This window comes from Haemaphysalis longicornis, unplaced genomic scaffold (genome assembly GCF_048455015.1).
Source record: "Haemaphysalis longicornis isolate Haplotype H1 unplaced genomic scaffold, Haemaphysalis longicornis Haplotype H1 scaffold_1, whole genome shotgun sequence".
NCBI lineage: Eukaryota > Metazoa > Arthropoda > Arachnida > Ixodida > Ixodidae > Haemaphysalis > Haemaphysalis longicornis.
Window position 1 is genome coordinate 54,243,328 of NW_027526203.1, and position 72,089 is coordinate 54,315,416.

The window sequence follows — 72,089 nt, forward strand, 5'->3', positions numbered from 1 at the left end:
ACGGCGGCGCAAGCACAAATCTCAAACGTAAAATCATATCGTCACGAAATTGCAATAATAAAGCTAAAATGTTGAAAGAATGCCTGGGGCATTTCGTGACTCAAAATGTCTGGGCCAAGACGTCGTGCACCAAAATGTCCGTGCACACAGATGTCTGCACCGAAACGTCCTGCACCAAAATGCCCGACACCTTAATCTCCGGATCCCGTATTAGACAATCTTTCCCCGCCAGGGACCAATTCTATCGGCCGGACGCGCGTCCTGGCCTCCCTAGGCAAACGATGAAAGGTGAAAAGCATTCTAGCGGCTACGCTATTCACACATCAAACGCCGCGTAAGTTCAACCAGCATGAAAGAAAGAACAAGCTGCGGCCTGCTGCGTGGTTATTCTTCTGCCTTTGACCTTCGAGGAAGCACTTACGGCGGCTGAAGGGCGGGCTAATTTACCAGCTTATAGGGAGAGAAACGCAGTGGCGACTTGTGGATTTTTGTACTCGAGCCTTGGCATCAAAAACAGCCAAATCCTTGCAATGTAACGGGAGGAACGCCGTTCCTGCCGTTCCTTTAAAAACCTAACGAGTTACCGTTACAGTTCCACCGACCCTTAATGGAACGGTGGTGTTCCTCCGCTCCTCCAAAAAGGAACTAGTTCCAGGAACGCCGTTCCTTGTAACGCCGTTCCGTACAACACTGCTATCGCCTCTACTAATCGTTTACCGTTGCCTTGTAGTAAATAAGTTATAAAATATTGGTTGATGAATATTATGGCAAAAGCCGCTGTCTAGTTGAACAGCATTTTGCTGACCAGCTTACCGGACGGTTGGATGTCTTGGGGCCCGCGGGGGGCGAGGCCCTGTAGTCTGCGGCAGGGCCGGGAAGTCCTCAAATGTTGGATGACGGCATCGTTTCTCTTGATGGTGGGCTGGTGGCTGTTGGTGCTTACGTGCGTCAGGGAGGTGGCGCCTTGAGCCCTCCTTTCCGGCCGTGATATGAGGCTCGTTACAGAGTTTGCACTGAGGGCTGCACGAGTGGTCCTGTGTTGGATCGACCTGTCCGCAGGTCGGACAGTGAGCACGGTTGGGATGGGGACATATGTCGGGCCGGTGCCCTACATCACCACACTGTTTGCAGACTTGAATGGTGCGGCGGTAGGGTCGGCAGCGTATCAGTTCGCAGTTCATTTTCCCGTAGTAGGGAACTCGGGTGCCGTTGAAAGTTAACAGCGCCGATTTGGAGCGGCCCATTAGTCGAGCGTGGATGAGGTATGGCCGGTTGGGTTCCGTGTATTCCAGGAGTTTCTCCGGGGTGATATCGTCGGGAAGTCCGTGTATGACTCCGCGCGAGGTGCCTGGGGGAGGTTTCATATATGCGGTCATTTGAAATTGTGTCTTGCGTATCGGAAGGCTGGTAAGATGCGAGAGTTTGTCGGCTACATATGAATCGGGTGTGCCGATCACGAACAAATTTTGCTGCGGTTGAAGTTGGACGGTAACGAGAGCACAAAATTGTTTTTCGGAGATGCCACTGGCTTGCATGAGCCCATAGGAGGTTTCTTGGTTGGACAGATAACCCGGAATCCGTTGTGAGGTCGAAACACAGTTACGTAGTGGTTGGACGGAAGCCGAGGCGGTGGTATCGAGCGCGCCGGCGATTCAGGCTTTAAGAGAGCAGGAGAGCTTGCCTGTTTGTCGTTGCGTTTGCCGGTCTTGCGGTCGGCTACGACTTGTAGCCAAGGATTGGGCGCGTGGCTGGTGCGGCCACTAATGGGGTCGTAGCCAATGGTTGAACAATCCCGTGTCGGGGTGTCACTGTCGTTGTCAGCAGCGCTGGTAGTATCCATTGGGGGTTGATGAGCAGCGTCTTGGGAGGTGGCGGCGCCGTCATTTGGCATGGTTGGGTTCCAGAGAGGCTTCCGCGGCGCGGGCGACGTGGTGGGAGTAGAACACTGGTGGCCAGGCTTCGCCGGCACGGCGAAGAAGCGGCCGCCCAGCTGTGCCTGACGGCGAGGCCTAGCTGCGGTTCCGGCGTGGTCTCAGTTGAAGAACGAATAATTCTACTTTCCGGTAGCTGGGAAGGCACAATTTGGTGTCCACGGGTTCCTCACATTGTAAGGAAATCGGTGGTACAGTTCACAGCTTGATAGAGGCAGAAGGTCGCATTTGGATGGACAAAACGTGGGAGCCGACACGAGCCACGTTTGACCGTGTTGGCCCCTCCTCTGTGCAGGAGTAAACGTCGCTACACGCGCGGCTGCGGCACGCATCTGCCTGCACGGTCGGTCGTCAGGGAGCTCACTCTGTGGTGTATGCAAGATACGGCCATGGAGCAAGAATAAGATAGAAGGCAAAACTAGGCTTCCTAGCGCGGCCACATAATGTCACAAGCGCTCGTCGTACGTTATGCTTGCGGTATCGGTCACGGGTAAAGAAACTCCGCGACCGCCGCAATAGGCATTTCACTGCTCGCCGCGGAATAAGTGCGGCCGCTATCACTCCGCCCATCAGGTGCCGCTTCCCTCTCCTTCCCTGTCGCAGGTGCGAAGCTTTGCAGTCCGCCTTGGTTTTCATCGTGACATTATCTGGTCGCTCACCCGCGTTTGTCGCAATGGGCCGTTTCGCCTCCTATATATTCTTGCTCCGTGGATACGGCATACATCGCAGCAACTAAAACTTGTCTGTCACCACCCGCGAGAGCGGGACTATTGCTCAAAATCTGATAGTGCAGTGAAAGATTTCGCTGGTGATCGTCGGCGGCGCAGCTTCGTAAAGTGATGACTGGATAACTGCGGCGATGTTAAGCCTCTTCTGCGCAACGCAGCCTCAGAGGGCTGTTTTCCGTGACAGCGCCGCATCCGGAAACGCAACGGGCCGATAGTCATCGGTGGGAACCTTCCATTACTGTCGTGGGGAGCTTATTGAGTTTGGTGCTTCCTATTTTGTCTTGGGAACACTCAGTCCCCCTGTTCGGAAACTCGCATGCCGACGCGAGGAGCCCGGCCTACGCGAGAAGCCTGGCCAACGGCCTACCGGCCCCGCTCAGCACAGTAAACGGAGCTTTGGCGGCGCTGCTAAAAATTGAAAAAATTCACCATCTTCCCGTAGGGGAACCCTGAGTAGATGCGAAGCAGCAATGGGGTCGACTCAAGTTCCCATTAGTTTTCAGTTCGATCGCGGCGTTGCGGGAGGAGAATGAGGGGAGCGGAGCGCGGGCGCGCGTAATTTATACTGCGGAGCTACAGTGGCGCCCACAGCGGAGTATGCAGCGGCTACCGTCGCGTCTCTAATCCTAAGCTGCTTCGCATTATCGCGCGCGGAGCCGCAGGTGTTGCCATTCGTTGCGCAATCCCGGAGGAGAGGAGGAATGCCGGAGAGGAGACGAGCGTCGGAGAGGACAGGAGGAATGCCTGGCATACTACTCAGGGTTCCCCTACGGAAAGATGACGACGGTGGTTGAACACGAAGCTATCTTGTGATGGATTCTTTGGTTAGCCAATCCCTAGGGGCATCCTGCCACAATCATCATCAGCGGTGTCTGGCCAGGCATGCGCAGTGGGGGTGTGGTACTCAGGGTTCCCTTACAGGAAGATCACGACGGTGGTTGAACGCGAAGCTATCTCCTGATGGATTCTTTGGTTTGCCAATCCCTAGGGGCATCCTGCCACAATCATCATCAGCGGTGCCTGGCCAGGCATGCGCAGTGGGGGTGTGGACGCCGCACAACAGTGCCCACACAACGGCGGAGGGAACAGGCTCGACCATAAGCTGCTTCACATCTAAAAAGCGCGACGTACTGCCGAGCGGAGCCAATGGCTCGAAGGTCCCAGCACCTTGTTCTGTTTTACTAGGTGTTCTTGCGCGGGGTCGGTGACGTCATTTCTTCCACAGTGCCTCTGAGGGGCGCAAAAAGGGCGAGCGCTCCAGGCCTTATAGCTAGCCCTTTTTAATTAACGATAACTCGGCTAATATTCAACCCTTCTAAACCATTTTATCGGCCGGACGTACCTTACTCCAGCGATGGCCTTTGGAAACCTATTTAGGGCCCCTTTAAAACACCCGAATTGCTACGACGCTGAACGCCAATTTTAGTCAGAAAGAGGCACATTCCGCCACATAATCGGGTCGCCAGCCGTGCCTAGAACAGACCCCATCCCAACAAAGTGCCTTAGCCACCGAAACTGCATCAGGCGCCAATAATGTGTCGCCTACCCACAAAAAGTGCCAAAAAAAATGTTTGGATATCAAAATAGGCTAACACTGTGAACAAAAATAAAATAAAATGTACTAATTAGACATTATGCGCAGTAAATAGCGCCGAATTTCATTTCGAATCTCCCGCGGACCGGGCGGCTTCAAGCTCTGTCTGTCCAACAATGGATGGCGCCACACGGCCAACGGCGTTAGAGTTCTTCTAATGCTGTACTGGGGAGTCTAGGCCGCCGGGCCGGCGACAACTTTCGAAGCCACTGAAACACCAACTCTCCCATTCTCGCTCAAACTCAGAAACACTCCGCTGCACACAATCTCGGGGCCACATCTTAAGCCACAGGAGCGTAGAAGTTTTTAAGACTTAAAGCCAGGTTTTAAGCGGACCACAATTTCTAGCGTGCAGCAAGCCCCAGATCACAGCCTTCCCGAAGCTGTAGCAATCTATGATGCCGGGTTATCTTACCTGGTTTCGCTAGGAGCCCGTGGATAGGCATAACACCGTTTGATGAGTGGCAAGGTACATAAAATATTGGCGTTAGCTGCTGGAGTTGACTCGAACGACTGCGGCGTAACAGGCATTCGATGTACACTTCAAAATTAAAACGCCTGCTGCGAAATTCAAGCTGAGTTCTGCCACCTTGTGGCGTTTTTCCTCTTCCTTCAACTTCATACAAACGACTGCTTGTATGCCTGGTTCGTCTAGGCGCTACATCGTGTCGTCAGACTTGTCATACACAGGCTGTGCTGAGCTACAGTGAACTACAATATTCTAGTTCACTGTGGCTGAGCGTTCCCTTTCAGAGGCGGTTGCTGGCATAGGCACAAGCAGGTGGGGCTTTTCATTAATCAGTTCAATCTTTCAGGGTATGTCGTCCGCTGTGCGGCTGCATTTTCCGGTCTGAGTGGCGTCACGGCAGGTTTTGCAGTTCCACATTTCGCTCATTCAATCAGCCCTCGATAGGTCGACGACAACAAGCATGTACCCCACACTAACCACTGCAACGCACCCCGAACTCAAAAGGATCAGCATTTCCGCTCAGCTCTGCACACGCTGCGCGTAATGAGTCACATGTTGCAGGGAACGTACAAAAGCAACAGCGGCAGGTGGCAGGGCAATGATAATGATATTTGGGGATTTTTTACGTAACCAGCGAGCGGAAAACCGCCGGAGATACTATTCGCTGCCCGTCCCGGGTGTCGCGACTGCTTACACTTGAACGATCCTAGATTCCGCCGGTTTATATGCACCGTCGATGTCAGGAGGTCGCAAGTTTCAGGCTGGAGAATGGTGACAAGGCAGTTGCGGCCTCCTGGCTTGCGGCACAAACATGATGGCGGTGTCAGCCTGCAAAAAAACATCAGCAGATATTACTCAGGGCGTCCCAGGTGTCGCGGCTGACCAAGTGGAGCTAGAGTTCCTGCATATAACTCCCCTATAGGAGCCGAGTTGCGCGTTCATCCGCCATCTCGAGTTCCAAGGTTGTGCGGGAAGGACAGCAGTGACGCAAGTCGTAGCTGCCGCGCCAGTTGCAGCGGCGGGGCCAAGTCGGCGCGCGCTGAGGGGCGGCTCCGCCGGCCGCTGACCTGCACACAGCTTGAAAAAGAGTTCAGGGAGCAGCACTGAAAGCGGGCTTTCCTGGCCAAGCTTATACAGGAACTCTAAGTGGAATGGTCGCCGACAGGTTTATATAGGCGTCTGGCGATGGTAAGTGCCGCGTCTTTCGGTGTCACGAGGTTTGAACTTTTGTGGGAGGCTGAAGGACGTCACGCAGTTGCGGCCTACAAGCTTGCTGCGCAAAGAAGATGGTATCAGCCAGGGGGAAACATCCGCAGAGATTACTCGGTGCGTCCACTCCTGCCAGAGTGTCTTCAGCAACGCCTCCTACCAGGTTACATGGAGGCGGCGGCTTGGCTATACTGAAGCAGATCGCACACTTATGAAGTGTCAGTTCTTTTATTTTACCGAGTCCAAGTGAACAAGTTCATGTTCAGAACAGGATTTACGTTGAGCCGTCCAGCCGGCTCACGATGTTCAACATGTCGGTTAGGGTGGGGCGGCTGTTCTCGGGCACGCCCGGTTGACCCACGGCATGTCGTAGGCGCCTCGTCAGCACTGTCATCACCTGTGGTGAGTGCCGCTGCAGACTGACTCCTGCGGTTGCGAGCACCGACCGCAAACACTCTACCTGCGGCCAACCTCCTATAGTGTCAGTGCGTCAAAGAAAACTGACTTACTGTCACGCGAAGTAAGGGCCTTTCCGAAAGCCGTCAAGTTAGCCCTTAATTTGACGGACTACCACGCTGTTTGTCAGCTGCACGAGATTGCTTTCACGGTTACGTCGCTCACATTTTTTTTACTGCGACCGCTTCTGGGCACATCGTCAAATGAACTTCACATAAACACGAAGAAGCTGGAGGAGTTACCAAAGCCTAATATCAAATTAGATTGGTGGGTTTAACCAGTTTTCTAAATGTCTCGTAGCTCTCACTCCAAACGGTGACCACGTCCGGGATTGGACAGGCAGTGCCCACTCTTTGAGCATGGAGATAACAATTCTGCCCCTCCTCCCCACCGCTATCTCCCTCCGTGAACTAAAGACACGTGCTCGATTACACAATCCTCTCTCTCCCCTTGAAAAGCTTTCATAAACAAGCCCAGTTGTATCGCTTACCCTTTTCCGTTTTAACGCGATAGCATTATTAGGCTCATTTCTCGGTTTTTCCGTGACTGCTAGCCGTCCGCTATCAGCCGTGCTTATCAAGCGTTCACGGAAATACGTCACCGATGCTAACAGGAAACTACAACTGATGCAGCCAGGTGTGAGGGCTAGCCCGAATCGGGAATACACAGCAATTAAAAATACATTGTGGAAAGGAGGACAATAATACTGCGGACGATACCAAAGAAAATGCACGCGATTTAGGCAGGTGCCGCGCCTGTGTAGTGATCTTGGTTCTACGGACGATTTTTAGTCACATGCTTGTCAGACATGGTCACCAGCCGTGCCCGCAACTTGCGAAACCACGACAGCGCATTTTCCACCCATACTAATGATGCCGCTGCTAACATTGTCAACTGCGTAAAAAAGGGTGAAGAAAACCTAGATTATACCCAGAAACGACATAAAATGTGACCCAGCCAAGAAACAATAAGGCACCGTATATGGCTTTTAATTACAAGAATTATAAAATTATTTTCTTAAATTGTTGGGGCCCTATCACTGCCGCAAGCTCTGTTCAGCCAACTTTTAATGACGCCACGAGGCCAATTCATAAAACCTAAAAATACGCCGGCATGTTTTATCAGACGACAGTCACCGACGGGGCCCTACAGGGAAGCGGCGGAGCCGACGACACAATAGCAAAAAAAAAGTATTTGAACATTTCGCTCAAACTGTAAAACGCCGATATACGGGAGGAGCAGGGATAAAAGAGAAAACGACAAAACGTATGTAGTCACTGATCATAAGCACGATATTCGTCAGCCTTCGGTGCTAGAAACTTTCCCTCTCTGAAGAACGCCAAAAAAGCACAATAATTGGAACAGCTTATATGGCAGCCCCAACTGTGAATTTTTGAGATTTCGGAAAAACTCATAAATTGGGTCTAATAAAATGTTGCAGAGACATCTACGTTTGTATTCCAAGAAGTAGGGCGCGATAGCGATACTTCAACTTCGGTGGAGCGTGTTGGTACGAAGATACTGCATTTCCGATCTAACTAGCATGAAATGTTTCGAAAACAGAAAGACTAGCAAACAGGGTTTTAAATGCAGAGCATTTCTTAGCCTCGCCTCTTCCTGCGTCGGACGGCGTCCTCAGCTCCGCGTCCGCAGCAGGTGCGCCTCTCCTCCTTCCCTCCTCTCTCTCAACAGCAGCTGGAGCGCGCTTGCGTCGTAGTCAGCCCGTTCGCTCCGTCGCGGTCTCGGCGTAACAGGTGCGCGATAGCAGCGTAGTGGGGCGTGGAAGGGCGCGCGCTGCTTGCGCATGCGCGCTCTCCCCCCCGTACTGCTCTCCCTCTACTGCGCGCGCTGCAAATGTAAAGCGGCTAGCGGTCGCTCGTGCTTCAGTCACTGCGTTGCTCCTTCCTTCCTTGGTTGACGCTCGCTCCCACGATTACTCGTGTCTGCTACTCCAGCATCACGGAAGAAGCGATGGAAGCAACACTGCCTTCAACCAGTACTGAGGCCCCAATGCTCTGCATTTACTCGTGTTCCCCTCGCGGGAAGGCGCAGGAATTTTTTAATCGCCGTGTCCCAGGAGAGACTAAGGCTCTGTGCGCTTCTGGGGCTTCAAATGTGAGGGTGAAAGGTTGAAAATTCGAGGTGTTGCTCAGTTTTAGCGAAGAGGAATCAGTGTCAGTGTATCAACATAATTATTCTGTGATGTTTGGGCCGGGCTGAACAGTTTTCATTTTTTTTAAAGATTAGATTAGATTAGATTAGATTAGATTGATGGATGGATGGATGGATGGATGGATGGATGGATGGATGGATGGATGGATGGATGGATGGATGGATGGATGGATGGACAGACAGACAGACAGACAGACAGACAGAAAGACAGACAGACAGACGGCTAGACAGCTAGAGAGCTAGACAGATGGATGGACGTAGGGACGGACGGACGGACGGACGGATGGATGGATGGATGGATGGATGGATGGATGGATGGATGGATGGATGGAAGGTAGTTAGGTGGATTGATTGATTGATTGATCTATTGATTGATTGATTTATCAATCGATTGATTGATCAATCGATCGATCGATCGATCGATTGATTGATTGATTGGTTGATTGATTGATTGATTGATTGATTGATTGATTGATTGATTGATTGATTGATTGATTGATTGATCGATCGATTGATCGATTGATTCATTGATTCATTCATTCATTCATTAATCGATTGATTGATTGATTGATTGATTGATTGATTGATTGATTGATTGATTGATTGATTGATTGATTGATTGAGCGAGAGAGAGAGAGAGAGAAAAAGATCTTTGCTCAGGAAGAAATAGTTCTCGTTTAGGAAATTGGGGTAAAGAGATGCCAGGGAGCTCAAAGGTGGAACCTGAGCCTACGGCACCAGATGCAATAGTTCCTTTTATTGTCTATTGCCCTCTCAATCAGATTGCGCTGATCATGAGGTAACGAGCTGGTCAGATCTGGCTCCTATGCATCGAAGAAGCGGGATATGTTATGTTTGAGTTGTTCTGCCCTGGCCATATCATTGGACATAGCTAGGTTGTGCGCAAGAGTGTGGATGTTTCCCCTACTTTAGCAGAGTTCTAAGTTAATGTCCGATGTTCTAAGTTAATGTCCGATGTTCCCACCGAACACGTTACCGCACATGGATTTTCAGATAATTGTGTTGGTTTTTTGTCCACAGAGTTTCTGATTCCTCTGCATTGAGACACTGTTGTAATGAGGGGAAGATGTTGATCGTGGGAATGGGATGAGTAATCGTTCTGAACGTTTTTCGAAGAGGGCAGTGTGGTTGTGGTGATCACAAGGAGCACGGTATGCGAGTTCGTGCGCCTCTTGCATAGTGCATCGTTCGCTTCCAGACCATTGGCTCTAGCTGGCCAGATGACGTTGTTAACTTTCTCCATTATGGATGGGAATATATTTCCCAAACGCTTGGTATTCGGCCTCCCGAAAACTGTATAATCTCCTTTGTGAGTTTTTAATAATTTTACGCTTCTGTTTGGTACTTCCTTTTTCGGACTGCCAAGAAGATGGCTCTAACCCCCACTTCTTCGTTTCTGTATATTGGAGGGTCATGCAGTCCCAAAGATTGCCAGAATAAATAACTACGACAATTGCGGCCTCGTGCTTTCGTGCATCCCGGAGTCGGTGTATACTGTGGTCTCATGATATTCTAACTTTCCCCGAATGAACTTGAGCCTGCCATACCGCCCCTTCTGGTGTAGGATTAGTGGGAATTGTGGCTGCCCGCGATCCCGACTCGGTACGCCGCAGCGCTCGGAGGGCCACGCGGCTTGCGCGGGATTGCGCAACAAGACAGCAAGAATAGAGAGGTTCGGTTGTGCTTCGCGAGATGGCGCAACCGGCGCGCGTGGGAGCGGGGAGCTCGGAGTCGCTTTGGCGGGGAGGCGGCTGCGGAGAGCGAGGGCTTCGTTCGCGGCCCTCGGCGGCGGCGGGCGGCCGCTCCGAGCGAGGACGAGACGGCGTGCGGCGGCGGAGCGACCCGACGTCTTCCCCTCCAGCTTGGACCGACCATCGCCCACCGGTAACAGCGGAGTCCAACGACTCCGGCCGCTCGAGCAACGCGGGACCCGTCGATGACCGAGAAGACGGGGCCAGCTAGGGGAGGGTTTTGGGAATAAACCCCCCTTGGAGGTTGGCGTCGGTTGCCTTTGACTCTTGCCTGCCTCTCACGCCGGCGCCGTCTACACGGCAGCCACGTGAGGAGGATCATCTGAGTCAGACCCGTACCACAGATCTTATCCATATTTTTGGTAGAGGAGTTTTGATGCGGGGTCGCTGAATCGGTCCTATGCAGTCTTGGGCAGTAACTAGTTACTAGTAACGCGTTACCTGTAACTAGTTACTTTTTTCAGTAACTTGTAACTGTAACACTGTTACTTTTTTGTGGAGTAACTGTAACGAGAAATATCGTTACAGTTACTTTATTTCTATAAAAAAATTATCCAACAGCAACACTCATTAACGGCCGATGTACAGTTTGCGCGTTTCCCTTTTTCGGCCTTTCTTCCGCAGAACCTTCGTCTACTTCATCTATTCCAGCTCACTCCCTTCGCATGGGTGAAAAACAACTGGACTAGAAATGTTTAGGCGTGCACGTGTGCGTGGTGTCTCACGCAGTCTACTAAGGGATCGAAATTTTTAAGTCTAAGCTGCAGTATTTTCCTCAGTAGCGCGACATCGCTCTCACCAAGGCCATAAATAACGCTGCGACACGCGTCTAAGCGCACGTGGCCGCATGTTGCACCATTGTCGCCACATCTGGGGCGCAGTAAAACTGTTTGACACAAAGGCAAAGAGGAAAACAAACACCCACAAACGCCGCACAACTCACTGAAACCTTTGCACTTTCGCGGAAGCCTGGAAAACTGCGGTCAGGGCGTCGCTTTCTCATTAGCGACGTGCAGCCCCGTTTGTGGGGTCATAAAACGCCGCGGGGAGTCTCTCGGCCGCCTCGCGCTCGTCCAGCCCTGTGCGCACTGTAGAGTGTTTGATTCACAAGTCGCCGTTGCTTGCGACCATTGTGCTCTTTAGAGACGCCTGGCCGTATTTGAGACGACGCGTTTGGGACCCCTGGTCTAGAGGCTTCATCGAGCTGTCAACAGTACTCGAACGAGGTCGAGGAAGTAATAAATTTCACGCCCCTCCACACATACGACGACCCCAACGATGGTGGCCCCTGAGTGCCCTCACACCAGCCAGCATCTTGGCAGGCAGACGTCTGACCACACTGCCACTGCACGAAGAAATGTTCTTGGAAAGCCTCGCGACTTCGTTTCGAGGGCTGTGGCCGAAACGAAAACAGTAACTAGTACATCTGCTTTTGAATGTTGGGTGCAAGGAATACTTGGGCGAGCTTCGTTTGGCCTACGCCTCAAAGCAAACGAAGAGAGGGGTTCCTGGGATCGGCGACGTGATTGCTGTGGAAGGCTGGGATTGTAAGAGCAGTGTTTCCCGGTCGAGACGGCGAAATCTGCCTTTGTGAGGACAGGGGGGAGGAGGAGGAGGGGGAAACAGTAAAGCGTTCATTTCAGTTTGTATTCCCTTTGGAAACATCTTGTCTCATTCCGGGGATGGGGGTGGCTGGGGGTTGGGGCGGGAGACAGCTCCGAGGGCCCACAGACAAACGTCGCTTCGGCAATGGCTCAAATTGGTCTGCGTCTCCGACCACGAGCACGAAATAAAAAGTTAACGAAACGCATTTTTTGAGTATCTTTCAAAAACACCTGGACAACCGATGTACTCCCACGTCCGTTTCCCCATTCCTCCAAGGGCCTTCCGTCGATCCGCCACCTTCGCCCCCTCTTTCCCATACTCTCTCACTACGCGGTGCGGACAAGCGACGGCATGGCAGGGGAAAATAAATTAAGTTGACATTAAAAGATTGTTTCGGCTGTCTGTGCATCCAGCTCGGTATAGTATAATTTCGGCCTCTCTGATTTCAATTTTTAAAAACAACTAATTCTGTGCTACAATGATGTTTGCAAATAAATGTCTTACAGCGAGAGAGCAGCAACAAAAAAATAAAGTTCCTTGTGATGGATAGCAAAACTTCTGTAATAAAAAAAAAATGAGACGTACACAACGATTGTTGGTTTGGGCATGAGAGTGCATCATTTTAGGTTCCCCTCGTGTAGGCTTTACTACGTGTAATTTTTACTACCTTCATGCCTTCGTACGTTTCTATTAAGCCAAATCTTTTCAGTAACGGAAAAGTAACGACGTTACTTTTTTGCAGTAACTGTAACTGTAACTAGTTACTTTTGGAAAAATCGTAACTGTAACTGTAACAGAGTTTCTTTTTTGGGTTAGGTAACTGTCACTGTAACACTGTTACTTTTTTTCGGTAACGTGCCCATGACTGGTGCTATGCCTATCATGACGTGCGGTGGTTTCCTTTCAATTGGGGGGGGGGGGGGGGCACTGCCAGTTCCATCTATTCTGTTTGGGGGTGCCTGTTTCTTTTCAAACAGGGTATGACGGCCCCTCATGATTTTGTTGTTACATCCACTTTGTTGGTGCTAGGAGGGTGCTATGTCCGATTTCTCGAAATGCGTTAGGAAGACACAAGTCGAGGACCTATTCATCATCATCATTACCAAAAATTTACGACGGCTGCTGCGTGAAGGCGTCTCCAACTGACCTTCACCTGCTCTTGTCCTGGGCTTCCCGAGTCCATTCTTTGTTACGAATATTGTTGTTGTATCCCTCCACCGACTAAATGGCCATCCCCATGTTTTAGACCCGTCTATGCATGTTCACTCTGTTACCCTGTTGGTCCACCTTTTGTCAGTTCATCTCGGGATCAACATTGCGATGTTGACAACTGCCTTATATGCTGTCCTAATTATGGTGTTTCCTTCACTTTCTTTGGTGCGGGTAAATTTGTGGTATGGCAGGCTCTGCAATATTGTGTTATGATCATTCGTTGCATGAGTCGTATCGTTTTTTTTCTCTTTTTCTTGCTCTTCTCTAAGGTGGACGTTTTGCTTGTGGGAAATAATTGGTTAGAGATTTCCTGTTTTTTGCGATTGTGAAAGTGGCACTACCCACTTGCCTAGAACCCCGCGAAACATCCTTACGTGGCTGTTGTCTGGGAAGATATTCGTGCCTATGATTAGCGGGATTTTCAACTTGGCGGCGTGGCGCCATCTCTCGTTTACAAAATCGAGCTTGCAGCGGAAGCATAACCGTGCGAATATTGAAAGGTATTTTAAAAACTTATGTGATTAGACCCGCTATAGTGGGCTTTATATTAGCGATTTTGGGCTTACAATCTATGCCTTCCTTGATTACTGGGAGACCGGCGTTAATCATTTATCCCATGTTTTAGTCAGGCCACGCACAGTTGGGGCCGCCATATGTCCCGGTGGAAAACACAGCGCCGTGGCTCAATGGGTAAGGCGTTGTGCTCCTGAGCCCAAGGACACTGGTTCAATTCCCTGTCGCGGCGCCCGTTTTTCTGATGGAAGCAGAAAACAAAAACGCCAGTGTGTCGAGATTTCGCCGCACGTTAAAGATCCTACAGTGGTCGAAATTCTTCGGGAGGCTTCCATTACGACATGCATCGTAGCCCACAAGAAGCTTCGGGGCATGAATTACCGGAAATTTGTATTTTTGGTCTTCTGGTTAAAACGCGCTTCGGTGTGAATGGGTAAGTTGCGGGCATGGCTGGAGACCGTGTCTGCCGAGCGCAGGGCCACCGACTGGGAACAGAAGAAATTTCACCGCGCAGGCGCCGCAACTGGTGAAAACTAGTGTATTTTCTTTCGTATCGGACGTTGTATCATTGTCCTCCTTTCCAGCCTTCTGTTGCCGTAAGGCCACATTAGAGGTTCCGCGAAGCCGGCAAATCTTTCTGCCTCAGTCGTGGCTTCCGGGTGCAGCGGTGGCGTATTTCCTTGGACTCCAACTGAGCATGGCTGATAGCGGACGGCTAGTTGACCCCGGTGAATCGAAAAAAATGACCTAATAACGCTATCGCGTTAATAACTTTGCATATATCAGAGGTCACTCTCCTACCACAAAAAGCCTCGTGGAAAAACACTGCGACCAGCGATCCCATGAAATACATGCCGTACCTCCAGAGAGAAAACGGCTGCCGCCATGGTGTATATGTCAACCATCCTGCGGCTCTCCATAAAATCCCTCCTACTACAAAATACATACACCCGAACCTACACAAAAACGTGCGACAAGCTAGGATCAAATTCCTTCAAGGAAAGCTCCAAAACTATGAAAACACAGAATAAGCCGACGCCGGGACGAAAGGAAGACGGCAACAACTGTCGCAATGAACTACCGTCACAATCGCTTAAACACGCACAAAATGCCTTAGTCTCTTGGTTGCAGGGATAGTACCTAAACGCTTAGGAAGGGTTCCTGTATCCACAACGATTAAAGTTCACATCACATCAATACCCGAACAAAAGGGCCCGGAGGAAATGACGCACCGGATGAACACCCACGCAAACTGGCACACCGTGCTCAGTGTTGACCACAGCTACCACATATACCCCCCAAAGAAAATATACTGATCATGTCTCCTCATCCTGTGCCTAGAAACACCATCATTCCCCGTGCCACACGGGGACCTCAAGGCCGAAAAATCGCAAACTCGGTGCAGGCTACAAAACAACATATACATCCAGAAGGGATGTTAGCTTAGAAACGTGTTGCTTTACCCTAAACTGCGTTAAGTACGGGGGAAGACCACTTTCTTCACACAACCTGGTAATATTCAAGAATTTGCTCAGCGGCGAAAAATTGAAACATTGCATAATACGTTTATAACGACACGTACGCGGCTGTCCTGGCCAGCTTGTCTTCTCAAAATAGCGTCAGCTGATGCTGGAGACCTGGACTTCGGGTTCACCCTTGCGGTCTATCACGTCTTTACCCCCTTTTCCCAAGCTTCTATAAATATTACTCGAAAAGGTGCCGTGAACCATGAAACGGGTTTGTTTATTTGTATTTTGCTTTTACAGCCCAGCTGCGCTGGTCTATGTTATCTGTGTTATCTGTGTGCCGAGCGAAGCGCGTGTTCCATTCCTTCTTTCTATGCCGTATGTGTTATCTCTTCTGATGGGGAGAGCGTTCCGAACTAACCTAAACAGCCTAGAATAATCTTCGTTGTTCTGGATGCAATAGACCCTATGCAAAATGCGCCCCGCCATCTCACGTCGGCTCCGGTAACTAGGTCCGCCATTTTGGTACGGTCGTTTGAAACCGAAACCAAGTAGCAAAACATAGAAGGCGGGCATTGACCGCTCTTGGTGATGGACTACAATGCCGGAGCATCGCTGCGTACCGCAGTGCACGCAACGAGAAAATACCGGTGCAGATGGAGAAAAGGCACGTGAAGTTCCACGCCCTTGAACGAACTTTCTGACGCGAACTATGCCGGCGCGAGCAACCTTTGTGACACGCTGGGAGCGGTGCGCTGGGCGCGAATATTTGTCATTGGTTCGCTAAGCGCGGGATTTCGTAGTCGCTGTCCGGATGAAAAATACAGCTGCGTTGGAGTTCCGTGGTTCAGCCTTTGTATTCTAAATGAAGCCTGAGTGTGCATCACCTATTTATGACTGACAGCGGCGCTCGAGCGGGGAAACAGTACCACACGTTGTCAAAATTAGGCTTTATTTCTTCACTCGTCCCTGTGGCTCTACGCCCGCTTCATTTCATTGTTAAATGGTACCGCTTAGCCCCTACACGAGCCGTTATCTTACCTAGGGCTGTAAGCTTTTCTTGCCGCACTACACCGTCACGGCGCGGTTGAAAATTTCCTCTGTGGCGGGCGCGCAAGGTATCGGAGTATGTTAGTTTCTTTTCGGTGCATTTAGCCGCGTGTCGTTGCGGAAGTGGCGTACACAGTTTTATGATGATCTGACATTTGGAAATTCGAGTTTCTGCACTTGGTTCCCGATTTGCCGGGCTGACATGTTTGTTTACGTCAAGTTAACTTGTTGCCCATTGTCATTTCAGCCACGATATATTTACTGTCGAATATTTTGCGACTAAAATACACACTCACTCCTCTAGTTTGTCACATACTGCATGCATGCCTCCGACGTAATGATAGTGGCCATTGATGTAGGTAGCTGAGGCAATTTGCAAGTTTTCATCAAAAAAAAAAAAAAACGGCCAGAGTTGCACCAGTCCACCGCGCATCAGCTCGAGTGCTTTTGCTTTTTTTGTATCCACAGTGAAAATCCAAGTAAAAAAAATACTTCGCTGATTTATAGCGCGTAGTACAGTATAGCAAACTGTGGATATAAATGGAACAAAGGGAAGCGTTCGCGCACCCCTGCATGCCGCGGTCTAGTAAACACGACGTTGCCCAGCCTCTGCGTGCTTGCAAGATGACCACGGCGTGATGTGGCTTGAATGGTTGCTGGTAGCTCATAGGTGACCCTCCAGGTGACATGTCAGTCCTTGTTTCTGTTACTGTGGGGAGTGAGGCTAGCAAAACTGAGGCAAAAAACTCATTCCAAAGGCTACCAAGTTTTCTCCCAAGCGCTTGCACGGAACTTTATTGCTGCTCACATTGCTCCTGCACTCGACGTGCGCCGAACAGACGCATTGGAAAGGGAAGGGAGGGGCCATTTTCTTGCGGTCTTCTCCAGTCAATGTCTTGGACACTCGCTGGCTTGATGCCCTGCTGTCTGAGACGTCCCCACTGTTGTGGCAGCTGTGCACGCAAGCTCCGATGGCGCCTCTTTAAAACCTTGGGCTTGCAAGGGGACGAGTAGGTGCACAGCCGCCAGGATGTGACTGCATGCTCCACTGCAACCCGCCGGGAACTCGCACGCTGCCTCCACAATCTCCCCACTGTCCGTCTCAGAGGTGAGGCACAAAATATAGGGCCGGCCATTTTTCTCTGGGAGCGAAAGCAGCTGCTGACCGCATGGATGAGGCCCAACCTGCAAGAACAGAGAGAGTAACAGTAAATAGCACTCAGGAAAGAACAGGACTAGTCCGCTACAGTTTATGCTAAAGGGACAGAGCAGAAAGCAGTGGCCGCAAGGAACAGACTCCAAATGACCAGATTTTGTGTCTTGCTTAACACTGTTGCAAGGGCAATAATATACACCTCAAACAGCAATGATGCCAAAATTGTTTTTCAAGTTCGAGCGTGCAAGTATCGCTGCATGCTTTGTTAATGTACTTTCAAGAGAAGGAAATAAACCTCACACTGATACCAGTACCCGCATATTCGTGTTCGTCATAACTTAAGCATGCAATATTATGATTATCTGGAACTCACTTCCAAAACATTTCGAGATGAACAGGTAAACATTCGGGCTATACCGATGACCCATCGAATTTAAAAAAAAAATTTAGTTCAGTGAGTTCGAGCTAACGAGGTTTTACAGTATTATCTGTTCGGGCACACTCAAAACATGCGCTTTAAAAACTACCACAACCACCCCACTGCCAAAAAAGGACAAGCCAGACGCACAAACAGATTTTTGCGGCAGGACATGCGCAATAAATAATGAAAACACACAAAAAAATAAAATTCAAGGCGCATGTGCACTTTTGTAGTTGACTTTGCCGCAAAGCACGAATGCTTTGCGGCAAACGCGCGGGCGGACGACCGTCGCGAAAAACAGCCGCAACCTTTCCGTAAACATCTTTGCCAAAAATAATCCCGTAAATTCGATGTACGCCATTTCAATCCACCGACTAGCGGCACGGTCTGGCGATTGTCGCTTTCCTCTTTCAGGGTTACTGCAACAGGGTCCCCGCTACGCATTTGCATGGTAAACAACGGTTAACAAAGTGCTATACAAATGCTCATACCTGTTAACTCTCGTCAAGGAAAAAACAAAGATTTACTTACTGCGATTCGCACGTGTTTGTCCGCACCGATAAAGGCGAGCAATGCGGCTCGGTGGCTAGGCGGCATGCCCTGCTCCGCTGCCGCTCGGATGGGTCTTTGGCGCAGCACCACGAGTGGTATGAGTCCTCAGACACAATCGGCAGCGCAGACGAGTCCTTCGTCCACAATCCGTGGTCGGGACCCGGAAAACGCAGTCGAGTTTGAGCCATACCGCGTTACCGTCACCTACTCTTCCACAGTAAACAATACGAGACTCCGCGATCGTCGCCCGTACCAATATGGCGGACGGTCTTGTTTACATCAGTGTTGCTAGATCACCAAGCAATTTCGCATAGGGTCTATTCGACGGTTCCAGAAACACTCGCGCCTGAACATAAATTCTTGCGGAGCCGACGCCGCGGCATTCGAATCCCTGGAGCTCGCCTGCGCACGTCACTTAGTTGTCTGCTGCTTCGCCGCCTGTGTATTGTTTGAGTTGTTAGGGGAGCACAAGTTCGCTTCAATCAACATATTTTCCTTGAAGACAACTGCGTCGTATTTGAATTTGTGACATCTGGTTGAGGTGCGGGGTAAATGCACCCTCCGCCTTCGGCAAGCCGACAAGCAAGCCCCACTCGTGCCAGCCGCCGCCAGCAAGGTCTTCAGCCGCAGTTTGGACTGCTTCGGGATAATGTGAAGAAAAAAGACGTCGTGCAAACTACCATGATCAACGTAGGCACCATGACCACCGCTTCAAATCCTGCCCTCGTTCTCCAGCAACCAAGGGAGCCACCATCCTTCCATGGGTCACCTTCGGAAGATACTGAAGACTTGTTGGAGCAAGTCGAACGGGCCAGGCTATTTAACGGATGGGACGATGCGCGGACACTGAGGCAAGTGTTCTTCTACCTGGAGGACTCAGCACGTATCTCGTTCGAAAACCATGAAAGCTCCCTAGAGACTTGGAATGATTTCAGAACTGAATTTCTAACGACGTTCACCACGGTTGTGCGAAAAGAGCGGGCCGAGGTCTTGCTGCAAACGCGGACACAACACCCTAATGAAAGCGTTGTCGTATTTGCCGAGGAAATGAAGGGGCACTTCAGTCGTGCTGACCCGTGCATGGCGGAAGAAAGAAGTTACGCTTCTTAATGCGCGGTGTGAAGGAGGATTTTTTTGCTGGACTTGTCCGCAACCCGCGCAAAACTGTCCCCGAATTCATTACCGAAGCCAGCACCATTGAGAAAGCCCTCAAATGCGCGCTGAGCAGTATGACCTCAGCTTTGTTGGCACGGCCAATGCGAATTGCGTCGAGAGCATGCGCATTCCCCCAGATAGCCTACGCAAGGCTATCCCCGAAATAGTGAGGGAGGAGCTGCGGAAACTGCTCCCAACGCCGTTGCAACCACAAGTCGCTTCCCTTACCGACGTCATTAGAGAAGAAGTACACCAAGCGCTGGGAACTTCAACGACGCCAGAAGAATCTCGCGAGCCGCAAGCCATGGCCTACGCACCTGCTTTCCGTCGCTGTCGCCCACCTGCGCCCTTTCGTCACGAGGCTCCGTACCGTCGTCCCCTGTCGCCGGCCCGACCACCTGCGGTGCAACCCCCCGCCCCAAGGAAGACCAACGTGTGGCGAACATCCGACAATCGCCCGCTGTGCTACCACTGCGGAGAGGCCGACCACATCTACCGTCGCTGCCCCTACAGGAGGCTCGGTTTGAAAGGTTTTTTCGTCGACGCTCCCCGCCCCCGAACCGGCCAGCGCCCATCGGAGAACGAAGAGTACCTGTGCAACACCAGCCGTCGACCAGCTCGTTTCAAGCGTTCGCCGTCGCTCTACCAATACCAGTCGCCGAACCGCCGTAGCAATTATGAGTTCTCACGTGGAAGGTCCCCCAGCCCACGCGGGGGAGACTAAAGGCAGCAACTTCTGGAGGTGAAGTTGCACAACGGCGGAAAAATGAAAGCCCTCCAACGATGCAAGGGCGCGCCGAAGACCGTGATTCACCCCATGCCCTCATCCCGACGACCCGACGGAGCCGTGACGAGACCCCCGAACACGACGGCAGCTACGCGGAGCGGCGCGTACCCAACATGACCGCGACGGCCACTGAGAAGATGACGACAACGACGACGCTGCCCCACCGTCAATACGCACAAGCCGAGATGCGACGCCCCAACGCACCCGGTACTCGAGGAAGGCGGCGTCCGACGACCAGTTGTCCATCGACGGCTTTGACGCAGTAGCCCTCATCGACACGAGAGCCAACTACTCGGTAATGAGTGGGTAATTCGCGTCTAAGCTGAAGAATGTTACGACAAGATGGGGCGGTCCGCATATACGCACAGCAGGAGGCCATCTCGTAGCGCCAAGTGGAACGTGCACATCACGCGTCACCATAGGCGGCACCACGTACCCTGCTGAGTTCATCATTTTACCTAGCTGTTCCCGAGACATAATCCTCGGAATGGACTTTTTGACGGACACTGGCGAATAATTGATCTGCAGATGAAGTCGATAACATTTTCCTCCGATCACTCCACGACGCCGCAACCGAACCTTGCTCACCGTGCTGCTGTAAGGATCGCCGATGATCACGTCACTGTGCCACCCCGCACAAGCTTGATGCTTGCCGTCTACTGTGAATGCTCCTCCTGACATCGACGCTATCATGGAGAGTGACCAAAGGTTGCTTCTCAACCGCGCTGTCTCCGTCGCAAGAGGCATTACGCGCTTTAAGGAATGCAAATCCAACGTTTTAGTCACCCATTTCACCGAGGAGTACCCAGCACCTTCACCAGATGTAACGAAGTAAAAGACGACGCAGTTGTCTTCACGGAAAACACGTTTTCTGGAGCGAACTTGTGCTTCCCTAACAAATGAAAGATAACAGAGGCGGCGAGGCAGCAAACAACTAAGTGACGCGTGCAGGCGAGCTCCGGCGATTCGAATGCCGCGGCGTTCGAATCTAATTTATTTTAAATGCAGAGCATTTCAGTAACTCACGATGTCACCCGCGTTGGCGTCCGTAGTCCGCATCGCTCGCCCTACACTATATAAAAAGGGGGTAAAGACGTGATAGACCCCAAGGGTGAACCCGAAGTCCAGGTCTCCACCATCAGCTGACGCTGTCTTGAGAAGACAAGCTGGCCAGGACAGCCGCGTACGTGTCGCAAACGTAGAGGAGACATTATCAGTATATTTTTGGGGGGGGGGGGGGGGGGTATATGTGGGAGCTGTGGTCAACACTGAGCACGGTATGCCAGTGTGCGTGGGTGTTCGTCCGGTGCGTCGTTTCCTCCAGGCCCTTTTGTTCGGGTATTGATGTGATGTGAACTTTAATCATTGTGGACAGCCTAGAATAATCTTTGCTCTGGATGTAATTCGACGGTTCCAGAAACACTCGCGCCTAAAGATAAATTGTAAATTCTTCTTAAACAACTTGTCACGAATTTTGACGCGCCGTGGTCGAGGGTGCTCTCGCAGGTGGCCATGATGTGCATGCCGATACAGCCACATCTGTCTACAGGTCTCCAGACGCAAAAGTCCGGCATTTCTCCCAGCCATTCTCCTAGTACCACCGTAGTGAGAACATTCGATGGTGCGTATGTCAGGATGGGTGTATTATTATTATTATTATTATTATTATTTCGAATACTGTTAGCCCTTTTCGGGCTGGTACAGGGTGGGAGGTGTATGATTCGGGCTGGTACAGGGTGGGAGGTGTATGATTCCTTGCTTTGGCAGTGGCATCAACGAACAAGACGAGAGGAAACGAGCAAAGGTCCTTGCGTCTCGTTCGATCTCCGAGAACGACTGCCTGTGTTCGTGGCGTGATCTCCCCCTCGCAGTGCACGTGCGCTCGCGCCTCCGTTGGCGAACACAGACAAGCTCGCGCTCCCTGTGCCGAGTTTGCGCTGCCGGTTGCAGCCGGTTCTTGCGCGTGCGATGCGATGCGATGAGGCTTTGAGGGGGGGGGGGGGGGTGGGGGAGGTAGGAGGAAAAGGCCCGAAACTGTCTGGCGAAGGGTGCCGACACCTTATCAGGCCTGTGGGGGAGGGGGGGAGGATATGAAAGGAGGGTATAGCGGGGGAAACTAGTAGGAGAGATGTTGATGGGGGGATAGGGGGGGAGGTGAATAATTTGGGTATGGCGGCGGCTGCGAGGCAGGCACACGCAGAAGAAAAGAAGCGCCGAGCGGGAGAGGGGCCATTTGGCGAAGGAGGGAGCCACGGCGGCTAGAGGAATAGGTCAAGGTCAAGGACGGGGAATGCGGAAGGGGCGCTCACTCGAGTAACCCCGCCACGCCGGCCGCGGCGGCACATCCGCGCGTACTGGGACTTAATGAATCCCGGCGGGACGAGCGGTCCTACGAAGAAAATAAAAAAAAAAGAGTAGAAGTAAAAGAGGAGAGGGCCCCTTGTAGCTCAGGGAGACCGTAGAGGGAGGGGGGGGGAGGGAAGGTTTGTTTAGAGGCGCGCGGCCAGGCAACACCACCTAGGGCCAGGCCGGTTTCCTCGAGGTAGGAGAGGAGATGTCTGAAAGCGTCGAGGAGAAGGAGGCGGCCGCAGCGGGGGAAGAGGAGCTCTTCTTCTGTGCTGCACGGTATCCCCAGGCGCTGGTACGCTTTCCGCAGCCGCTCGCGCTCCAAGTTGTGTGCAGTGCACGCGGTGAGAGGCAGTGTGATGTTGATTCGTGTTCGCCGCAGTGCATGCACGCCGGGCTGTCTACTTTTTTGTAGAGGTGCAGTCTAGATTGTGTGACTGCAAAGCCCGTGCGTAGTCGGCTGAGCAGGCTGGCTTCTTGTCGGGTCAGTTTGCGGGGGATGCGGGCAGGTGTTCGATGTGCTGCCACTCGTGGGTCGGGATGTAGGCGCAGCGTTCGTGTTGTCGCCAGCTCACGGCCCTCGTCGATCGTAGTCACCTCGGAGGTGACGGCCGTGGCTGCGGAGTGTGCTGTTTTGGCCAGACCATCCGCTGTTTCATTTCCGGCGATGCCGACGTGTGCCGGGACCCATTGAAGAGTGGTTGTGCATCCCCGCGTTGCCAGCCTGCTGAATTTGTTGTGGAGCGCGGCGACAGTCGGCAAGTGTTTGTGCGGGCGGTTGAGGCGCTGGAGGGTCGCTTTACTGTCGCAGTAGATGGTTACTGCTGGCGGCTGCAGCTCGAGGGCGAGGTCCGCCGCGAGGTGTAGGCCTGCCAGTTCTGCGGTGGTGGAGCTTGCGGCGAATGGCAGGCGGCATTTGTTAGCCCTGTTGATCTGGGGGGCGACGCATGCAGCCGCCGCGCTGGCCGGCGGACCGCGCAGGAGGGAGCCGTCCGTGTTGCCATAGGTCGGCGTACTCACTCGTGAGTATACTCATTTGTACTCATTTGTACTCAAACTCACGAGTGAGTACGATGATGAGTGATCACACACCCAGAAAAAAATAGTGAGTACGATGACGAGTGAGTATAGGGGTAAGTCCACTACTCGTGAGTACAGTACTCATGAGTACACTACTCATGAGTATGAGTACTCATGAGTACAGTATTCACGAGTATGAGTACTCATGAGTTTGAGTACTAATGAGTATGAGTACTCATGAGTACACAGCACTCATGAGTACACATCACTCATGAGTACACATCACTCATGAGTACACAGCACTCATGAGTACAATACTCATGAATACTGTTTTTGCGAGTGCTTGCACTCTTGAGTATATGCACTCCTGAGTACAGTAGTGCAAACAGTAGTGCAAACAAGAAAACGGACGACAAGAGCTGCCACCCGAAGACACGTAGAAAAACGCAGTTTACGGCCACGGCTGCACCGACAACCCCCGAGCTCCCCTGAGCCCGACCCGGCCTGAGAACAAGAGGAGACACCAGACGCAACGCGAGTGCTTACGTTCCGTTTTGCTTTGTCACATGTACTTGCCTTCGCGCAGTAAGTCGCCCAACGACAGTGCACCGCGTCAGACGTTTTCTTCCTCTGTCCTGATTTATATGTAACCTGTGTTTTTCTAACCAATTAAACAATCTATTTTTTCTACTTAGTCTTTCATTCGAGCTACGACCTAGCTAACAGTGCAGATAAGTTGATTATTCGTGAGTAATACAAATTGAGTACTCATGAGTGCAGAATGAGTAGTACTCATGAGTGCAGAATGAGTAGTACTCATGAGTGCAGAATGAGTAGTACTCATGAGTACAGATTGAGTACTCATGAGTACAGATTCAGTACTCATGAGTACAGATTGAGTATGAATACTCGTGAGGACAAATGAGTTTGAGTACAAGTGAGTACGATTACAAATGAGTATTTGATGACTGAGTACGAGTGATTTTGTGAACAGACGAACTTTTTGAGTCTGAGTTTGATTGAGTACAGCGTGAATGAAAAAAATTGTGATTGAGTTTGAGTGAGTTCTTTCTGTTTTGCCGACCTATGCACACGGCCTCTCCGCCCGTGTCAATGACCTCCAGCGCTCCGAAGCGCAGCGCCTGGGGAGGGTCTCGTCTCTTGCCTCTGATGCCCGGGAGGGAAGTTTTGATGCGGTAGTTCCGGGTGCGGTGTGGAGGGAGAGGGGTGGCTGGGCGGGGAAGGGGCGCGTAGCCGGTGAGCTCCGCGAAGGCTTCGGCGAGTTTTCCAGCTGTTGAGAGGGGCCGGGACTGGAGGCGTCGAAGTAGCGCAGCGCCGTCGGGTGCGCAGGTGAGCCTGTTGATGTAGTGCAGGCCCGCCTGTTGGACTCTTAGTTTGGCGGGCCAGGCGTTCCCTTCTGCGAGTGTGGCGGCGATGGCTGAGCTTCGGGGCAGTCCGAGGCAGAGGCGTATCGCTGCCGTGTGGTCCCTCTCGATCTTGGCCCAGTTTGTCTTGTTTAGGGCCACAAACGGCAGCGAGTAGAGGAGGTGAGACACCCCCGCGGCGTCGTATATGCGGAGGGCCCATTCCTGAGAGCAGCCCCTGCCTCTGGCAACTAGGGCTCGCACCGCTCGCTGAACCCCGGTGAGGTGAGCCCTGAGGCGCTGCACCAGTGGCAGCCACGTGAGACGCTTGTCTATGGTGATCCCAAGGTAACGAGCCGTGGCCTGCCAAGGGAGGGGTTTGCCGCCGATGTTCAGTGGCGGGGTGGTGCGAGCCGTTTTTGCCGCATGATGGTAGAGAAGGGCTGAAGTTTTTTCGGTGGAGACCTCCAGTCCTAGCCCCTGTAGGTGGCTCACGACCGCGTCGAGTGCTTGTTGCGTGGCGGTGTGCGCGTGCATGCGGTCTCTCGCTGCGGCGGTGCTCCATATTGCGACGTCGTCCGCGTACATGCTAACATATACGGGTGCATCTGGAGTCGTGGGAAGGGCTTGAGGTAGCGTAGCGAGGGCCAGGTTGTAGAGAAAGGGCGAGAGCACGCTGCCTTGGGGGACGCCTGAAGTCACTGGCCGCGCCGAGCTGGTGCAGCCCAAGAGACGCACGCGTAGTTGTCGTCCTCTCAGGAAGGCCTCCAGATAGGCGCGCATGTTGCCGCTGATGTTGTAGCGCCTGATTGCAGCGTGAATAGCCGCGTGGGGGAGGCAGTCGAAGGCCTTCCTGATGTCGAGGAAGACGACGTAGGCAACTGCCTTGTTTTCTTTTGCCTCCTCTAGAGTGGATACGAGATCGGCAATTGAATCCATGGTGCTGTGATGTCGGCGGAACCAAGTTTGCTGCTCGGGGTTTAAGCCGCAGATGCGCGCGAACCATTCTAGGCGCGCGAGCGCCATGGATTCGAGAATTTTGGACGCAGCGCTCGTGAGGGAAATGGGGCGGTAGGAGGAGAAGGAGGCGGGGGGTTTGTTCTTCTTTAGTACAGGGGAGACAAGTTGTAGGCCAAATTGTGGGGGGAGGGTGCCAGAGGACCAGCACTGGTTATAGAAGTCAAGGAGTCGCGAGCGCTGCTCTTCGTTTAGGTTTCTGATGGCCTGATAGGTAATGCCGTCCGCTCCTGGTGCGCTCTTTCGTTTGGCGTTCTGAATGGCGCGGTCCAGCTCGGCCGCCGTGAATGGGGCCTCGAAGGCCGCGCGTATGTCTTCTGCGTGCTCCACGGGGAAAGGGAACGCCGGAGCTTCTGTTGTCAGAGTGCGCGTGACGTCAGTCGGCGTGTTTTCGTCCGGCGCGTCGTCTGCCGCCTCCGGCGGTGAAAGGGGGAGGTGGGGAGAGGGCGCCGGCGCGCCCGCCACGTCATCGGGTCCGCTTGCGTTTGTTGACGCTTGCGGGGTGACGGGCGGCGCGAGGAAGGAGGCGAAATCTTCTGCCAGCTTCTCTCGCTGGCGATGGAAAGGGCGAGGAGGGGGGTCTTGTCTGCTGGCGTCTGTGAGAGCGCGCGTAGCAGGCGCCATGCCTTGGCCTGCCCCGCTGACCCCCTCAGCGCGCTGCAGACACTCTCCCAGCTGTTCCGTCTGAGTTGTTTGGAGTAGCGGCGAAGCACTGCGTCGAGGCGATTGTAAACAGTCCAGTCGGCAGCAGAGTCGCTTCGCCTGGCGCGGCGTTGTGCCTGTTGTCGTGCGGCGCGAAGGTTAAGCAGCTTGATGTCTGGGACTGGCTGGCCCTCGTTCACCAGTTGTTTTGTTGTGGATGCTGCGATGGCGTCTGTGATGTTGGTCAGGATGTTGCCTTCGCTGTTGTCGAGCGTTTCGCGGAAGGCCGACCAGCGAACGATGCTATGGGCCTCGTGCACTGCAGTTTCAAATAAACATGTGGCGCTACCTGGGAGCGGCGGCGGAATTTTTTCTGAAGAACAAAATTAACATATACAGTAGTTCGCTACACGGCTTAATTTAAACAACAACCGTAAAATAAGTATACAACAATTACCACATTTTTTTTTAATTCACAATTCTTATATTAATAGAAATATTACGCTGACGAGTTGTGCGGGAATACAAGCCGAAATAATTTAGAAAGCGCCCCTTCTCCAACAAAAGCAGACGACATTGCACGAATCAGCTGCCTGCGACGCCGACGTTCACGAAGCACATAGTACCCGAAAAGAAATAAAAAGGACAGATCCATAAATGCATTTGCGTATGTGCACGCTACCTGGCGCAAGACCGCTACAAAAAAAAAATGCCGTGTATCCAGTGCATATTTTTGTAGCGCCTCAAATAGCCTTTGGTGTGCACGCATCTGTGCACGCATCAGAAAATACATGGAACAACCCACGGATATGCATGCTTGAATTGTACGTAGTCATACCAGCAAAATATGAAGCTTTAAAATGAAAACAGAAACGTAAATATTCACGCTACACTGCGACACAACCGTAAACAGATGGACACAAACCAGCCACAATTCGGAGACTCGCATCTACAATTTTATTGAAAGGACTCTCAAATATCTCAAACATGTACAACTTGTAGTTTGCGTTTGAAAAACGAGTTCAAGTGGGGCTTGTTGCGCAAACTATTTTTGCTGACAAATAAAACTTGCACCAGCCCAACTATTCACGCTGGCATGTAGTCATGCCAGCGTAGTCACGCAAAAACATCACGTACAACTCTGTCAGCTTTTAAACATTCTCCCTTATTCAAAATGGTCTTATTTTATCAAGGGCACTCCGAATGCGAGAGGAATCATTCGTGCACAATTAAAGCTCCTGTTGTGCGATCTACCATATCTGTGCCCGTGTCTATGTCGAGCGATAAACAAGGTAAATAAACGTCCAGAGGCTTTCATGAAAGCCTCGTCTCGCGCATCTACGTCCAAAATTATTCGTATATTAAGTACGCATTTACAAACCTACGAAAGCACTTCAAAAAGCATTGCGATATTTTTATGAGCCCATCCAACGAACTCATCGTAGTTTCAGCAGTTTGAGGTAGAGTTTACTCAAGCAGTTGGCATTTTCAAATACCTGCCTCTACAAACCTGAATCTTCGGGCTCTTGAAGCCGCTTATCCTTGGTGTCGCAATATACACACAAACCTTTCGCCGCGATTTCGCACACACAACACATCAAATCACTTCCTGACATGTACAAGGCACAGTGGAGCGTATACACGGGAGAAATTCGCTTCTTCAAGCACCATGAAGTCGTGTATAGTCGGTCTTCTCCTCACAATAAGCTGTCCGCCAACTGCTTGGTTATGCCATCAGTTCTAACCCAGCCGTTCTGATCTAAGGCTCAATAAATCAAATCCACCAAAGCGACTACAGCAACCAACTCCAAGGCGTTGCTAGCGTCGTTGGGACGTTATGCCGTTATTTCATGCTCTTCGGGGGCCGGCGGCCCCACAAAAAATTTTCCACTGGCGGAGCGATCACACCCTCCCTCACACATACATTATCGCTTCCGGGAGGCGATGCACACACAGACGCACACTCCTGCACTCCTCTCGTTCTCTTGGTAACATCGCGGGCGTCCGTCTTTTTATTGTTATCTTTTATTTGGGCGGCGTTGCTGGTGTTCAGTGGAAGCCGTTGCGAAATGACAGCGTGACCGCGCGCTGCGCGGAGACAATCCCGCGCTTGTATAAAACTGTTTTTTGTGTGATGCATCGCTTTCCTGTCGCCTTTGCGAACCATATTCTATTTAATAAAGTACGGATTGGCTGTTCGTATCGCATGGCAACAGAATAGCGGTCATTTCTTCTTTCTCTTCTAATAATCGTACTGCGCGGAATACTATCCTCCGGACGTCGTTTGCTCGCGGACTTCGGAAATTATGCCTCCGTTGCCCGCAAGATGGCGCTGAACACTGCAAATCAGTGGCGCCACCATACAAGCGCACGAGGCCCATAGGTCTTGTTTCTAGGTTTGCCTCTAGATCGAGCAGTGAGCTTCACTGGGAGGTGGTCTGATCCCCAGGTGCTCGGTTCGGTTTCCCAGTCGTATAAGCACCGCTCGCTGGCCAGCGAAACGTCGATGCATGTTTTTATTCCCCCCTTCCTGATGAATGTGTGGTCGCCTGTGTTGAGGGGCGCGAGGCCAGTGGGTCCAAATTGTTCTGTTAATAGACGGCCGCGGGTGGTGGATTTGAGGCTGCCCCAGCTCGTGTGGTGGGCGTTAAAATCTCCGCAGATGATGGTGTCTCTGCCGCAAAGTTTGCGTAGCTCCCGGAGCTCCGCGGGGTCCCACTTGCGTTCGGGGGGGATATAGACGGACACCACTGTGGTGTCAGTGGTGCCGAAGCGGATGCTTATCCCCGCGCACTGTAGGTGTTTACTTTGGAGGCGTGAGAGGTCTAATTGAGAGTGCGCGCAGTCGCTCCGCACGTATATATATATACTGCTACACGGGGCGGGCGACTGGACCTGTGCGAGGGGTCTCGGCAGCAGGATGTGGTGCATGTTACATCCTCGCAGGTCTTCTCGCCGTGGTACGCCACGAAGCCCGGGAGTCTGCACTCGGTGGGTAGGCAGTGCGTTTCCTGCAGGCAGAGGATGTCGAACTGCCGGTTTGCCTGAAGAAACGCGGCCCACTTTGCGACATCTCCGAAAGCATGCGGCGGTCACGTACCACGAGACACAAGGGATGGACAGACCCATGGCTTTAGGAGCTTCGCCCCTAAAAACATCCCCCTCGCGAGGGGCACGATCAAATGCAGATCATTTCCGCGGGGGGCGCGCCTGCAAGTCGTATGGATTACGTATTGGTTGTTGTTGTTGTAATTGTTGTCTTCCAGCGTAGACATTGTCGATGAAGTCGATGGTGAAACGTGAAACGTGCCGTGAACCCCCTGCCTCGGCTATGACGCAACGTGAGCGGCTATGACGCAATACAATCCACTTTAATCCAATCCAAATCCAAACCAATCGAAGCCAAGCCAACCCAAGCCAATCGAATCCAATCCAATGCCCCTCGCGAGAGAGTGTTATAGCGCCGAAATCGCGCCACCACACGAACGCGTGATGTTGACGTCACGATCACGCCACAGATGTTAGCGACCGGAGAGCGCATGAACGACATATGTGGTTTAAGCGCGAACCGACCGCGACGAGAGAGCGCGATGCGAGCGCCCCCACCTGTTCTTGCGCGCGAACCGGCTGTTGCTCAGCGAGAACCCAACGCGGCGAGAGAGGGTGTTGCGCACGTCCCCACCTGTTGTTCGCCCGAACCGAACGCGGCGAGAGAGGGTGTTGCGAGCGCAGAGAAGGCGAGGAGGACGCGGGGGAGAGGGCGCACCTGTGGTCGACGGTTGAATGAGTCAAGGATATAAGGCGCGTTCGTAACCTTCTATTCTGTGTCGGCTTTGTGGCGCAGTGGTTACAGCGACGTGTACCTTGCGGTCCGCCCGCAGAGTCGTGGGATCGAAGCCTGGCGCCGGTAAGTATTATTTTTTAAATGCAGAGCATTTCAGTAACTCACGATGTCACCCGCGTTGGCGTCCGTATTCCGCATCGCTCCCCCTACACTATATCACAAAATAATACTTACCGGCGCCAGGTTTCGATCCCACGACTCTGCGGGCGGACCGCAAGGTACACGTCGCTGTAACCACTGCGCCACAAAGCCGACACAGAACAGTAGGTTACGAACGCGCCTTATATCCTTGACTCATTCAACCGTCGGCCACAGGTGCGCCCTCTCCCCCGCGTCCTCCTCGCCTTCTCTGCGCTCGCAACACCCTCTCTCGCCGCGTTCAGTTCGGGCGCACAACAGGTGGGGACGTGCGCAACACCCTCTCTCGCCGCGTTGGGTTCGCGCTGAGCAACAGCCGGTTCGCGCGCAAGAACAGGTGGGGACGCTCGCATCGCGCTCTCTCGTCGCGGTCGGTTCGCGCTTAAACCACATATGTCGTTCGTGCGCTATCCGGTCGCTAACATCTGTGGCGTGATCGTGACGTCAACATCACGCGTTCGTGTGGTGGCGCGATTTCGGCGCTATAACACTCTCGCGAGGGGCATTGGATTGGATTCGATTGGCTTGGGTTGGCTTCGATTGGTTTGGATTTGGATTGGATTAAAGTGGATTGTATTGCGTCATAGCCGCTCCACGTTGCGTCATAGCCGCGGCACGGGGTTCACGGCACGTTTCACGTTTCACCATCGACTTCATCGACAATGTCTACGCTGGAAGACAACAATTACAACAACAACAACCAATACGTAATCCATACGACTTGCAGGCGCGCCCCCCGCGGAAATGCTCTGCATTTGATCGTGCCCCTCGCGAGGGGGATGTTTTTAGGGGCGAAGCTCCTAAAGCCATTGGTCTGTCCATCCCTTGTGTCTCGTGGTACGTGACCGCCGCATGCTTTCGGAGATGTCGCAAAGTGGGCCGCGTTGCACGCCCAAGAACCGGCTGCAACCGGCAGCGCAAACTCGGCACCGGGAGCGCGAGCTTGTCTGTGTTCGCCAACGGAGGCGCGAGCGCACGTGCACTGCGAGGGGGAGATCACGCAAGAGATCACGCCACGAACGCAGGCAGTCGTTCTCGGAGATCGAACGAGACGCAAGGACCTTTGCTCGTTTCCTCTCGTCTTGTTCGTTGATGCCACTGCCAAAGCAAGGAATCATACACCCATCCTGACATACGCACCATCGAATGTTCTCACTACGGTGGTACTAGGAGAATGGCTGGGAGAAATGCCGGACTTTTGCGTCTGGAGACCTGTAGACAGATGTGGCTGTATCGGCATGCACATCATGGCCACCTGCGAGAGCACCCTCGACCACGGCGCGTCAAAATTCGTGACAAGTTATTTAAGAAGAATTTAGAATTTATCTTTAGGCGCGAGTGTTTCTGGAACCGTCGAATTACATCCAGAGCAAAGATTATTCTAGGCTGTCCACAATGATTAAAGTTCACATCACATCAATACCCGAACAAAAGGGCCTGGAGGAAACGACGCACCGGACGAACATCCACGCACACTGGCATACCGTGCTCAGTGTTGACCACAGCTCCCACATATACCCCCCCAAAAATATACTGATAATGTCTCCTCTACGTTTACGACACGTACGCGGCTGTCCTGGCCAGCTTGTCTTCTCAAGACAGCGTCAGCTGATGGTGGAGACCTGGACTTCGGGTTCACCCTTGGGGTTTATCACGTCTTTACCCCCTTTTCCGAAGCTTATATTAAATCTTACTCAATAAAGGTCTCTTTCTCTCTCTCTCTCTCTCTCTCTCTCTCTCTCTCTGTGCGTGCGGGCGTTTGTGCGTGCGTGCGTGCGTGTGTGTGTGTGTGTGCGTGTGCGTGGATGTGTGTGTGTGTGGGGGGGGGTGTGGGTGTGAGTGTGGGTGTGTGTGTGTGTGTTATACAAAAACAAAAACGTTCATTAAAGCCACGAAGCTACAGAAACAGCGACACCATCACCTTCTTGCTCAAAGTCACCGGTACACTGCAGCTGGAACTTTTCACGCCCACATCTTAAAGGGGCACTGACAAAAAATTTTGCATCTTGTTTTTTTTTGTTGCGATAAGTAGCTAGTGACCTACTTATCACCTGTAGAAATCTCATTTCCTCCAGCGTGCGACGCTTGTTTAATTAGAGGCATTTTCAATGCGGCCAGTCGCAGTTTCGGTTTCACCGGGTGCCGCGAAACGATGGATTTTTTGTGAACAAAGCTGACCCCGTGAACGTCTGAGGGGTATCACAGAGCAGAGCTGCCGTAGCGTCACCGGCAGTTTCTGCGATTGCGTCCATGTACTGATCTCCTGAACCGCTTAATTTAAAAGCGACCGTGGACGTGACGCAGGCGCTGCGAGTGCAAATGCTGCCGCGGCTACAGAACGACGCGCGACGCTCGAGACAGTGGGTGGCAGGCAGTGGCGTAGCCAGAGGGGGGTTTGGGGGATTCAAACCCGCCCCGAAATTTTCACTGCACCCCCCATCCTCAGTGGAGTAGCCAGGGGGGGCCTGATTGGACTTCAGCACCCCCCCCCCCCCCCCGAAATTTTTCGGCCAGCGCCGTGTTGCCTGTTTTGCCTGGTACCTCGCCTGTGAACAAAGGCGCATATCTTTCGCAAGTGCCGCTCTTAGAAACATGCATGAATAAATGCATGTTCTACGCATTCTTGCTTATACAATACGAAGCGCATTAGTCAGGATAATTGCGGAGGGGTGCAGCCCCAAAACCGATCGCGCCTTTGGGTAAGCTCAGCGCGCGGGATCGTTGTGTCCCTTTGTGCGTGACATGTCGCCACACAAAGAATAATTGGCCGGCTGAGTTGTTCTCAGCAGAGGAGATTGACTCGTCACAGTATGGACGAGGAAGCAAGGAGTGGTCCTCACTCACTCGTGACGGAAAGAAGAGGGACCGCCGGCTATTGACGGGTGAAGACTGGTACGATGAAGGGCCTAAAGGGAGCTAACAGGGAACAGACGATTATTGTATGTTAAGCAGAACAACATGGAAGTGGTGGTGGCAGACCACGGCTGCTACATCTCCTAAAAAGGGGGAGATCGAGCGGCCGTGGGCAGACATTCAAGACTCCTGCAAGGTAATTGAAGAATGCGATGCAGGTGCCGCGTATTGGGCGAAATGTGGGGTTTACCTGCATGAATGTCGTGCGTGGGCAACGGGCCTTTGTGAGTGAGGGCAGGGCGCACAGCAAAGTATGCCCCTCTTCCGCGCGTCACCCCTTCATTCTTCCTTTTTCACGTTTGCGTCGAGCCCGCGAGGGTGTGGGCTCAGATTGCGCGCACTGCGTGTCCCCTTCTGAAAGCTGTGTTGCGACAGTCATTTTCACCTCCGCGATTAGGCAGATTTGCTCAGCAGTATTTTTTCCTAACCTTGGAAATTGGAGAACAGCGGGTCAACAAAAATGGCGTGCTGTGGCCCACCCAGCCAGTTCGAGACTTTATCCTAAACGTGAGGGCGCGGCGGTCACTAGCCCTGCGACAGGCAGACGGCAGTCGCGATAGTAAGAAAGAACCGATGGCCATCTTGAACTTCGGTCACAACTAAAGCGCCTCCATTGCGTCCACGGCCGCTGTTTACCTGGGCGGCTGCTGCTCGGAGCAGTGTATATTCAGGGGCTTAATTGAGAGACAGCAACAGCAATGTGCTGCAAGGACAGAAGCGCCCACGCCTTTGAGAAGCTCATATTCCAAGTGCCAAGACACAAAACAGGCCCCAAATTGTAAGTCATTTTCTTCCAGTGATTCTTCCTTGCATGATCACTGATGTCTTTTGACGATTGCTGTGGCTTAGCTGTGCGGTGTAGATCAATTGATCACTTCCTAATTTACACGATGTTACACTACCTTTGTTTCTGTGAGATAAAAAATGTGTGTCTCGTTTTATTTCGAATGCAATATTTGCGTTTGCATTGGTCGTTGAAAGAAGTGCCCACGGTGAAGCGGATAGGTGACTTTCAATGAACAAAAACGTAAATCCAACTCGTATAAACGCGTAAATACTTTATTATGCACGATCTTGGAGGGGCATACTCAGAGTGTATCGGGACAGCATTAGTATCGGTACATGAAAAGTTAAAAATATATTAGTTCTCGCCGCAGTTTTAGTAGTCTGCTTTTACAGGGACACAACTCCATGTAAGCAGCCGCTGTCGCATGGTGTGCCCGTTATCGAGACTTTTGTCACCGCGTTTCATACCAACGCGTGCATCCACTGCTGCACCCAACTTTAAAATCATCATGAACCGTGCACAAGTGAAGCACAATCGTAATCGTGGCGCAGAAACGTACGTGCCGAGGTGGTAGAATTTTCTGTTAGCGCTTCCTGGGCTTGGAAGTTCTGTGTGCATAGACGTATCGTTCTTTCAATGCTCAATCGGTCTGCCATGACAACAGAATTTTGTAATTAAACAAACAGTCTACAGACCACACTCCCTATCAAAAGCACACTCCGCCGCCCTCCGGCTCTTCCCCCCCCTCCACCCCTCCCATACGGGTGCGCGCTAATGTGATTCTTTCTGCCTGGATCCACAACTGTTACGTATACATTCTAAAACAACGAATGAAGATAATTTTGAGCAATCGTCAGAATTGCTTAATAACCAATATGACCGAGGAATTATCACTGTAAAAAACTTCACAATTTTTAGCAAATCTACCATGTCGTAGCCTGAAAGATGAACATCACGGTCGCTGTCAACCATGGACTCCGGTAAACAAAAGCATCGCACCAGGCGCGAAGGTGCTGCTGGCTCTGTACACCTGCCCAATGCTCCGTTCTCTGGTGCATGAAGGAGCTTCCCAACATAATTTCCATTTCTCGAGTCTCTAACGAAAACTACAAAATTCCTGTACGCCCTGTACATTCCAGAGGCAACCATGCTTATACACTGCAAATGCCGTTTTATCGTGTACTCGGCTGAACAATGGCAGCGCAAGAGTCAGCTAAAAAGCATGTCCTTTCGTTAAAGTTTGAAATCAAAATGGTAGGACCTTATTGTAACTTTTTTTCTCAGATCTGACATCAAAATTCCGAACACAGCAATATTTTGCTCAGCATGCACAGAACATTCCTAACCACAGAATATAAACAGACACCGCCGTCTTTGCGTTAATATTTTATCTTGCTGAATTTAAAGCTTGATACAGAATTAAATGGTCAACTTTGCAGTCGCTTACCCTTCCTTATCCAGAAGTGATAACTACATCTAAAGGGAATGGCCTCCCCAGAAAAGTTACTGGATAGTGCACGTCTTCAGACAGGCTATAGGTCATTTATGCACGAAGCCTTGAATACTTGACAGATAATAATGCAACTATTTCAGAACACAATAGGGGAGCTCATTACAGCAGAATCTACATTTGGGCTGTGCCGAACTGTCAACCAGATTCACTATGTTACAAAGCACCAGCTTCTCATGTCTGTCCGGAGTCCTGATAGAAGCTATGAGATTGACTCCGTTGAGACCAAAAACATCAGCGGAAATTTTAACTGGCATGGCTTAACAAATACCGATGGCTGAATGATTCCGGATTGCGTGAGGGCTAATCCTGCCATGTTTGTGTAATTTTAGCCGTTAACAGCGCTGTTCTTGTGCGGGATGTCTGTGTGTTTATATAAGGTTTGTATTTGCTAAAATTTTTGCTAGTGATATAACGCTTATTGTAGGCATAATTCATAACTCGTCATTTTTTTCTTAAGATAAGACCTGCGCTAGACATAACCTAAGAGCATGAATTCGATGTAGACTGCACAGAATGAGCTTCATTGGCCTTGCACTGAAAGCTGCTGTACGGGCGTAGACTGCTTATATGCAAAAAAATTGTATTCTGCATTTTGGACAAGATGAACTAAATAAAAAGCTCGTTCTTAGGGCCCATGTCATTTTACTACGGGTCTTACACTCATCATATTCCACACCTTGAAATAAAGCAAGTAATCACATGAAACTATGGCTATTTAATGCAATATGTGCACAAGGTGCCCATGTGTGCAGAATACGTCCCGTATCACAGGAACAGATTTGCACCACGCGATCTGCGGATTTTCTCCTAGTTTAAAACTTCACATGGCGTAAATACCATCATAATCAACACCAACATCATGAGAGAGACCCTAAAGTGGCCATATAACGACAAAATATAACCTCGTTCAATTTGGCAGAACTAGATTTGGTAACTCACACGCTCCCTTCCAGTCACAGACGTTTTTCAACCGAAGCAATGCAACAAATATCAAAAACTCATATTTAGCGCTGCAGTGACGTAATATGGGCAGGAGTGATGTATATAGGCCAGCACTAAAAAGTAGTTATGAGTGTATTAACTTCGCGCTAGAATTCAAATGATCGGATCAGTGGCGGCCACTCTACAACCGCGCAATCATACTCCTTGGCTTAGGTCATTGGGCGCCAATCGTACGAACGAGATACTGTGATGTCATAGAGAAATCACGAGAAAGTGGGCGGGGATTCGCGATGGCTTCATATGTTCTATTTAATATCTCGATTATTCCTTTGAAGTTGGCGATAAAACTACTATCATTTTTTAGGACAATGCAGTCTTTTTAATGCACAAAACATGTAAACTACCGCGCTTTTTTTCATAGGGGAGAGTGGCGGGGGGGCTCTAGAACAACCATGGCACCTACCCCCCCCCCCCTTCCCCCCGAAAAAAAAATCCTGGCTACGCGCCTGGTGGCAGGACGCGCGCTGGGAGCAGCCGGCCGGTCTGCCTACAGGTCCGCCTACAGATGTGTTCAGCTTAGCACTGCGGCGGATATTCGAGTGCCGCTCTCGTAACCGGTGCAGATGGCAATTTTTAATGCAACCCGCCATCGCATCATTAACTCCTTTCGCATATAAGCTGCCATGGTTGGGACATGAGGCTAATTTCGTGCAGCGGTAACAAGCTATCACTCGAGCTACCTGCGCCGGCCTGCGCCACTTCGCGGCCGTGACCGCCGTCTGCACAGCGACCGTGCGGCTCGCTCAGTGGGCTTTCCTTGTCTCCGGCACGTTTTCCCGTTCAATGTAAATAAAAAGTAATAAAAATAGAGTGCCTGGAATCACTGTACCAGTTTGGTCGCGGCCAGCTGTACGATCAGCCGACGAAATCACAGCGCCTACGCCGCCAGCGATCGGGTCGTTCATTCTCGAGAGCAGAAGCTCCGCCCTCCCGGCCCTCCGATTGGAGCGGCGATCCGGCGGAAAATGCCGCCAGTGCGGAAGCGGCAAACACAAACTGGTGACGTGCTTGCATGTTGTGTACTTACAAAATATCCACGGAATGTCGATTGTGCGAGGTCCTTTGCTGGCTGCTCGGTTGCGTTTCGCATACTTTAAAATTGATTTTAAATATGTTCTAGGCTGTATTGGCCACTGATATTTTCCAGATGATGTATTTGTGTTCACACCAATCTCTCCCCGAAGTTATTTCGCCTTCAAAATTTTGTGTCAGTACCCCTCTAAGGTGCACAGTATTAAGAGGCCTCTGCTTGTCGTGGGCTTCAGTGATGAAAAACCGTTACACCTAGTCTAGCTCCCGTCACTGAAGTATAGTGCTTGGAAAGTGTAAATTGTCAATGACGCACTCAAAACAAAACGCCGCTCCACGCCAAAAGAACGCTATCGCGTCTTGCATCTTTTAAGAGCTAACTGTAGATGACCCCTGCAACGTTTTAATTTGTTCATCTAATACGTGTTACGCACTTGCGAGCACGAGTTTCTCAATAAGGAAAGTCGACATTAATGAAGGATTTATATTCCCTTTTTCAATTAAAAAAGTGCATCACATGGGACAAATTGAAAAAATAGGACGTTCGGTAAGAAGGAAGACGTTGCCTTGCCTCTTCCGCGTGGCCGAGGGAGGGTGCCCTGAACATTACGAGTCCGCAGTAGCACACGAGCCTCCCCGAATTCTCGGCGACCAGATTCACGGACGGGGCGGTGCTGGCTGCTGCGGCGCTGGCTGTGGATCTGAAAGAGCCGCTCCAACAAGCTAGTCCATGGACCAGCTCTGACACGAAAAGCACATAGGCGGTCCAACCTCGTGGATTCACCCTCGGCTCGGATGGCATTAGGTGGCCGCGGTTTCTGAAAATGATAACAATGTTCTCCAGCAGCAGCTCCAGGAATTGAATGAATTTCCGCTTCTGCGCAATGGCAACAAAGCATTCACACTTGTGGTGATGTGAACAGGAATATTATAGTTCACGGTACTTCCTGATCGAGAGCGTCGAAGGAATACATGGTTTAAGAGGAGGGTACGGTTTCCAGTCTGGCGACGTTCCAGTAAAATAGGCCTTATATGGCCTTTCCCAGTATTGTAACCGTCGAGACGAAAACTGAGGGCATCCACTCTGTCGTGGCACCGACATATGTTTCAGCCAAGGCATGTGGAGTACAATAGATTCTTGCGGCGCAATGCAACACATCATAAATTTGAAACTAAGCAACTCCTAGTGTATATTGTGAGCGTTCGCTCTATTCTTGATTATGCTTGCACTGTATGGGACCCTTGGCTAAAGAACGGCACCCAAAAGTTAGAAAGAGTGCGAAACTAGGCGGACCATTTTGTGCTCCGAAATTACACTAGGGATTTCAGTGTATCGCGTGCAAAAAACATTGTTGGCTGGGAACTATTAGAGGAACGGCTCATAGGTTGAAGTTAATCCACAACATGTTTCACTTCAGGACTGGTATTCAGCGAGAAAATTACGTGTTTAGCCCTTCCTTATTATGCCTCTTCACGCATCGATATCATCATTATCATCACCATCATCATCATCATCATTGTACCCGAAAGAGACCCTTGCGGGGTATTACATAAAAGGAGGGCAAGTACAAATTTCCACAAGGAGTGATGGTCGATGGCACAGGCGCAGGCGTTAGGCAGGTATATAGTGAAATGGCACCAATATATATAGTCTGGAATCAAATACTCACACAGAGCGCGAGATAAGGTAAGTATAGAGAGACACACACGAGAAAACCATTAAAAATAAAAGTTTACTGACGTCTCAGGAAGAGGACTTCCTTTCTTCAGAGTAAACCAAAGAAAGAGTACACAGAGGACACTGTGCTCTGAAGAAACGCCGTCTTCTTCTTGAAACGTCAAAAACTTATTTACCACTACTTACCCCATGTGTGTGCGTGTGTGTGTGCGTGTGTGTGTGAAGGCACTCAAGGAATTAAAAACAAAACTAACAACTGAAATGATTCGTGATTTACTGTATTACCCTGAGGGTACCAATAAATAAATAAATAAATAAATAAATAAATAAATAAATAAATAAATAAATAAATAAAATAACACTAAGGGGTCGCATTCGTGGGCTATGGTTTCGGGCAGGTTATTCTAATCTTCTATGCCTGCAGGTAAAAATGATCTGTTAAAAGAGTTAGCTGGCCCGTGTAGGCGCTGAAAGCTTAACGAGTTAAAAAGGCGGCGCGATGAATGGGCAGGAGGGCGGGGGACTTTACTCCATTGTGAATGGAAAGTATCATATATATTGTGTACGAGGCTGAGTCGAGAAACTTTACGTCGGATTTAGAGGGAGGGGAGGTTGAGAGATAATATAGTACTGCTAATACTTGAGCGCCATGTTTTAAGGTAATAAGGTAAGAGAAACGAAATGCAATGCTTATGTGGTAAGAAGGTATTTCTTCCAAAGACCATATTGAACAGTCTTCCTGGAATAGGCTTCCTTGGGGTACTGCCGCAGTTAAGTCAAATTATGCATTTTTTCCTCGTTATAGCATATTCTTGAAAATATCCTGCTGTATTCTCAGGTTGTGTATGTTTCCATTTATGATTTTGCATTTATTGTGAAATGGCGTGTATTGATTGTTGTATGTTCCTTCCTCCCCCCCCATAATGTAATTAGAGATGGCGCTAAGAGTACAGGAATAACTAACTAACTAACTAAATAAATAAATAAATAAATAAATAAATAAATAAGTAAAATCAGAGCAAGTTTTAATGAACATGGCGGTAGTCTGGTAAAGTCGAAAATAGGGCCAAAATAATAAATAATAGATGCAGTCACAACCAGAAGCACCGAGTCTGAGGCGACTGCCTACACCTGCGAAGCTTTGTCTCAGCAGGTATAAAAAATAACCGCTAGTTACCGGCAGCGATGGCGCCGTGGCCGAGGCGTCGTGCTCCTGAGGCCAAGAAAGCGGGTTCGACGCCGGCGTCCGCTGCTTTCCAGATGGAGGCGAAAACCCAAAACGCCCATGTGTCGGGATTTTGGCACAAGCAAAAGGTCCCAACGTGTTCAAAATTAATCCCCAGCCCTACACTACGTCGCCTTACGTGACCCAGGTCAGGCGTCCGCGTGTTAAACCCGAAAAACTTGCAAAAAAATGAAATAACCACTCGTCCCGGTATTAATACGAACAGCATGAAGCCTCACCCATTTCAACATCACAAAGTAAATGTAAAATGGGCTGCCCCTTGTTTGTTTCAGTACGCTGGTTAAATAAAAAGAATGCTACAGTCAATTACCACCAGCCGTGGTCTGTTTTGCACATGTTTGGACTGTGCCCGGAACTTTTGTTTTGTTCCGTGTATTCGGTGGTCAAAACTAATCCGGAGCCCTCCACTACGGCGCGCCTCATCGCCTGCGTTGCGTCGGCACGTTAAACCGTACAATCAATCAATCAATGTTCCGTGTATTCGTTCGACTTTGCGCAAGCCGTGATGCAAGGCATCGATTGGGGGAAAGTGCTAAGCGAAGCTTCAGCTACAACTACAGGAAACACCTGCCACCGTCCCTCTGACCTTCAAGCAAACGCCTCGTGCGCGTAAGGTCAACGCACGTGCGGTTCCTCGCCCCAACAGAAGCTCCACCGACCACGCTTCGGCCACCGAACGAACCAATTGGCAGCGGCGGCAGCTTCCATAGTGTTCTTATATGGCATATATATGTGTTATCTCTGAGGGGTTCTGCATGTGCCCACAGCTTAGTCAATATGGAGCACTAGGCATCTGGTATCGCTCTGTGTGGGTTTGAATTCACGCTGGGGTTCTTTTTGGGTGGGAGGAGGGGGGGGGGGTAGTACAAGCATGCTGGGTCATGCTCTCTCTACGAACACACCTGAGCTCCTAACAAATCTTCTAAAACGTGCTCTTCTTGCTGGCATGGGAACTTGATGGCTTGCTTCCTTGCATTCTGTTGCTGATAGACACTCACATACTTTCACTTGCCTGCCGACTTGCTTTGCTTGCTTAGAAGGTTCGTTGTGGCTTTTTAAGACTTTTCAGGAGCAGTAAAACTGCTATCTTTGTATTCCAAAGTATTAAAAGCAAGCACTGCAGTGGGTGCATGCTTGTTTTATATTCTATTAAAGATCAGCCATATAGAGTTCAGTTTTGAAAGACGAATTTATGATTGCATGCTTTTTAAAAATATGACAAGCCACTTTTTTTGTTTTTTTACTGTACATAACCTGGCACGATTGCAAGCGGAACATTTTGATGAAGTTTAGTCTTATTACAAAACTGCCTTTCAAAACATTTGCAGGGGATGGGATTCGGGCCTTGCCGGCCTTCATTGTCGACGTGGTGATTCATTCGAGGCCATTTTGACCGAGGTAAGAGTTAGGTAACAGTTGAGCCGAGGCGTAAAGACCTAAGTGCAGCAGACAGATATGGGAAGTTAAAAGGATGCTGTTAGCTAAATTCAGCATAACTGATAGTCTGATTTGCCTTGCTGCAAAGAACGTGATGGGCAGTTGACAACGATTATTCCAAATGGCTAAAGCAATGGCCATTAACTAGGCTGAACAAAAAGGCAATCGCTCGTTTCACACAGGTGTAGCACAAAACCACAGTAACAGAATCATAGATTCTGGGCTTCAGCTGTAGATTGCTCACTTCAATAATGGCTCAAAATAACAGTCGTTGCTAGGAAAGGCATGTCGTTGATGAAGAGGTACCATGATTTCTCATCCAGATAAAAAGAATTGCCAGTCTGCATCTCGAGAGATACCAAGGCTAGTCATATTCATCGTCATCAGCCACTGATAATCAGCCGTCTGCTCATCCGCCACTGACCCATCAAAACTGTGGTCGTCATTCTTATTCTCGTGAAACTAACGAGCGAAACAAAGACTACCTGTCACTATCTCTCTTAAAGCATAGCGATCTTACTCCTTCTGTTCCTCTCCTAGGGTCAAGTCGTCTCTCAGTGAATAACAGGTTGCATTGGTACAGTCGACACGTTGGGAGAATACCGCACAAAGGAAACTTTTGTGCTGAGAAACAGGATTCAACAAATTCTGTGGTTACATTTTAACCTGAGATGGCTACTGAGACTGGTCATAAATGCGCCTCTACTCGGGCACAAGTTAAGGATGGCTGTGTGGCTGTGGGAGGCGTTGTGTGGAGGCCACTGTTGGATCGGCTTCAACATTCATGGGGCCTCAAAAGGGCAATATGTTTTTTTCTTTAACAAAGCGTCAATATTGATGATCATGGGTTCCTTTCAAAAAAAAATTTTTGCAATTGTCCAGAGCAGCAAAGGACGTGGGAGTTCGGGCAAGCACGACTGGTTTAGCTGAAAGTGACGAAACCTCTTGGTACATGGTAGCGTTGAATTCACTTGCTCCTTTACCGCCATACATCACAGCTGCCTGGCAATTTTCTTGTTTATTCTAATGCAAACAGGGGCTGCATCATGAAACTGCTGCGAAGGAAACGAAGGAAATGCATTGTTTGAGTAGAGATTTCTTATCAATTAAAGCATCCTTCGGCAGCACATTAACACTAAAATGGCTATGGGAAGGTCTGTTTTATTTGAAACCAACTTGCTGTCCTCTTTCCACTCTCAAATGTTCTAGGTCCCTATCAGGAAAACCGTTACGGTCTAAGGTGTTTCAATTGAAAACCTTTCATTTCGAATGTAGATCCTATACTCCGTAAAAATCAGTTGCCTGTCCTTTTAGGTACGGCAAAATCTCGCGCAGCGCATCAGTCTGCCAGGGTGCCATATCCTAATGTCAATGCACACACTATGAAAGCAGCTTGCACTTAATGCGTCACATTGTCTGCTTTCTTGCCTTTTCTTGCATAGTTTGTTGTCACTGCAGTAGTTAATAGCAGACTCAGTCCTACAAATCACAGAAACGGCTCATTTCACGTAAAAATATCCATAGTAACACACTTTGAACCGCACGGAGGAACAATAGGTTGCAGTGATGAGACATAAGGGTAACTTGTTGTTCTTAAAGGGTCACTGAAGGCAACCAGCAAGTTTGTTTCAAACGGAAGTCGGACATCCCCATTGCCATTTCAGCATTGATTTAGTGCCAAGATGCCTTAAGAGCTAAGAAATCGCTGTTAAAATGCTCATCAAACGTGATGCAAACAGCGACTGCAGTCGCTGTTTGCATCAGGATAAAGCGGAAGCAAGTGAAGCAACGGTGATTTATAGCGGTATAGAAGCAACAGAATACAACATTACTACGTACCAAGCAATTTGGTCAGTTTCGGTCAAATCGCTCATGCTTTCCCAAACTCCGCTGTGATTTGAAACCGTTGGAACCACTAAGCAAAATGTTTCTCCATTGGACCCGTGATCAGTATTTATTATTTATTTTATTATTTTATTTTATTTAAACATACTGCCAATCCCATCAGGGATTTTCGCAGGAAGGGCTTGAGACATAAAGTTACAGTGTAGGTATACAATAAGACACACATATTAACAATTGAAATCTAGTAACAGAATCGGATTAACAGAACAAAATCAGAACAGGATTCAAACATGTGGGTTACAATAACGTGCAAGTACAAAGCAAATTCACATACTGGAAAATTGTATGAACTATTGATAAATGTAACACAAACAATGGTAAGCAAAAGTACAGCATTGGTAAGGAATTTAGTAAGAGAAGTGTAATATAAGTACAAAGAACATGATCTGAAAACAGAGTATTTGAGCTCAGGAATAATTTTTTAAGTGCAACGTACAATACTGAAGGGTATTTTATCTTAAGCGTAACTTAAGAGTACATATTCAGTGGGCTAAAATATACACACAAATACACAAACGAATATCACCTAACTGTTTCCCCTTGCATTTTGTTAAGTTCGTTTTCAACCAGTGTTAAAAATTTATCTGATTAGGTACTGCTCGAGATATTCGGACCTAGTTGATTCCATTCAGTAATTCCTAACGGAAAAAAAGAGTACTTAAAGCAATTTGTGTTAAATGAATATTCGTTTAGTCTCATTGAATGTTTTAGGCGTGTCGTTCTACTTTGATCAAACGTGATGTAGGCAGATAAATCAATGTTGAAATGACCGTGAATTAGCTGATGCATAAATTTTGCACGTGCCAATCGTGTTCGATTCCTTATGGTAAGTAAACCAGCATTTTTTAGTAGTTCGGTTGGTGAATCTGAAAGTCTGTACCGATTGTATATGAACCTAACTGCTTTTCTTTGCATTCCTTCGAGTTTAGTTATTTGTTGTTTAGTGAAGGGTGACCAAATGATATTACCATATTCTAGTAATGATCGCACAAGCGAAGTGTATGCCAGGTGCTTCAGTGGAGGCGGCGCCTGGTGGAGCCGATATCTAAGTGTGAACAAGCGCAGCGAGGCATCTGAAGTTACATAGTTTATGTGTGAATCCCATCTTAGTTCTTCAGTTATAAACTCCAAGATATTTATGTTGATTTACTCTACCTATGGGAACGTTGTCAATAGTGTAATGAAAAGTTGACCTAGTTTTTTTTCGGCTTACCGACAAGATGGTACACTTGTTTATATTCAGGGACATTTGCCGTTTACGACACCAGCGGGAAACGTCTTTTAAAGCTGTATTTAAAGCTGCGTGGTCGTCGGGGGAGTTTATTTCACGATACAGTACGCAATCATCTGCAAACAGTTTGACTTTCGCATTAAGGTTCGTAGGCAGATCATTAATATAAAGAAGAAATAAAACGGGAGCCAAGACGCAGCCTTGTGGGACTCCAGATGTGACGGGGGTAACATCTGAAGTCTGATTGTTAAATTCCACGTATTGAGAATGGTTAGTCAAATAATTATCGATCCATTTAATAACGGTTGAATTTCCTAGTGCTACTTCGAGTTTTTTTAGTAGTTTCTTGTGTGATACTTTATCGAAGGCTTTCGCAAAGTCTAAAAAAATCAGGTCTGTTTGCTTTTGATTGTCAATACTATAGGCTACCTCATGTTTGTGGTCTCTCTACCTCACAATATGCATAATCCTATCATTGCACAAGGCAGGTATTCATGCACACTGCGAGGAACCACCGTGGGTTCGGGCTAGTTGAGCACGCTCACGATACTGAAACGCCGTCGCGCCAACTTAACACCGCCTCTGTTGGGCAGGTGGAGAAGGGGGCGACAAAGGAATATGCCCAGGGTACGGAGGGAAGACGTTTATTTTATACTAACATTCTAGTCACATATTTTACAGACCCAATTACATAATTTACAGTACCGGTACGTACTTCCCGTTAGGTGAAAGGGGCGATGGGGCGCCACGCGCAAGTGCGCACGTTTCGTCGGCGCAGAGCCAGTGGGCTTTTCTGTCAGGGCAAATTCCGGGGTGCGCGCAGGTTGTGCGCGCGCGCATCGCCGTGCTGGCCAGATCGGCTCGCAGCAGCGAGGGAGACGGGGCCCATTCGCTCACAGGCGCGTACTGCACGGCGTGATCGTCGAGTGGTAGGTACGACCTTACTATATGCAAGCGTAGGAGCGACAGGAGCAGCCTTAGGCCCGGGCCGCAGCCGGAAGGGCTGGTGGGCTTTCGCCGGCTGCTGGTAAAGAAAGCGTCACATACCTTCGGCGTCCTGGAAGCGTCTCCCCAAACGGACCCCCGCGCAGGGCGCGCGTTCGCGTCTCGGCGAGAGTCGGGTTCGGGCCTCGTTCAAACGGACCAATCAGGTGAGGTTAGCTCCGCTACTAGGGCGGAGCGCCCGCTGCGTGACAGTGTTTTATCGCCGCAACGGTCTCTTAAGGCTTCACCTCACGCAAGAGTTTGAGAGACGGCTCGGCTCTACACAGTGGCGCCAAGACGAGCCGGAATATCGGAGAGGAGAGGGGAAAAGCGCCGCGTGATGGCACAAACCCAGTGATCGCGCAATGGTCTGGGCGTCAGGATCCCCACATGTGTTAATTCTAGTAATTGAGTTATGGTTGATAGACCTCGACGAAAGCCATGCTGATAGGGAGATAATATACGCTGTTCTTCTAGGTAAACGTTTATGTGTTTAAGGATCGGTTTTCTAAGTCATCCAGCTTCAGTTCTAAGTCTGACACGGTTTTTTGTAAGGCGGAAACTTTAGTGGTACAATCCATTATTTTTTTATCCATGGCAGCCAAGCTTTCTAGTTTTGCCTCGATAGCCGTTAGTCGTTCTTCTTTGATTTCTTTAAGGTCGGTAGCAATTTGCGTCAGTTGTAGAGAAATTTGAGCTAAGTCGGGACCGGGGTTTGTCTCGATATCACCTCCCAGCAACAACAGTTCCTTCAAATACAACGCCAAGTTACACAGTGGTTCACAAAGCGACCGTGGGCACGGCAGCACAATCAAGCAGGGGTAGTCAGACCTAGTGCATTCGCCGTAGCGTTTTCTCACCTGTAGAATATACAGGAACGGATTAGCCTTCTGCATCCTTGCGGTGCCGCCGTGCCCATTGATCGCCGTGGCTTCGGGAGCCGTATTTATGTCCGAAGCTGTCGATGTTGAGTGGGGTACCGCGGGGGCGCTGAAGGCTGCGTCGGCGCAGTACATCGCAGGACCGAGGGGATCCAGCTTGTAGGGCCGACCATCCAGACCAACCGGTGCATTTGGCACGTGGCGGGTTTATCGTGGTCTGGATTTGCTGTCCACGCTGTCGTCGAGTTGCCCGCTCCTTCACGCCCCGCCGGTATCAGCAGCAGGAAAGTGCCGATCTGTAGAATATACAGGAACGGATTAGCGTTCTGCATCCTTGCGGTGCCGCCGTGCCCATTACGCTTCATTGCAGAAAAAAAATTCCCCCGCATTTCCCCGAGGGGGAGAATGTGAAAGTGCGAATGCCCGGTTGTCGGCCCGCTTGCGGCGCTTGCGCTCGGCCCCCGCAGCCCACCGCCTCGCCGCCTTCTCTTCCATCTCTTCCATCGGGTTTGTAGTATCACGTGTACACCACGCAGTTATCAAGCCGCTATAACGCCGCTGAGTCGCCAACGCACGCCGCTGACGACGTAGTTTGAATGCGTTAAAGATATAAGGCGCGTCACTAACACTGATATCAGCGTCGCGTCCGTGGCTTGGTCGGTAGAGCGTCGCGCTGCGGCTGCAAAGTCCTCGGATCGAAACCTGGCGCCGGATGCTGTTCCTTTTTTAAATATAGAGGAGCACTGCGGACGCCGCCGCCGCCGCCGCCGCCGCCGGCGGTGGATGGTTTGGGGTCGCTTATAAAGTGCATTCGCACTTAAAACATTCGCCTTTTGAGGCCCCACAAGTGTTGGCGTCGAACGATTCTCTTGCGCGTAGCTCGCATGCTCCCTTGGAAAGCCGTACTGCCACCCCAAGTATGGACGAGTAGCACCATCCAGCGGCAGCCAACAAAGAAGTTGCGCGCGTCAGGCCATTTAAGACCTTCCTGTGAAACCGTGTTTTTGCTAGTTTCAACCTTATTTAAAAAAAAAGCCAGGTGTAACAGGAATATAATAGGGGGGGAGTCGCGCGCATTAGCACACATGCGCGCACCCAGAGCAGGGAAGCGCACACGCGCAACTGTTGTTATGATAATGAGATGGAGTGAGAGTGTTGCGCACAGCTGTCGGAGAGAAGAACGGAGGAGAGTTGCGCATGTGCCGTGAGCGTGCGGACAACGCCGCGACGATAACGGAGGGACATACCCGAGAGCAAGAGATGCGTCGCATCAGAAATATCCTAAAAACACGAATTTCATGGCTTTTTGTTCTCACTCCAAAGAAGCTGTCGCGATACCACCCATTCTGTTCTGTATCCTTGCAATTAACCCGTCAGACTCGGTCACTTATCTTGGCGCATTTGTGTCTTGATCAAAACGCACTGGTATTTTCAGCGGCATATTTTTCGTTCTTTATATTACTTATTTATCCGCAGCCATCTCATTGCTGTCTGTCTCCTACATCATTTATCTCTTGTGCCTTTACCACCTACGAAATGATCGTTACCTTTCAATATCAAATCGTTACACAGCTCTCGCTCATCTCACCACCAATTGAAAAATGTTTTGTTGTTGTAAACCACTGCAACCATTTTCTTCACTTTGGGTACTGAGTACTGATGCCTACTTATAAGTACTGATAAGTTCTGACGCATTCTCGATCATAAAGTATTATATAATGATTTCACTTACCATGAGTTGTGTTTGTGCCTATCTTTGTTTTTCGCGTATTTCCAGTTCTTGTAGTTATATTGTTTCTACGGTTTGTCCAACTAGCATTGTGTTGCTGTCTTCCATTCCTCACTGGCGTGTTATTTAGAAATGTACCGTTTGTGCTTTCTTATAGGAGGTCGCCCTAAGTTTTTATTTCGGAAACTGCTTGTGTACACCATGTACCATGTAAACGTGTATGCGAAAGTTCGTTTGAAATAAACCTGAAACCGAGAAAAACCGTGCGAAATCAGTACTCCCGCAGGGAACCAGAAATTCTGCGTTGTGGCCTTGAAAAAACTCATCTCGAAAGGCCTACAAAACCACCCAAACTTTCGTAAAACTCCTTTCAAAAGAAATATATGCTTCCGTTGAACCTCCTAAAAACTCCCCTCGCGAGGCCTACAAAACTCCCCACGCTTTCGTTAAACACCACGCAAAAGTAGTAAATGTTTCCCTTGAACCTCCTAAAAACGCCCCTAAAATAACATAAGTACTTCCCAAGGGAGCCATAGTAGGCTCCTATTCAACCGCCTAAAAATGCCATTAACATAACTTAAAAACGCCCTTGAGAAAGTAAAGAATACTCCATTTTGATCTCCTTAAATTCTCCCGAACATTTCTTAACACTCCCTAAATACCTCCTTTCTATCACCTAAAAACGCCCTGTTTCGAAGAGGTAAACAAAACCTCCCTGTTCCATGTAGTAAACAAAACTCCTACAAGGATGACCACTAGAGGACAGGCGATTTGGAACCTCTAGGGAGTATATGGGAGAAAAAAAAGTTTAGAGTGTACACTGCTATGCATGCGTTTAGGCCTATCGGTAGATGGTGATCTGGACGATTCGCTGCCAATGGTACCGTGTGTGCGCCTCTTGGACCGGCTTCGGGATTTGCGCTGTTTGGCTGCCGCCTCTCTTTCTTAAAGGGACACTGAAGTGATATGTAAACATTGCGGGATTACTAGCGCAAATTGTAGTCCGGAGTCCCCAGGCCATGTTTCGACCACTCTAGGCCCGTTTACGCGATTTTATTTAGTAGAAAAACTAATTCGAAAACGCTGTCCTCCTCTCTTTACGCTCGCCCATTTTCTGTGGCGTTTTCGTGTGACGTCAGGAGGGGATGAGCTGGCAATTGGCTGCGCCACGGCTGCGCTACTGCACGGCTCCCCGGCCGACAGAGTCAGTCGGCCCAGCGTTTCGTCCGCCGGCCGCCGGCGGGTCGTCGCAATCAAGGAGGTTAAAAAAAATTGCGTGGTCGCAATTCGTTCGCTTAGTTGAAACGAAGCCAGGACACGTTTGTGAATGGAAGAATGTGCCTTTCTTTACTTGGTTTGTTTGTACACTGTATCTAGCTCCAAGTCAAGGTCGCTTCACACAAGCGCTGCACATGCGACGCTTCGCTGACTGGTACGCCAGTAGGAAAATATAAGGCCTCTTGAAGGCGGGAGAAGAGTCAGCGAAGTCAATATAGGTACTAAGCAAATAAAATCAACTGATATTTTTACCCTACAGCGTAAAACTAGGGCGCGGGAAGCACTTTTTTTGCGCTGGGCGAACAAGCACAGAGGTCAGCAGCACGACTACGCATCTGCGAACGCTTTTCCGTCTACGAAATGCAATTGCTAGACGTGAGCTACTGTGGAAACTCGGGCGACGCTTACTGCACGATCGCAGTACAACAAATAGTCACCTAAGCTGCTTGAAATGCCAAAACTAAATAAAAGTGTAAACCGGTTGTACAATATATACCGTATACAGTCGAACACGGATATATCGAACACGGGTATATCGAATTCTCGTCTATATCGAACTCATAAATTATCCCCTTGAAAATTCTGTGTAAAAGTATAGGAATTCGTACGTTTATATCGAACCGTATTTTCCCCTACATTGGGTATATCGAACGCCGCGCGAGCCGGAAGGTGCTCTTCGGCGGTCGCTGCACCCCCGATTAAGGTTGAGGAGGATGTGGAGCATGCGCGGGCATGCGCGGGTATGGCGAAGACTAGCTCGCGGAACTAAACCCCCCTACCGGAACGAATTTGCGCTTGCCCGCTCGCGCCCCGCTACCGGCCGCCGTAGCGTTAGCGGACGGAGCCTGGTATGCTGAATCTCTCTAGGCACAGAAGCCCGAACGCTGCGAAAATGTGGCAGTGCGAGGTAGGGATGCCCCGATTGGGGCCATACATATGATGACAGGCGCTTGGAGCGGCATGAAGAAGGAGACCGTGGCGAACTGCTTCCGGAATGCAGGCTTTGTGACGGCCGAACTTTCCGAAGCTTGCGAAGACACGACGACGACGACGGATGCATGGGCGACACGTTTCGTGAGTTGTCATCCCTTTTCCCGGCTGCTGTTCCAGCCGGAGTGTCTGCCGACAACTTCGTGAACGCGGACACCAATGTTCAGGCTGTTGCGAGCCTCGGTGACGAGGATATCGTAGCTGCGGTCGCAGGAGCCCAGGCCGATAGCTCGAGTGGCGAAAATCGTCCGGACGAGGAGGCGGCTACAGGATCGTACTCCGCGGGTGAAGTGGCCGCTGCGTTCAGCTTGATTCGCCGTTGTTGCGATGACATGGAAGGACCTGGGCTGTCGCACCTGGACAGGTTCGAGAAGATCGAGACCAGAGTCTTTAATTTCATTTCCAGGACAAAGAAGCAGGCCAAGACCAGCGATTTTTTTTTCACGGAAATAAAGCGCCCGGTTGCGTCGTGAGTGCGGAATTAGTTGGCATTCATGAATGCGCCGATCGGTAAGTGATCGCCCGCCATAGGTGAGGTCTCAGAGCCCATATTTTTTATATCGAATTTTTCATATATCGAACTATTTCGCGATCCCCTTGGAGTTCGATATATCCGTGTTCGACTGTATTAGCAAGGCTTCCGCGTCCCGCTCCGTGGCTCAGTGGTCTGGGGTGCTAGGTATGTCACCGCAAATGTTTTGCAAGTCACGAGTTCGAATCCCCGCGGGTACGTGCTTTTTTTTTGTACGTTAACTTTTTTGTTTTCGGCCGATGTTTTCTATATTGAGTTCACCTTTTTTTGGGCCGCAACGTTCATGGCTACACGAACTAGTCCACAAAACGCGCGCAGGCTGGCACTGGCGCGCTAGCGAGTTCTCGTTGGCGTGCTGTTGCCATAAGCACCGACTACTTGCAGGCAGTGGGCACAGGCCAGAATGAACAGACCCTTGGCCTGGTGCAAACACGCTTTTTACGATACAGGCATGAGGGAGGCAAGCTCCAAATATGGGGGGGAAAGGGCATGACATTTGGGCGTCTGCGGGTACGCGGAGGGCGTTCATGCACTGCGTAGGTCTCGGCTAGTGAATGCTACGACTACAAGCCGTCCGGGGAGGCTTATCTTACGCATTTTACAGCCGACAGCATGGCAGAAGCGCGGTACGATGATTACTGAGATATTGAGAATGCCCATCCAACAAAGCCATTGGTTATGTTTTACAGAACCGAAACCGAAACCGAAACTTGTGTGATTGCTAACCTTGGGCATCGTCCAATCACGGCGCCCCTCCTCTCAACGTCACAGCCTTAGTTGGTGCGGCCGCCGCAAACCGCGCATGGTAGTTTTTCTTCTTTCGCGCTTTGTAAAATAATTACCGATTTGCCAACCGGATAAACGATGAAAAGTGTGCTAATTTGAGCCAGTCTACGCAGTGCAAGCAAAAACGGGAGCTTGACAAATTCACTTCAGTGTCCCTTTAAGTCTTCTTGCTTAATCTCGCTCTTGTGGGGTCGTACTGCTCCGTAGCCAGGCGCCCCTTTTTGCCGCAGCTTGTTCAAAACGTTTCCTCTGTATTCGGGCAGTTTTCCGGTGTCTTCCCATGCGCTCTCCCACACTTTTCGCGAACTTTCTGCTCCGAAGGGCACGTTCCCTTTTTATGCCCTGGCTTATGGCGTCGCAGGCACACTAGTGGCCGTTGTTCGAGTCGCTCGAAGCGCTTCACGAAGCTCCATTATGAAACTTCTCTAGGTAGTTTCGGGGCTGCGACGTTGATCAGCACGGTGCCATTTTTACCCGTAGGTCTGGCCATTTCCACGCTGTCCGACACCAGAGCTTTAGCAAGCGTTTAAGAGGTCTCACTCGCGCGGCAGCCGTAGGCGACTCCGCGCCACATGCCGGTTGCGGGAACCTGACGCGCCTTGATCGGCAGCGGCGCACTCGAGCGTAGCGGTAACAGCTGCATTCGAAGGAGTCGCGCTGCTTGCTTGGTGTCACATGTGAAAACTATTATGATGTTGGACGTGGGGCTCACCTTGAGGGCAAGGTAGGCTGCGAGACTCTGGTCGTCCGTGGTGGCTCAGATCACGTCCTGTAGTTCAGCCGGGTCTAGTTTTGTCATGTCGCGCCGTTCCGTGGGTGGAAGCCGGGTCACATGCGTTCCTATGGTCTAGCTCTCCTCCCAGCTTGATTGTGGTCGGATGTGGTGCGCCGCTTTCCTTGAGCTGTGCCTTTCATCGTGCTCTCGTAGTAGCGCGCTCCTACGGGCCCTTTTCCTCTTCGTTTGGATACCGTGCTAACCAGATGGCTTGCAAGCTCCCTGCTTCTGCGTCTTCTGTCGGGTGTGTACTCTTAGCCGTTGCCGGTGCGTCTTGTTCCATTTCTTCGTTGCTCTCAAATCCATTTGCTCCCCCACTCGGCTGAGTGGAGGGAGGCCGCTGTTATATCAATAAAGCCAGGTATAATGAGGCAACGCTGCGCTTCCGCACACTTTGTGATGGACGAGGCCAAGCACATTATCAATGCTGTTGTGTGATTTCCTGAATCTCGACCTCTGCGCGGTATACACATTTCGGTTTTACAAGTCGAACAATATCCATTTTCTGCATCAACTTTCCCATGCAGGTCCGTAGTACCAGTTCCGGCCGTTCACTCAAAAGGTATGGCGGGATCGAATGCCTCCCATATCTCCTTCCGGTTGACGAAGATAAAATGGAATCTGTCGCCAAATTCCCGCATTACAGCAAAAAGTGCTCCAAGGACAAACAGCGGGCTACAATCACGGACGTTTTCAAGTATGACATTGGGGCCACGTCCTACTGCTCCCAAAATGACAATGTAGTGTTGTTAGTCTTCATTTACAATAATTATAACTTTCGCTAGTTCGAACTGAGACTCAAGATCCCATAAATGGCTGAATCAAACAGGCAAAATCTGTGGGGATATCACACCACTGCACATCAAAGATCAGAAATTACATATGCAAACAATAAAAATCTATACAGCATTAGAATATTCGGTATTTTTTATTCGAAGCTAATTCTTTGCAAACGATTCGCACCGCAAACTGTAATTGCATCAGCAGGGGTTCACGCACGCAGGTCTGCACTGCGTCCTCGTGCTCCCGCTGGCACCGGTCGCCGTGGATGGCGGTCGACTTGACCCGCATGGCGATCGGTTTTGTCTTGTCCGCAAAGACCATGACACGGTCGGTCGGGCAGCTTGCACCTCTTCTCGAAGCGGGTTTCCTGGAAGACGCACCGCCGATATTATGTGGAAACGTTGCGGGCCAAATGGGGCCAGTGGTAAAAATCTAACTGAGCGAATGTTACAGAAAGCCAGTATTCCTAAGTGGCAGCGGTGGAATGAACGGTAACATGGACGGACTCGGACACGGAAAGTGTTTTAGTGAGCTTCAGCGCAACTGAGTCAAACTGAATTGGATCAACGTTGCTGTCCACACAGGAGACAAAAAGGGTTAAAGTGTGGGAGGACTACCGGGATGACAGAGAAAAGAGAAGCATCGGTAAAGCTTTGCTCGCTACTTAGTTGCTAACAAAGCTGGCCCCTATCGCGACAGTAGAGTGTAACAGTAGTATCCTAGATACATCCTGGGTATTTGTATTTATGTATAAAGATACATTGCACGGCTGCATGTCAGCAGTGAAATACTTTTAGGGTATGCTGATATATCTGATGCTCTCGGAAGTATAGTTACCCATTACATCTGTTGTTTGGGTAATGAAAGACACCCATAGTTTTGCATTAAACATATTTCATGCTTTACTAAACCCATTCATTTATACAACACCTCCCTTCCTGCGGTCGCCAGTGTAAGGTTAACCCGACACGAATGAGGCGGCCTTGTAGGTAGTTTCAAAGACGATGGTCGTTGTCACGCTAGCTAAATGCGAAAATTTTGGCCTGTGTGTCTCTGTGACTGTCCTTGAAGTTGAACTTGAAGTTGAAGTTCTTTATTCCAGTCAAGTACAATGGCTGATGAGGCGGGAAAAAAGCCGCTGTACTCGCGGCTTGACAGGGCAGCCCCCCCCCCCCCCCCCCCCAACTTCCGACACAATCAGCAGGGACGAGGCAGGGAAAAAACACAAAATACAAAATGCGAGCAAACAAGAAGCAAGCAAACAAAAACAAAAAAGAAAAGAAAATGCAAGAGCAATGAAATATTTGTTTAAACTAATTACGTCAAATTGGGGTATTCATGCTGTATTGTAAAAACATAAAAACATTTTCCGTAGGGTACCTTAGGACGTAGAGCGAATGGATAAATCGTCGAAATCATATTAGTTTAGCGCTAAAGGCAAAGTGTACGATAGAGTCTGGAGACCGTAATTTGTGCGCAGGTTTTATGTGCCAGTGTTTATGGTGCCATTTGTAATGGGAAAATAAGCTATCGTGTAAGCTAGCGCTGTCAGACAGAAAAGTAACATTGTTTTACATCTGAGTTTCGTATAGTTGGAGAAGGCGAAAGTCGTAAAGGTGATTGACGTTATTAAAGCGGTATCTAGAAAACAAGGGACTGGAAGATGATAAAGGTGGAACACGAGCAATTGCCCGTAAGGCCTGCTTCTCTAATACTAAACTTTTGTGCCTATTTTTGGCAGTTGTGGTCCCCCAATCTAAATGGCAGTAGTTGAGATGTGACTGACATAGTGCATGGTAAATCATAAGTTTAGTTTTCGCTGGCAGCATCCATTGCACCTTACGAAGAATACCTACTACACGCGCAAGGCCTGTCTGGATTTGCGCAAAATGGCTGTCCCTGAGAATAAATTCGTTAAACCGTACTCCTCAGCTTTTAACAACGTTACCTATTTCAATTACACCATTCCCAAGCCTGAGGTGATCAACGATGTTGTACTTTTTTTAGCCCTAAAAATATTGCTTTAGTTTTGAGTGAGTTAATATTCAGTGCATTTTTCACGGACCATTCGTGCAATTTATACAACATACGATTAGCGTTTAGTACCATTGGGTTAGCATCAGTCCCCGAAAGAAATAAGCTGGTGTCACCAGCATATATAACATACTGAACTTCGTTATCTATTTGAACTAAACCATTTATATATATATATATATATATATATATATATATATATATATATATATATATATATATATATATATATATATATATATATATATATATATATATATATATATATATATATATAACAAGCAATGGTCCAAGAATACTTCCCTGAGGAACGCCGTTATTTAAAGTAGAATAACCTGATCGATGATTGCCAATAGACACATACTGGAGACGATTATTTAAATAGCTGCTAATTATTGCAAGGGCTTCATTTCTAATACCATATACAGACAGTTTCTGAAGGATAGTGGAATGATTAACCCTGTCAAAAGCTTTCGAGAAGTCAACAAATATACCAAGCGTAATATTTTTACGTTCTATATTACTGATAATTATTTCCTTTTGACGAAGTAACGCCAACTCTGTGGAGGCTCTAGGCCTGAAACCAAATTGCTTACACGTTATTACATTGTATTTATTGAAGAAATTGGAAAGGCGCCGGAACATCATTTTTCGAGACCTTTCAAAAACACCGGAAGAATAGACAGAGGCCTATAATTATTTAAAACATCATTACGACCGCCTTTGTGAAGAACAATGACTTTCGCCTTTTTCACTTCACTCGGAAAGACACCAGAAGCCAACGATAAATTATAAATATGTCTTAAAATGCGACATATTATATCTAATACATACCTAATGGGTTTGATCTGAAGGTTGAAAGCGTCGTCTCTGTTGCTATTGTTTATATCTCTATATACTGACAGTACTTCGGCCTCATCACAGGGTGATAAAAGAATCCCTCGGTTCAGCGTTCCGGCCAACGTTAGAGGAATTCGGAAACGAGCAAAACTTTTCCAAACTACTGAGTCTGGTAAGAAACTTCATACTTAACATTTCTCAGCAGAAAGAAAATTTAGGCATATTTGATCCAAAAACAAATACGTAACGGATACCATAACAGTTGTCATAGTTAAAAATAGACGTGATCGTAATTTTTGCGATAGACCCGCCGCGGTGGCTCAGTGGCTAAGGCGTTGCGCTGCTGAGCACGAGGTCGCGGGTTCGATTCCCGGCCGCGGCGGCCGCTTTTCTGATGAAGGCGAAAAGCAAAAATGCCCGTGTGTACGAGATTTCGGCGCACGTTAAAGATCCCCAGGTGGTCAAAATTAATCCGGAGCCCTCCACTACGGCGCGCCTCATCGCCTGCGTTGCGTCGGCGCGTTAAACCCCACAATCAAATCAATCAAATTTTTGCGATAGCAAACACAACAATCGCATTACAAATAACACTTTAACCACAAAATACATAAATATCTCGCACGCAATCCTGGAGCTCGAAGCTCGGGCGACAAGCCAAATAGTAACAAAGGTCCCAACCAATTGCCGGGAGCAGTGCGAACGCGGGAAAATTTAATTCCACCAACCACTGTTGCGTTTATTATGGGAGGACTGAGGTTGGAGGGTAACGGCGTCAGGGTTGGGCGGAGTAGAGAGGAGAGGCAGGTACGTGGCAGGCACTGCCCAAGGCTGTCGTCTTTCGATGGCATTTGCAGTGAAGGGATGAGATACGCGGTCATTTTTTTTCAATCTAAGCTTATGTTGGCTGCCTTGTGCTGTCTGTGGTGCTGTTCGCCTAAAGCGTTCCTCAGCTGCACCTCCACACTCTCTCCCTCCTCTCCCTCCTCTATCACAGCTGGAGCGGCCTCGAGTTCACAAGTGGCTCGCCAGGTCACCCCATACTCTGAGCCAATCGCAGGTGGCGCGGCGCACACACAAAACGCAGATGCTCTGTGGAGAAGGTTTCCTTGCTGCGCGCACGTCAGCCAGTTCATCGGCGCATCACGCCCCGTCGCAAGTGCGGTCCGTAGAACATTCGATCGCTGCGCGCACGTGAGCCAGTTCAGCATCGCCTTGGGCATCGGTTGCGACCGTTTGGTTTGCTCTACTGAAGACGGGGAAACCATGCAAAACCGCCAACGTGAGAGTCACAACGAACGTGTGCTTGCTCGTCCGGGTGATCGGGCGTTTGGGCAAGCATCAGCCGAAACAAAACAACGGCAGGCTGATCCATCGGTTTCGAAGGCTTACGTGGAGACCAACGACAACGACGGGCCAATAGAGAGTTGGCAGAAGGACTTAGTTTTTGTTTTTACTAAAGTCCAGTTTCGCGTGTACCCATCTTTCCGGTAGGACGAGGTTGTTTAATTCGTTTTTATTCTATGGTCCCCGTGTATGCGCTAGCTTCGACCGGTCACGCAAAGGGGAGCTAGCGATTCGTCTGATTTTCGGGCCGGTGGGACACCCGTCTCCGCAGAATGTAAGGTGATGCAAAATGCGGTGGAGTTAAATTGAGTTGCACGCAATTTTTCATGCACGTTACGAACGGGAGTGCTGGAGCTTTAATACTATGGTGGACCGGAACCAACGTGTAATATGTACCCGACACCGCATGTTAGCTACTGAGCGTGAGGATTCTGCTTGCCATTTCGCCCTGCCGGCTGTTAAGGAAGGCTTGCGACAGTGACGGAACAAAATGTGTGTCTCCATCCCAAGGGAAGGAGACTAGGTGTTCCAAACGGTATTTAGAAGTAGCTTTTACGATGGCACTCAAGGTTCAACGGGCTAATTTGAGGCTGTGTCGTCGGAGCCAAGGTTAGGTTACCGAATGAAAAATGTAGGAGCGACCTTCACGGATACATCATTGTCAATCATCAATTATGCGGTTCATGAAAATTGTCGTGAATTCAAGGAAGCTTCAAGGCGTTCGCATTAAAGAGAAGTGTATTGGAGTGAACTTGTGCTCTGAATGAAGCCTCGGGAGATTGGAAAGGCCGAGAAATCAGTCACACATAATGACGGGCACCGTCTGTTAAGCTCTATAAGAAGGTCCTTTAATCAAGTGCGATAGTGTGGATTGTTTGTGCGCCAAATAAAATTGTGTTTTTTTTTTCTAAAATTAACTCATATCTGTATTCCAGTTTCGTGCCATGTATTTGCCTTTGATAAATGCTGATTAAAGACGTATTTCAAAAAAGAGGAAGTTAAAAAAGCCCTTTTCGGTTCCCTATCTCTATTCCCTACCCGTACCTAAATTCCCGATTACAGTTCTAAGTGCAGGTAGTAGTACCTTCTAAATATCCTGTTACGCAAAAATAAATGTATATTAGCGACTCTCTTTCAGAAACCCAACACCTGTATCGCAAATTTTATATTGAGGAATGCTTTAGGAGAGATCTCCGCCGAGCCCTAGTTGCCAGGGCAACGTCAACAGGAAGCGATGGCTGCTCGGCCCAGCTGTCTGTTAGGGCGGGCCTGCCGTATGCCACCTCAGGGCATCCTGTCAGTGGTTGATGGAATTTTAAATATTGAGTTTCAAAATAATAGCGGGCAACTGCGATACTGAATTACCATCTACAAAAAGTAGCTATAGCGAGCCAACGTCGCAACGTTGTGGAAAGCGTCACCGTTAAGACGGTTAGAAGGCAAAAAGAGATTGCCGCTGTATGCGTGTGCTTACGATAAAAGTCTTTTTGCAGGCTTCCAAAGCCGGAGCACGGTAGGAGCCTGCATGTGGGGCTGCGGCCGCACGAGGCGATGAAAACGCCGAGCCATAGAACAACGCCCATATTTATGACTGAGGGAAGCAGCTGACGGGCCAGCAGCGGCTATACCTGGACGAACTCTGAAGTCCCTAGGAGCATGGACCGCTCGCGCAGTGAGCCTCAGAGTGGCGCTTCGTCGTCTTCGGAGATGCTGCTACAGGGCCTTTCCAACGCAGTGCCTTCGGCACATTATATTGTGGAATAAACGTGGATAAATTCATTCTACATGACCGAACCTCAACGCCGCGGGAAGAAGGATGGCATGCTCACAGATGAACAAAGAGTCACCAGTCCCAATAATTTTTCCGCTTTGCCATGTAAAATATGGATGAGAGAGGGGTGCGCGTGACGCAGTCGACAACAACATACTCTTCCCCTTTCTGTGAGCCCGGAACGACGGTCCTGTGGCTCGAACAACTTAGGGAGCCCCGAAAAACCGCATGTTACAGCAAGTTACTTCTCTATACATTAGGCTCTACGATATACCACAGTTTGACTTAAAACCCTAAGTATATGCGGTCTCCCACACTAGTCGGTGATGTTGCAAATCGTCTCCACCATGGTACTTGTCACAGAGTATTAAAATGATATAGACAGGAGTTCTTCAAAGTTGGTGAACTCAAGGCCGCACAAAGGAGTCAGAATAAAGGAAAAAGGACACCTGGGTCACGCCCAAACCATGCTCAGTAATGCCCACTCCGCAGATTTCTTCAAGATCTGAGGTGCCTGCTAAAAAAAATGAAAATCATCGGGCCGCCAAAATTGATGTGCAAGGGCAACTGGCCTATAGAATGGTTGGACCAGCATATCTTCTTAATATTTGTGAATATTAGAACTCTGCCACTGATCTTGCCAGCCCACACAATGATTGAAGTTAATATAAATGATCGGAGACGAATTCTGGTGGTATATCTATTTCCTACAAGCACTGAATCCACCAAGTGACTCAGTCATGACTCTCTCGAACAAAGGCCCATTCTTGTTGGCGGCCAGCTCATTGTTCAATTCCCGAGCCACTGCATTATGAACGCAAAACAATTCAGTGCCTTTAGTAGTTAAGCGGCATGCATTTATTTTTCTCTCCATTTATGCGCGCTGGTTTTCTTCAAGAAAGCATAATGAGCTCAAAAGTATGCCTTGCGAGAGCATGCACGCGTTTCCCACGCAAGCACTGGCTGCAGCCGCAAGCAATTACGTGCCACATTGCTCTCCACGTGACAAACACCCTTAGCTGAAGCGGCGGTAGTACTTGTAGTGCTTGCAGCGCTCTGGAGGCATGGTGATAAGGCATGAATGCGAGCGTAGAGACGGCAACATATCGCAGTGGGACACGCAGCCTCGCTCCCGTCATCTCAACTGCTCATGTCCGCGCGTTTTCCACAACCGCTGCGAGGTGACGGCACCGGTATCTTCGGCCGTGCGCTCCGTGGTTCGTATTTGAATTGTTCATGACTGTACACTCATTTCCTGTCGAATTACTGCTTTTGGGCGCGACCCTTGCCTCCCGCCAACAGAAGCCAAATATAGTACTCTCATGTTTGAATCACCTGACCCTGATTCTTAGAACGGTAGTGTATGGGCAGATGTTCGCCCTTTGCGAGCATGGGCATATCTTCTTTGAACCTTCATTCCACGTGACTGTAATTTTTTTGCCGATGTCAAATACCTGCATGGGCATATCTTGTTTTGACCCCTCTTTCACCGCTGCTGCTAAGGGGGAAAGGGGGAATTACCTTGTTAATTTTTTGCGTTGTTTTTTTGCCGTTGTTTCTTTTTTTGTTTGGCTTTTTTTCTCACGTCTGCCCCGCGTGACTATGAATTCTTGTTATGGTTTTTATTTGTATTTGTTGTCCCCGCTTTCACTTCTGTCATTCTTTTGTTGCCCACCAACCATGATCCCATGTACACTCTCCTTTCCCTTGCCCTGCCCAAGCCCTAGCTACATTTGATGTATATATACACCTGAAACCAATTTATTCTGTAGTCTGAAGAAAGAAGGAACTCCTCTTCCTGAAACGTCAGTAAACTTTTATTTTTTTTAATGTTCTTCTCATGTGTCTCTTCCCTACTTTCCCCACACACACACATATATATATATATATATATATATATATATATATATATATATATATATATGTGTGTGTGTGTGTGTGTGTGTGTGTGTGTGTGTGTTTGTATATATATATATAGCGAATCAGAATAGGAAATGAGGGGCTCGTAGAAATAACACAAAAATAAGGGTTGGCAGTCAGGAAAACCTCGGAAAGCAAAGGGGAGGTTGTGGTAGGTCATTGAAACAGATAAAGAATTTGCAAAGAAAGAAAGAAAGCGGAGAAAAAATGCCTGCCAGGTGGGATCCGAACCCACGACCTCCGGAATACCGGTCTGGCGCGATAACCACCACGCTACCGGCGGGGCGATTTTCTCCCCCGCTTTCTGGGGTATTTATGTCAATGTAATTTTTTCCTGTGCTTAGGGGTGGTAGCCAGCGCCACTCTGACTTCTCGGGGTAAAGGGGGCCTTCTTTTTAATCCCCGCGCCGTGACTCGAGTGTCTACGACATGTTGAGAGTGGTCAACCAGCGTTAAAAATTTCAAAAATGTTAAAGTCATTAACCGTAGTAAAAAAGAGCATAACAACACCCCTATGCCTTCTTTGACGTTTCAGACTGCCGACCTATCTTTCTATATTTCCTCAGCGAACCCTTCATTTCCTCTCTATATTATTCTGCGAAAGCTTAGAGAGGCCCTCAGTACTGGCAGCCTTGATGCCTAGGTAGCCTAAGAGGGCTTCCCGCCGGTTGCCCGCTCATAACAGGCTGTAGACGTTCGAGTCACGCCCCGGGGGTTGAAAAGAAGGTCCCCTTCTCCCCGTGCAGTCAGAGTGGCGCTGGCTACCACCCTCAAGTGTAAAATACAGTTCTGGCAAATATAAATACCCCAGAAAGTGAAGGAGAACACAGTAGCCCAGATAGCCGAATTGGTAAGGCATTCGAGATCTAATCGAAAGGTGTGGGTTCGGTCCCCACTCTGGGCGCGTGTTTTTCTCTCTTTCTTTCGTATATTTGAAAAAATGTTACAGTCATTAACCGTAGTAAAAAAGACCCTAACAACACCCCTATGCCTCCTTTGGCGTTTCAGACTGCCGACCTATCTTTCCATATTTCCTCAGCGAGCCACTCATTTCCTATCTATATTGTTCTGCGAAAGCCTAGTGAGGGCCTCGGTTCTGGCAGCCTTGATGCCAAGGTAGCATAAGATGGTTTCCCGCCATCTACCCACTCATGACAGGCTGTTGACGTTCGAGTCACGCCCCGGGATTCGAACGGAATGTCCCCTTCTCCCCGTATAGTCTGAGTGGCGCTGGCTACCACCGTCAAGCGTGAGATACAGTTGTAGTCAATATAAATACCCCAGAATGTGAAGGAGAACACAGTCGCCCAGATAGCCAAATTGGTAGGGCATTCGAGATCTAATCGAAAGGCGTGGGTTCGGTCTCAACACTGAGCGCGTGTTTTTCTTTCTTTCTTCCTTTCTTTCTTTCTTTCTTTCTACGTAAATAATAAAAACTATATATCTTCACTAACGGTCAAAAAATAGTCTAAACATTCCCTTATGCCTCCTTTGGCGTTGTAGACTGCCGGCATTTCTTTCTGTATATGTGTATATATATATATATATATAGATATATATATATATATATATAACACAGAAATAAGGATTGGCAGTCAAGAAGACCTCGGAAAGCAAAGGGGAGGTTGTGGTAGGCCATTGAAACAGATCAAGAATTTGGAAAGAAAGAAAGAAAGCGCACCAGACCGGTATTCTGGAGGTCGTGGGTTCGGATCCCACCTGGCGGGCATTTTTTCTTCGCTTTCTTTCTTTCTTTCCAAATTCTTGATCTGTTTCAATGGCCTACCACAACCTCCCCTTTGCTTTCCGAGGTCTTCTTGACTGCCAATCCTTATTTCTGTGTTATTTCTACGAGTCCCTCATTTCCTATTCTGATTCGCTACATGCATAGCGAGGGCCTCTGTTCTGGCAGTCTTGGTGCCATAGGGAGCTTAAGAGGGTTCAACGCTGGTTGACCACTCTCGACATGTCGTAGACACTCGAGTCACGGCGCGGGGATTAAAAAGAAGGTCCCCTTCACCCCGATTAGTCAGAGTGGCGCTGGCTACCACCCCCAAGCACAGGAACAAAATTACATTGACATAAATACCCCAGAAAGCGGGGAGAAAATCGCCCCGCCGGTAGCGTAGTGGTTATCGCACCAGACCGGTATTCTGGAGGTCGTGGGTTCGGATCCCACCTGGCGGGCATTTTTTCTTCGCTTTCTTTCTTTCTTTCCAAATTCTTGATCTGTTTCAATGGCCTACCACAACCTCCCCTTTGCTTTCCGAGGTCTTCTTGACTGCCAATCCTTATTTCTGTGTTATATATATATATATATATATATATATATATATATACAGAAAGATAGGGCAGCAGTCTACAACGCCAAAGGAGGCATAGGGGTGTGGTTAGGCTCTTTTCTTTTTTTTCACTACGGTTAATGAAGTAAACGTTTTTTTTTAATATACAGAAGAAAGAAAGAAAAACACGAGCCCAGAGTGGGGACCGAACCCACGCCTTTCGATTACATGTCGAATGCCTTACCAATTCGGCTATCTGGGCGACTGTGTTCTCCTTCACTTTCTGGGCTATTTATATTTACTAGAAGTGTATCTGACTCTTGAGGGTGGTAGCCAGCGCCACTCTGACTGCACGGGGAGAAGGGGACCTTCTTTTTCAACCCCCGGGGCGTGACTCGAGCGTCTACAGCCTGTCATGAGCGGGTAACTGGCGGGAAGCCCTCTTATGCTACCTAGGCATCAAGGCTGCCAGAACCGAGACCCTCGCTAGGCTTTCGCAGAATAATATAGTAAGGAAATGAGGGGCTCGTTGAGGAAAATACAGAAAGATAGGGCAGCAGTCTACAACGCCAAAGGAGGCATAGGGGTGTGGTTAGGCTCTTTTCTTTTTTTTCACTACGGTTAATGAAGTAAACGTTTTTTTTAATATACAGAAGAAAGAAAGAAAGAAAAACACGCGCTCAGAGTGGGGACCGAACCCACGCCTTTCGATTACATGTCGAATGCCTTACCAATTCGGCTATCTGGGCGACTGTGTTCTCCTTCACTTTCTGGGCTATTTATATTTACTAGAAGTGTATCTGACTCTTGAGGGTGGTAGCCAGCGCCACTCTGACTGCACGGGGAGAAGGGGACCTTCGTTTTCAACCCCCGGGGCGTGACTCGAGCGTCTACAGCCTGTCATGAGCGGGTAACTGGCGGGAAGCCCTCTTATGCTACCTAGGCATCAAGGCTGCCAGAACCGAGACCCTCGCTAGGCTTTCGCAGAATAATATAGTAAGGAAATGAGGGGCTCGTTGAGGAAAATACAGAAAGATAGGGCAGCAGTCTACAACGCCAAAGGAGGCATAGGGGTGTGGTTAGGCTCTTTTCTTTTTTTTTCACTACGGTTAATGAAGTAAACGTTTTTTTTAATATACAGAAGAAAGAAAGAAAGAAAAACACGCGCCCAGAGTGGGGACCAAAAAAAACGTTTACTTCATTAACCGTGGGGACCGTGGGGACCGAAAAAAACGTTTACTTCATTAACCGTAACGAAAAAAACGTTTACTTCATTAACCGTAGTGAAAAAAAAGAAAAGAGCCTAACCACACCCCTATGCCTCCTTTGGCGTTGTAGACTGCTGCCCTATCTTTCTGTATTTTCCTCAACGAGCCCCTCATTTCCTTACTATATTATTCTGCGAAAGCCTAGCGAGGGTCTCGGTTCTGGCAGCCTTGATGCCTAGGTAGCATAAGAGGGCTTCCCGCCAGTTACCCGCTCATGACAGGCTGTAGACGCTCGAGTCACGCCCCGGGGGTTGAAAAAGAAGGTCCCCTTCTCCCCGTGCAGTCAGAGTGGCGCTGGCTACCACCCTCAAGAGTCAGATACACTTCTAGTAAATATAAATAGCCCAGAAAGTGAAGGAGAACACAGTCGCCCAGATAGCCGAATTGGTAAGGCATTCGACATGTAATCGAAAGGCGTGGGTTCGGTCCCCACTCTGGGCGCGTGTTTTTTTTCTTTCTTTCTTTCTTCTGTATATTAAAAAAAAAAACGTTTACTTCATTAACCGTAGTGAAAAAAAAGAAAAGAGCCTAACCACACCCCTATGCCTCCTTTGGCGTTGTAGACTGCTGCCCTATCTTTCTGTATTTTCCTCAACGAGCCCCTCATTTCCTTACTATATTATTCTGCGAAAGCCTAGCGAGGGTCTCGGTTCTGGCAGCCTTGATGCCTAGGTAGCATAAGAGGGCTTCCCGCCAGTTACCCGCTCATGACAGGCTGTAGACGCTCGAGTCACGCCCCGGGGGTTGAAAAAGAAGGTCCGCTTCTCCCCGTGCAGTCAGAGTGGCGCTGGCTACCGCCCTCAAGAGTCAGATACACTTCTAGTAAATATAAATAGCCCAGAAAGTGAAGGAGAACACAGTCGCCCAGATAGCCGAATTGGTAAGGCATTCGACATGTAATCGAAAGGCGTGGGTTCGGTCCCCACTCTGGGCGCGTGTTTTTCTTTCTTTCTTTCTTCTGTATATTAAAAAAAACGTTTACTTCATTAACCGTAGTGAAAAAAAAAGAAAAGAGCCTAACCACACCCCTATGCCTCATTTGGCGTTGTAGACTGCTGCCCTATCTTTCTGTATTTTCCTCAACGAGCCCCTCATTTCCTTACTATATTATTCTGCGAAAGCCTAGCGAGGGTCTCGGTTCTGGCAGCCTTGATGCCTAGGTAGCATAAGAGGGCTTCCCGCCAGTTACCCGCTCATGACAGGCTGTAGACGCTCGAGTCACGCCCCGGGGGTTGAAAAAGAAGGTCCCCTTCTCCCCGTGCAGTCAGAGTGGCGCTGGCTACCACCCTCAAGAGTCAGATACACTTCTAGTAAATATAAATAGCCCAGAAAGTGAAGGAGAACACAGTCGCCCAGATAGCCGAATTGGTAAGGCATTCGACATGTAATCGAAAGGCGTGGGTTCGGTCCCCACTCTGGGCGCGTGTTTTTTTTCTTTCTTTCTTTCTTCTGTATATTAAAAAAAAAACGTTTACTTCATTAACCGTAGTGAAAAAAAAGAAAAGAGCCTAACCACACCCCTATGCCTCCTTTGGCGTTGTAGACTGCTGCCCTATCTTTCTGTATTTTCCTCAACGAGCCCCTCATTTCCTTACTATATTATTCTGCGAAAGCCTAGCGAGGTCTCGGTTCTGGCAGCCTTGATGCCTAGGTAGCATAAGAGGGCTTCCCGCCAGTTACCCGCTCATGACAGGCTGTAGACGCTCGAGTCACGCCCCGGGGGTTGAAAAAGAAGGTCCCCTTCTCCCCGTGCAGTCAGAGTGGCGCTGGCTACCGCCCTCAAGAGTCAGATACACTTCTAGTAAATATAAATAGCCCAGAAAGTGAAGGAGAACACAGTCGCCCAGATAGCCGAATTGGTAAGGCATTCGACATGTAATCGAAAGGCGTGGGTTCGGTCCCCACTCTGGGCGCGTGTTTTTCTTTCTTTCTTTCTTCTGTATATTAAAAAAAACGTTTACTTCATTAACCGTAGTGAAAAAAAAAGAAAAGAGCCTAACCACACCCCTATGCCTCATTTGGCGTTGTAGACTGCTGCCCTATCTTTCTGTATTTTCCTCAACGAGCCCCTCATTTCCTTACTATATTATTCTGCGAAAGCCTAGCGAGGGTCGCGGTTCTGGCAGCCTTGATGCCTAGGTAGCATAAGAGGGCTTCCCGCCAGTTACCCGCTCATGACAGGCTGTAGACGTTCGAGTCACGCCCCGGGGGTTGAAAAAGAAGGTCCGCTTCTCCCCGTGCAGTCAGAGTGGCGCTGGCTACCGCCCTCAAGAGTCAGATACACTTCTAGTAAATATAAATAGCCCAGAAAGTGAAGGAGAACACAGTCGCCCAGATAGCCGAATTGGTAAGGCATTCGACATGTAATCGAAAGGCGTGGGTTCGGTCCCCACTCTGGGCGCGTGTTTTTCTTTCTTTCTTTCTTCTGTATATTAAAAAAAACGTTTACTTCATTAACCGTAGTGAAAAAAAAAGAAAAGAGCCTAACCACACCCCTATGCCTCATTTGGCGTTGTAGACTGCTGCCCTATCTTTCTGTATTTTCCTCAACGAGCCCCTCATTTCCTTACTATATTATTCTGCGAAAGCCTAGCGAGGGTCTCGGTTCTGGCAGCCTTGATGCCTAGGTAGCATAAGAGGGCTTCCCGCCAGTTACCCGCTCATGACAGGCTGTAGACGCTCGAGTCACGCCCCGGGGGTTGAAAAAGAAGGTCCGCTTCTCCCCGTGCAGTCAGAGTGGCGCTGGCTACCGCCCTCAAGAGTCAGATACACTTCTAGTAAATATAAATAGCCCAGAAAGTGAAGGAGAACACAGTCGCCCAGATAGCCGAATTGGTAAGGCATTCGACATGTAATCGAAAGGCGTGGGTTCGGTCCCCACTCTGGGCGCGTGTTTTTCTTTCTTTCTTTCTTCTGTATATTAAAAAAAACGTTTACTTCATCAACCGTAGTGAAAAAGAAAGAAAAGAGCCTAACCACACCCCTATGCCTCATTTGGCGTTGTAGACTGCTGCCCTATCTTTCTGTATTTTCCTCAACGAGCCCCTCATTTCCTTACTATATTATTCTGCGAAAGCCTAGCGAGGGTCTCGGTTCTGGCAGCCTTGATGCCTAGGTAGCATAAGAGGGCTTCCCGCCAGTTACCCGCTCATGACAGGCTGTAGACGCTCGAGTCACGCCCCGGGGGTTGAAAAAGAAGGTCCGCTTCTCCCCGTGCAGTCAGAGTGGCGCTGGCTACCGCCCTCAAGAGTCAGATACACTTCTAGTAAATATAAATAGCCCAGAAAGTGAAGGAGAACACAGTCGCCCAGATAGCCGAATTGGTAAGGCATTCGACATGTAATCGAAAGGCGTGGGTTCGGTCCCCACTCTGGGCGCGTGTTTTTCTTTCTTTCTTTCTTCTGTATATTAAAAAAAACGTTTACTTCATTAACCGTAGTGAAAAAAAAAGAAAAGAGCCTAACCACACCCCTATGCCTCATTTGGCGTTGTAGACTGCTGCCCTATCTTTCTGTATTTTCCTCAACGAGCCCCTCATTTCCTTACTATATTATTCTGCGAAAGCCTAGCGAGGGTCGCGGTTCTGGCAGCCTTGATGCCTAGGTAGCATAAGAGGGCTTCCCGCCAGTTACCCGCTCATGACAGGCTGTAGACGCTCGAGTCACGCCCCGGGGGTTGAAAAAGAAGGTCCGCTTCTCCCCGTGCAGTCAGAGTGGCGCTGGCTACCGCCCTCAAGAGTCAGATACACTTCTAGTAAATATAAATAGCCCAGAAAGTGAAGGAGAACACAGTCGCCCAGATAGCCGAATTGGTAAGGCATTCGACATGTAATCGAAAGGCGTGGGTTCGGTCCCCACTCTGGGCGCGTGTTTTTCTTTCTTTCTTTCTTCTGTATATTAAAAAAACGTTTACTTCATTAACCGTAGTGAAAAAAAAAGAAAAGAGCCTAACCACACCCCTATGCCTCATTTGGCGTTGTAGACTGCTGCCCTATCTTTCTGTATTTTCCTCAACGAGCCCCTCATTTCCTTACTATATTATTCTGCGAAAGCCTAGCGAGGGTCTCGGTTCTGGCAGCCTTGATGCCTAGGTAGCATAAGAGGGCTTCCCGCCAGTTACCCGCTCATGACAGGCTGTAGACGCTCGAGTCACGCCCCGGGGGTTGAAAAAGAAGGTCCGCTTCTCCCCGTGCAGTCAGAGTGGCGCTGGCTACCGCCCTCAAGAGTCAGATACACTTCTAGTAAATATAAATAGCCCAGAAAGTGAAGGAGAACACAGTCGCCCAGATAGCCGAATTGGTAAGGCATTCGACATGTAATCGAAAGGCGTGGGTTCGGTCCACACTCTGGGCGCGTGTTTTTCTTTCTTTCTTTCTTCTGTATATTAAAAAAAACGTTTACATCATTAACCGTAGTGAAAAAAAAAGAAAAGAGCCTAACCACACCCCTATGCCTCATTTGGCGTTGTAGACTGCTGCCCTATCTTTCTGTATTTTCCTCAACGAGACCCTCATTTCCTTACTATATTATTCTGCGAAAGCCTAGCGAGGGTCTCGGTTCTGGCAGCCTTGATGCCTAGGTAGCATAAGAGGGCTTCCCGCCAGTTACCCGCTCATGACAGGCTGTAGACGCTCGAGTCACGCCCCGGGGGTTGAAAAAGAAGGTCCGCTTCTCCCCGTGCAGTCAGAGTGGCGCTGGCTACCGCCCTCAAGAGTCAGATACACTTCTAGTAAATATAAATAGCCCAGAAAGTGAAGGAGAACACAGTCGCCCAGATAGCCGAATTGGTAAGGCATTCGACATGTAATCGAAAGGCGTGGGTTCGGTCCCCACTCTGGGCGCGTGTTTTTCTTTCTTTCTTTCTTCTGTATATTAAAAAAAACGTTTACTTCATTAACCGTAGTGAAAAAAAAAGAAAAGAGCCTAACCACACCCCTATGCCTCATTTGGCGTTGTAGACTGCTGCCCTATCTTTCTGTATTTTCCTCAACGAGCCCCTCATTTCCTTACTATATTATTCTGCGAAAGCCTAGCGAGGGTCTCGGTTCTGGCAGCCTTGATGCCTAGGTAGCATAAGAGGGCTTCCCGCCAGTTACCCGCTCATGACAGGCTGTAGACGCTCGAGTCACGCCCCGGGGGTTGAAAAAGAAGGTCCCCTTCTCCCCGTGCAGTCAGAGTGGCGCTGGCTACCACCCTCAAGAGTCAGATACACTTCTAGTAAATATAAATAGCCCAGAAAGTGAAGGAGAACACAGTCGCCCAGATAGCCGAATTGGTAAGGCATTCGACATGTAATCGAAAGGCGTGGGTTCGGTCCCCACTCTGGGCGCGTGTTTTTCTTTCTTTCTTTCTTCTGTATATTAAAAAAAACGTTTACTTCATTAACCGTAGTGAAAAAAAAAGAAAAGAGCCTAACCACACCCCTATGCCTCATTTGGCGTTGTAGACTGCTGCCCTATCTTTCTGTATTTTCCTCAACGAGCCCCTCATTTCCTTACTATATTATTCTGCGAAAGCCTAGCGAGGGTCTCGGTTCTGGCAGCCTTGATGCCTAGGTAGCATAAGAGGGCTTCCCGCCAGTTACCCGCTCATGACAGGCTGTAGACGCTCGAGTCACGCCCCGGGGGTTGAAAAAGAAGGTCCCCTTCTCCCCGTGCAGTCAGAGTGGCGCTGGCTACCGCCCTCAAGAGTCAGATACACTTCTAGTAAATATAAATAGCCCAGAAAGTGAAGGAGAACACAGTCGCCCAGATAGCCGAATTGGTAAGGCATTCGACATGTAATCGAAAGGCGTGGGTTCGGTCCCCACTCTGGGCGCGTGTTTTTCTTTCTTTCTTTCTTCTGTATATTAAAAAAAACGTTTACTTCATTAACCGTAGTGAAAAAAAAAGAAAAGAGCCTAACCACACCCCTATGCCTCATTTGGCGTTGTAGACTGCTGCCCTATCTTTCTGTATTTTCCTCAACGAGCCCCTCATTTCCTTACTATATTATTCTGCGAAAGCCTAGCGAGGGTCTCGGTTCTGGCAGCCTTGATGCCTAGGTAGCATAAGAGGGCTTCCCGCCAGTTACCCGCTCATGACAGGCTGTAGACGCTCGAGTCACGCCCCGGGGGTTGAAAAAGAAGGTCCCCTTCTCCCCGTGCAGTCAGAGTGGCGCTGGCTACCACCCTCAAGAGTCAGATACACTTCTAGTAAATATAAATAGCCCAGAAAGTGAAGGAGAACACAGTCGCCCAGATAGCCGAATTGGTAAGGCATTCGACATGTAATCGAAAGGCGTGGGTTCGGTCCCCACTCTGGGCGCGTGTTTTTCTTTCTTTCTTTCTTCTGTATATTAAAAAAAACGTTTACTTCATTAACCGTAGTGAAAAAAAAAGAAAAGAGCCTAACCACACCCCTATGCCTCATTTGGCGTTGTAGACTGCTGCCCTATCTTTCTGTATTTTCCTCAACGAGCCCCTCATTTCCTTACTATATTATTCTGCGAAAGCCTAGCGAGGGTCTCGGTTCTGGCAGCCTTGATGCCTAGGT

General features: G+C 49.3%; 1 protein-coding gene across 1 annotated transcript; it reads right to left on the reverse strand.

The window, feature by feature from the left end:
• Positions 1–5,660: 5,660 nt before the first annotated feature.
• On the reverse strand, positions 5,661–54,419 carry LOC144170656 (uncharacterized). The gene is given in 7 exon segments (XM_077700621.1): positions 5,661–5,799; positions 6,210–6,357; positions 22,766–22,943; positions 22,946–23,527; positions 24,709–26,547; positions 29,574–29,681; positions 54,315–54,419. Coding segments are annotated over 7 exon segments (3,099 nt in total).
• Positions 54,420–72,089: the final 17,670 nt, after the last annotated feature.